Source organism: Oncorhynchus mykiss, chromosome 27 (assembly GCF_013265735.2).
Source record: "Oncorhynchus mykiss isolate Arlee chromosome 27, USDA_OmykA_1.1, whole genome shotgun sequence".
NCBI classification, from domain to species: domain Eukaryota; kingdom Metazoa; phylum Chordata; class Actinopteri; order Salmoniformes; family Salmonidae; genus Oncorhynchus; species Oncorhynchus mykiss.
Genome location: NC_048591.1, coordinates 13,637,657 through 13,709,745, shown reverse-complemented (window position 1 = coordinate 13,709,745; position 72,089 = coordinate 13,637,657). Strand labels below are relative to the sequence as shown.

The window sequence follows — 72,089 nt, the reverse complement described above, 5'->3', positions numbered from 1 at the left end:
TGTTTGAAAAAACTAGCCTATATCTGTTCTTAGTTTAAAAAATAAAAATAATGGGGCATGCTTATTTAAGATGGTGAGGAAAGCACTTTTAAAGAATAACCAGGCATCCTCTACTGGTGGAATGAGGTCAATATCCTTCCAGGATACCCAGGCCAGGTCAATTAGAAAGGCCTGCTTGAAGAAGTGTTTTAGGGAGTGTTTGACAGTGATGAGGGGTGGTTGTTTGACAGCGATGAGGGGTGGTTGTTTGACAGTGGACCCATTACGGATGAAGGAATTGAGGCAGTGATTGCTGAGACCCTGGTTGAAGACAGCAGAGGTGTATTTAGAGGGCAGGTTGGTCAGGATGATATCTATGAGGGTGCCCGTGTTTACGGATTTAGGTTTGTACCTGGTAGGATCCTTGATAATTTGTGTGAGATTGAGGGCATCTAGTTTAGATTGTAGGATGGCCGGGGTGTTAAAACCTCTCTAGGGTACGTGGGACGCTAGCGTCCCATCTGGCCATCAACCAGTGAGATTGCAGAGCGCCAAATTCAATAACAGAAATGCTCATTATTAAAATTCAGAAAACAAAATATATTTTACATAGTTTTAAAGATTAACTTCTTGTTAAACCAACCACAGTGTCATATTTATAAAATGCTTTTCGGCGAAAGCATACCTAGCCCAGAACATAGCCCAGTTGACAAATTATTACAAACAGTAACCAGCCAAGCAGAAGCATTACAAAACTCAGAAATAGAGATAAAATGAATCCCTTACCTTTGATGATCTTCATATGGTGGCAATCAGAAGACATTCATTTACTCAATAAATGTTCCTTTTGTTCGATGAAGTCTCTTTATATCCAAAAACCTTCAGTAATCCACAGGCTCAAACGCAGTCAAAACGATCAGACAAAAAATCCAAATTGTATCCGTAAAGTTCATAGAACCATGTCAATCAATGTTTGTATTCAATCCTCAGGTTGTTTTTTAGCCTAAAGGATCTATAATATTTCAACCTGACAATAACGTCGTCAATATAAAAAGTAAACAAGAAATGCACTTGCGCATGAAAAAGCTCTGCGATATGGTAGGGTCCACTCGTTCAGACTGGTCTTACTCCCTCATTTATAAGAATACAAGCCTGAAACGATTTCTAAAGACTGTTGACATCTAGCGCCGACAGAGATGTCTAGCGCCGACAGAGATGGCCGCCTCGCTTCGCGTTCCTAGGAAACTATGCAGTTTTTTGTTTTTTTACGTGTTATTTCTTACATTGGTACCCCAGGTTATCTTAGGTTTCATTACATACAGTCGAGAAGAACTACTGAATATAAGAGCAGCGTCAACTCACCATCAGTACGACCAAGAATATGACTTTCGCGAAGCAGATCCTGTGTTCTGCCTTTCACCCAGGACAACGGAATGGATCCCAGCCGGCGACCCAAAAAAACGACTTCGTAAAAGGGGGAAACGAAGCGGTCTTCTGGTCAGACTCCGGAGACGGGCACATCGTGCACCACTCCCTAGCATACTTCTCGCCAATGTCCAGTCTCTTGACAACAAGGTTGATGAAATCCGAGCAAGGGTAGCATTCCAGAGGGACATTAGAGACTGTAACGTTCTTTGCTTCACGGAAACATGGCTCACTGGAGAGACGCTATCGGAGTCGGTGCAGCCAGCTGGTTTCTCCACGCATCGCGCCGACAGAAGCAAACATCTTTCTGGTAAGAAGAGGGGCGGGGGCGTATGCTTCATGGTTAACGAGACGTGGTGTGGTCACAACAACATACAGGAACTCAAGTCCTTCTGTTCACCTGATTTAGAATTCCTCACAATCAAATGTCGACCGCATTATCTACCAAGGGAATTCTCTTCGATTATAATCACAGCCGTATATATTCCCCCCAAGTAGACACATCGATGGCTTTGAACAAACTTTATTTGACTCTTTGCAAATTGGAATCCATATATCCTGAGGCTGCATTCATTGAAGCTGGGGATTTTAACAAGGCTAATCTGAAAACAAGACTCCCTAAATTGTATCAGCATATCGATTGCGCATCCAGGGCACATATAAGGCCCTGCCCCGCTCTCCTTTCGGAAAAGCTGACCACGACTCCATTTTGTTGATCCCTGCCTACAGACAGAAACTAAAACAAGAAGCTCCCGCGCTGAGGTCTGTTCAACGCTGGTCCGACCAATCTGATTCCACACTCCAAGACTGCTTCCATCATGTGGACTGGGATATGTTTCGTATTGCATCAAACAACAACATTGACGAATACGCTGATTCGGTTCGAGTTCATTAGAACATGCGTTGAAGATGTCATTCCCATAGCAACGATTAAAACATTCCCAAACCAGAAACCGTGGATTGATGGCAGCATTCGCGTGAAACTGAAAGCGCGAACCACTGCTTTTAATCAGGGCAAGGTGACCGGAAACATGACCGAATACAAACAGTGTAGCTATTCCCTCCGCAAGGCAATCAAACAAGCTAAGCGTCAGTATAGAGACAAAGTAGAATCTCAATTCAAAGGCTCAGACACAAGAGGTATGTGGCAGGGTCTACAGTCAATCACGGATTACAAAAAGAAAACCAGCCCCGTCAAGGACCAGGATGTCTTGCTCCCAGGCAGACTAAATAACTTTTTTGCCCGCTTTGAGGACAATACAGTGCCACTGACACAGCCAGCAACCAAAACATGCGGACTCTCTTTCACTGCAGCCGATGTGAGGAAAACATTTAAACGTGTTAACCCTCGCAAGTCTGCAGGCCCAGACGGAATCCCCAGCCGCGCCCTCAGAGCATGCGCAGACCAGCTGGCTGGTGTGTTTACGGACATATTCAATCAATCTCTATCCCAGTCTGTTGTTCCCACATGCTTCAAGAAGGCCACCATTGTTCCTGTTCCCAAGAAAGCTAAGGTAACTGAGCTAAACGACTACCGCCCCGTAGCACTCACTTCCGTCATCATGAAGTGCTTTGAGAGACTAGTCAAGGACCATATCACCTCCACCCTACCTGACACCCTAGACCCACTCTAATTTGCTTACCGCCCAAATAGGTCCACAGACGATGCAATCTCAACCACACTGCACACTGCCCTAACCCATCTGGACAAGAGGAATACCTATGTGAGAATGCTGTTCATCGACTACAGCTCATTTAACACCATAGTGCCCTCCAAGCTCGTCATCAAGCTCGAGACCCTGGGTCTCGACCCCGCCCTGTGCAACTGGGTACTGGACTTCCTGATGGGCCGCCCCCAGGTGGTGAGGGTAGGCAACAACATCTCCACCCCGCTGATCCTCAACACTGGGGCCCCACAAGGGTGCGTTCTGAGCCCTCTCCTGTACTCCCTGTTCACCCACGACTGCGTGGCCACGCACGCCTCCAACTCAATCATCAAGTTTGCGGACGACACAACAGTGGTAGGCTTGATTACCAACAACGACGAGACGGCCTACAGGGAGGAGGTGAGGGCCCTCGGAGTGTGGTGTCAGGAAAATAACCTCACACTCAACGTCAACAAAACTAAGGAGATGATTGTGGACTTCAGGAAACAGCAGAGGGAACACCCCCCTATCCACATCGATGGAACAGTAGTGGAGAGGGTAGTAAGTTTTAAGTTCCTCGGCGTACACATCACAGACAAACTGAATTGGTCCACCCACACAGACAGCATCTTGAAGAAGGTGCAGCAGCGCCTCTTCAACCTCAGGAGGCTGAAGAAATTCGGCTTGTCACCAAAAGCACTCACAAAATTCTACAGATGCACAATCGAGAGCATCCTGTCGGGCTGTATCACCGCCTGGTACGGCAACTGCTCCGCCCACAACCGTAAGGCTCTCCAGAGGGTAGTGAGGTCTGCACAACGCATCACCGGGGGCAAACTACCTGACCTCCAGGACACCTACACCACCCGATGTCACAGGAAGGCCATAAAGATCATCAAGGACAACAACCACCCGAGCCACTGCCTGTTCACCCTGCTATCATCCAGAAGGCGAGGTCAGTACAGGTGCATCAAAGCTGGGACCGAGAGACTGAAAAACAGCTTCTTCCTCAAGGCCATCAGATTGTTAAACAGCCACCACTAACATTGAGTGGCTGCTGCCAACACACTGACTCAACTCCAGCCACTTTAATAATGGGAATTGATGGAAAATTATGTAAAATACATCACTAGCCACTTTAAACAATGCTACCTAATATAATGTTTACATACCCTACATTATTCATCTCATATGTATACGTATATAATGTACTCTATATCATCTACTGCATCTTTATGTAATACATGTATCACTAGCCACTTTAACTATGCCACTTTGTTTACATACTCATCTCATATGTATATACTGTACTTAATACCATCTACTGTATCTTGCCTATGCCGCTCTGTACCATCACTCATTCATATATCTGTATGTACATATTCTTTATCCCCTTACACTTGTGTCTATAAGGTAGTCGTTTTGGAATTGTTAGCTAGATTACTTGTTGGTTATTACTGCATTGTCGGAACTAGAAGCACAAGCATTTTGCTACACTCGCATTAACATCTGCTAACCATGTGTATGTGACAAATAAAATTTGATTTGATTTGATAGTGGAAGGCATAGGAACTGCAAATGGAGTCCTAAGTCAATGGATACTGTAATGGCATTGAATAGAAAACTACAAAACCAACAAAAAAAACTACTTCCGGAATGGATTTTTCTCAGGTTTTCGCCTGCTAAATCAGTTCTGTTATACTCACAGACACTATGTTAACAGTTTTGGAAACTTTAGAGTGTTTTCTATCCAGATCTACCAGTTATATGCATATCATATCTTCTGGGCCCGAGTAGCAGGCCGTTTAATTTGGGCATGCTTTTCATCCAAAATTCCAAATGCTGCCCCCCACCCTAGAGACGTTTTTAAGCATATCCCACTTTAGGTCACATAACAGTACAAACTCTGAAGGTAAGTGCAGGGCAATTAATTCACATATGGTGTCCAGGGCACAGCACGGGGCTGAGGGGGGTCTATAACAAGCGGCAACAGTGAGAGACTTATTTCTGGAAAGATGCATTTTTAAAAGTAGAAGCTCGAACTGTTTGGGCACAGACCTGGATAGCATAACAGAACTCTGCAGACTATCTCTGCAGTAGATTGCAACTCCACCTTATTTGGCAGTTCTGTCTTGGCGGAAAATGTTGTAGTTGGGGATGGACATTTCAGAATTGTTGGTGGCCTTCCTAAGCCAGGATTCAGATTTGGCTAGGATCAGGTTTGGTGGAGTGTGCTAAAGCAGTGAATAAAACAAACTCAGGGAGGAGGCTTCTGATGTTAACATGCATGAAACCAAGGCTTTCATGGTTACAGAAGTCAACAAATGATAGAGCCTGGGGAATAGGAGTGGAACTGGGGGCTACAGGGCCTGGGTTAACCTCTACATCACCAGAGGAACAGAGGAGGAGTAGGATAAGGGTACGGCTAAAGGCTATAAGAACTGGTCGTCTAGTGTGTTGGGGACAGAGAATAAAGGAGCAGATTTCTGGGCATGGTGGAACAGATTCAGGGCATAATGTAAAGACAATGGTATGGTAGGATATGAGTACAGTGAAGATAAACCTAGGCGTTGAGTGATGATGAGAGAGGTTTAGTCTCTGGAGGCATGTGTGTGGGGTGGAACAAAAGAGCTATCTAAGGCATGTTGAGCAGGAATGAGGGCTCTACAGTGAAATAAAACAATAAGAACTAGCTAAGACAGCAGTAGACAAGGCATACTGACATTAGAAAGAGGCATAAAGCAATCACAGGTGTTGATTAGGAGAGCTAAGACAACAACGGGTAAATGGCGATGAATGGGCAAAGCGGGTCTGTTAGGTTCATACAGGACCTGAGTTTGAGGCTGGGGCGGACAGGTAAACAAATCAAATCAAATTTTATTTGTCACATACACATGGTTAGCAGATGTTAATGTGAGTGTAGCGAAATGCTTGTGCTTCTAGTTCCGACAATGCAGTAATAACAAGTAATCTAACTAACAATTCCAAAACTACTGTTTTGTACACAGTGTAAGGGGATAAAGAATGTGTACATAAGGATATATGAATGAGTGATGGTACAGAGCAGCATAGGCAAGATACAGTAGATGGTATCGAGTACAGTATATACATATGAGATGAGTATGTAAACAAAGTGGCATAGTTAAAGTGGCTAGTGATACATGTATTACATAAGGATACAGTCGATGATATAGAGTACAGTATATACGTATGCATATGAGATGAATAATGTAGGGTAAGTAACATTATATAAGGTAGCATTGTTTAAAGTGGCTAGTGATATATTTACATCATTTCCCATCAATTCCCATTATTAAAGTGGCTGGAGTTGAGTCAGTGTCAGTGTGTTGGCAGCAGCCACTCAATGTTAGTGGTGGCTGTTTAACAGTCTGATGGCCTTGAGATAGAAGCTGTTTTTCAGTCTCTCGGTCCCTGCTTTGATGCACCTGTACTGACCTCGCCTTCTGAATGATAGCGGGGTGAACAGGCAGTGGCTCGGGTGGTTGATGTCCTTGATGATCTTTATGGCCTTCCTGTGACATCGGGTGGTGTAGGTGTCCTGGAGGGCAGGTAGTTTGCCCCCGGTGATGCGTTGTGCAGACCTCACTACCCTCTGGAGAGCCTTATGGTTGAGGGCGGAGCAGTTGCCGTACAGCCCGCCAGGATGCTCTCGATTGTGCATCTGTAGAAGTTTGTGAGTGCTTTTGGTGACAAGCCGAATTTCTTCAGCCTCCTGAGGTTGAAGAGGCGCTGCTGCGCCTTCTTCACAATGCTGTCTGTGTGAGTGGACCAATTCAGTTTGTCTGTGATGTGTATGCCGAGGAACTTAAAACTTGCTACCCTCTCCACTACTGTTCCATCGATGTGGATAGGGGGGTGTTCCCTCTGCTGTTTCCTGAAGTCCACAATCATCTCCTTAGTTTTGTTGACGTTGAGTGTGAGGTTATTTTCCTGACACCACACTCCGAGGGCCCTCACCTCCTCCCTGTAGGCCGTCTCGTCGTTGTTGGTAATCAAGCCTACCACTGTTGTGTCGTCCGCAAACTTGATGATTGAGTTGGAGGCGTGCGTGGCCACGCAGTCGTGGGTGAACAGGGAGTACAGGAGAGGGCTCAGAACGCACCCTTGTGGGGCCCCAGTGTTGAGGATCAGCGGGGAGGAGATGTTGTTGCCTACCCTCACCACCTGGGGGCGGCCCGTCAGGAAGTCCAGTACCCAGTTGCACAGGGCGGGGTCGAGACCCAGGGTCTCGAGCTTGATGACGAGCTTGGAGGGTACTATGGTGTTAAATGAGCTGTAGTCAATGAACAGCATTCTCACATAGGTATTCCTCTTGTCCAGATGGGTTAGGGCAGTGTGCAGTGTGGTTGAGATTGCATCGTCTGTGGACCTATTTGGGCGGTAAGCAAATTGGAGTGGGTCTAGGGTGTCAGGTAGGGTGGAGGTGATATGGTCCTTGACTAGTCTCTCAAAGCACTTCATGATGACGGAAGTGAGTGCTACGGGGCGGTAGTCGTTTAGCTCAGTTACCTTAGCTTTCTTGAAAATGAGATACCATGTTATTGAAACAGTCCAGTGGGGAATCAGCTGTGTCGCCGAGTGATTATAGGGTCAAAAGAGCAGCAATAGGTGAGTCAGGGTGCCGTTCGGTAGTCACTACTACGCTAGGCGAGCAGGGGACACAGCGTTCAGAAAAGCTAGCGGGCCGGGGCTAGTAGATGGTTCTTCTGCGACATTGTAACAGAATAGCCTGTTGAGACCACATCGGGCGACCACGTCGGCAGTGCAGTCGTGATGGATCGGTGGGGCTCCGTGTCGACAATAAAGGGTCCAGGCCAATTGGCAAAGGAGGTATTGTAGCCCTAGATTTAGCTGGTATATGGGCCTAGCTCGAGGCTATCTCAAGGCTAACTGGTGCTTGCTTCGGGACAGAGGTGTTAGCTAACAGTAGCCACTCGTTTGCAGCTAACTAGCTGCGATGATCCGGCCTAATGATCCAGAGTGGCAGGAATCCGGTATGTGGTAGAGAGAAGCAGTCCGATATGCTCTGGGTTGATATTGCGCTGTGCAGACTGGCAGGTATTGTCCGAGCTAAGGCTGGCTGATGACCAAGAAAAAGGTGAAGATCGCTAGCCGTGGCTAACAAAGACTAGACCAATTAAACCAACCAGTGGAGTATGGCTGTTCCACTAGACATGCTCTGCGTTATGTTCTCTGTTCTATACCACTACCAGTAAACATCCTACATCCTACATCGTTTAGCCCAAAAGCTCTCCTTAAATAGCCCCAGCCATTTCACCTATTTGGTCTATTTCAGTACCAGCACACCTGACTCAAGGGCTGGATGATTAGTTGAACAGTAGAATCAGATGTGACGGTGCTGACGGTGCTGAAGTAGATCAAAGTGGAACGGCTTGAGGAGGTTGGGAAACATTGCTTTAGACCAACACAATGCCTCTTCCCCCTGCCAATTTCCCCCTGTCTGTGTTTACTGGGCAAAGACAACCTGAAAATTCAATAGCCCCGTTTATACCTGGTGCTTTGTCCTGATCGAGTCTACATTCTAATTATGCTCACATTTCCAGAAATGTGTCTACACTTGGTATTTCAATGTTTCTGTTATCCGTCCACTGTGTCTACAATGTGACCCGATTTCCTGGTCCCTTCCTTCATGGAAATTATTTCACAGCTATTCTTTCAGAATAATATTTATTGTAAGACACTTATTGATGTAATTAGTCAATGGTGCCACCTGTCAATGATTTTAGAGGGCAGAATAATTATGATTGACTGGTTTTCTCTGTCCAGATCTGTCTACACTTGTAAGACATCCAGACACAATGCATGTCTGACTATCTCCGGAGGTGGGCAGGATGATCTGATCACAATCAGATCACAATGTGTCTTTTGATTGTCTACACATGTCTAAAATTGTAGGCACAATCAGAATATGGACAAGATCAAGACAAAGGATGCAAGTTAGAACTAAGGCTGTGGCGGATCCTGAACTTTTGTCACCCAGTGATTGTCAAGCAAATAACTGTCAGTCACACAGTAATTGACCTTTAATTAAACATAAACACATTTAGCACCGGCTTCCGGACATAGCTTACAAGCCACTGAGACAGACTTTAGGAACATCTACATTTTAATAAGTAGAATAAATCCATATATATGTTTGATTTTTAAAACATTCTGAAAGGTATGAGCTCTGCTTAGTTTTTTTTGTGCAGGCTGTACACACTTCATCAGTTTCTCATTCACAATTTGACAAGCACTTGAAAATGCTTTGAATGTGCTGCGGGCTCCAAAGCACCTCTCACTCACATTGCTCTGAAGCACCTCTAACGCACATAGCTCTCCAACAAGTGATCGGATCTTTCTCACAGGCTACAAGTGAAGACAGACACATCTGGGACGCAACTGCGCGTGTCCTTATCCAATTCCGAGGCGCATATTGAAGATATTGGAAGAACTGTCCACATTTTCTTTTCATCAGCCAACAAGATGAGTAGGCCTAACGGACAGCAAAAGCACTAACCTATGTCAATCTACTATCCTCATAGTACAAAAGTTGTCCTATTATATTCTGTGTGAGAAATAAATATTCCAAACAGTCTGGGACAGCTGTGGGATGCGATTAGATCCCAAATTAATACAACCACTAGCATCAAAACAACTTTTTTTAGGCAATGAGGCTGACGCAACAGATCAGAACGTTTAGCTTGAAATGTTGATAAACTATTAGGCTATTTCTTCACATTATAAGAACAGCAATGCGCACATGGCAGTAGGCTATAAGTGCAACTGTGCCATTAGCAGGAAAGCAATTATCAGAAGTGACCGCAAATGTGATTATGCATGTAATGCTTTTATTATAAAGGTGCATTTTTATGGTGAAAGTTATCTTCCCCAAACTTGAAACTCACACACTGACTATGTATGCCAGTTAGGCTCTACACCTGTTGTAAACCAGTTTAATGTGCTTAATGTTAAGACATTATTTGGCCACTTTAGCTGCGATACAAACTTTATCAAAACATATGGGCTAGGCTACATGAGGTGTGATACTAAACTTATTAAAACATATAGGACTATGGGCTAGGCTACATGAGGTGTGATACTAACCTTATTAAAACATATAGGACTATGGGCTAGGCTGCATGAGGTGTGATACTAACCTTATTAAAACATATAGGACTATGGGCTAGGCTACATGAGGTGTGATACTAAACTTATTAAAATATATAGGACTATGGGCTAGGCTACATGAGGTGTGATACTAACCTTATTAAAACATATAGGACTATGGGCTAGGCTGCATGAGGTGTGATACTAACCTTATTAAAACATATAGGACTATGGGCTAGGCTACATGAGGTGTGATACTAACCTTATTAAAACATATGGGACTATGGGCTAGGCTACATGAGGTGTGATACTAAACTTATTAAAATATATAGGACTATGGGCTAGGCTACATGAGGTGTGATACTAACCTTATTAAAACATATAGGACTATGGGCTAGGCTGCATGAGGTGTGATACTAACCTTATTAAAACATATAGGACTATGGGCTAGGCTACATGAGGTGTGATACTAACCTTATTAAAACATATAAGACTATGGGCTAGGCTACATGAGGTGTGCGATCATGATTTGAAAAAGTCCCCCAAAAAAGGTATGCATTGTCTCTTGCCTTACGCTGGGCATTATTCAAAAGTGATTATATATAATTCACAAGTGATAGGCTAATATTGTCAACTTTGCCTTAATGACAGCTTTGCACACTCTTGGCATTCTCTCAACCAGCTTCATGAGCCTGGAATGCATTTAAATTAAAAGCACTCACAAACTTTAACAGATGCACAATCGAGAGCATCCTGCCGCCTGGTACAGCAACTGCTCCACCCACAACCACAAGGCTCTCCAGAGGGTAGTGAGGTCTGCACAACGCATCACCGGGGGCAAACTACCTGCCCTCCAGGACACCTACACCACACGATGTCACAGGAAGGCCATAAAGATCATCAAGGACAACAACCACCCGAGCCACTGCCTGTTCACCCCGCTATCATCCAGAAGGCGAGGTCAGTACAGGTGCATCAAAGCAGAGACTGAAAAACAGCTTCTATCTGAAAGGCCATCAGACTGTTAAACAGCCACCACTAACATTGAGTGGCTGCTGCCATACATGTAAAACATGTATCACTAGCCACTTTAAACAATGCCACTTAATATAATGTTTACATACCCTAATTTACTCATCTCATATGTATATACTGTACTCGATACCATCTACTGCATCTTGCCTATGCCGTTCTGTACCATCACTCATTCATATATCTTTATGTACATATTCTTCACCCCTTTACACTTGTGTGTATAAGGTAGCTGTTGTGAAATTGTTAGGTTAGATTACTCGTTGGTTATTACTGCATTGTCAGAACTAGAAGCACAAGCATTTCGCTACACTCACATTAACATCTGCTAACCATGTGTATGTGACAAATACAATTTGATTTGATTTGTTAAAGGTTAATTTGTGGAATTTCTTTCCTTCTTAATGCGTTTGAGCCAATCAGTTGTGTTGTGAAAAGGTATGGGTGGTATACAGAAGATAGCCCTATTTGGTAAAAGACCAAGTCCATATTATGGCAAGAACAGCTCAAATAACCAAAGAGAAATGACAGTCCATCATTACTTTAAGACATGAAGGACATGAACTTTGAACGTTTCTTCCTGTGCAGTCGCAAAAACCATCAAGCGCTATGATGAAACTGGCTCTCATAAGGACTGCCACAGGAAAGGAAGACCCAGAGTTACCTCTGCTGCATAGGATAAGTTATTTAGAGTAAACTGCACCTCAGACTGCAGCCCAAATAAATGTTTCACAGAGTTCAACAGACACCTCTCAACATCAACTGTTCAGAGGAGACTGCGTGAATCAGGCCTTCATGGTCGAATTGCTTCAAAGAAACCACTACTAAAGGACACCAATAAGAATAATAAGAGACTTGCTTGGGCCAAGAAACATGAGTAATGGACATTAGACCGGTGGAAATCAGTCCTTTGGTCTGATGAGTCCAAATTTGAGATTTTTGGTTCCAACCACCATGTTTTTGTGAGACGTAGAGTAGGTGAATGGAGGATCTCCGCATGTGTTATTCCCACTGTGAAGCATGGAGGAGGAGGTGTGATGGTGTGGGGGTGCTTTGCTGGTGACACCGTCGTGATTTATTTAGAATTCAAGGCACACTTAACCAGCATGGCTACCACAGCATTCTGCAGCGATACGCCATCCCATCTGGTTTGCGCTTTGTGGGGCTATCATTTGTTTTTCAACAGGACAATGACCCAACACACCTACAGGCTGTGTAAGGGCTATTTGACAAATAAGGAGAGTGATGGAGTGCTGCATCAGATGACCTGGCCTCCACAATCACATGACCTCAATGCAATTGGGATGGTTTGGGATGAGTTTGACCACAGAGTGGAGGAAAAGCAGCCAACAAGTGCTCAGCATATGTGGGAACTTGTTCAAGACTGTTGGAAAATTATTCCAGGTGAAACTGGTTGAGAGAATGCCAAGAGAGTGCAACACAACACTTTTTTGATTACTACATGTGTTATTTCATAGTTTTATTATTCTATTATTCTACAATAGTAAAAAATAAAGAAAATAGTAAAAGATAAAGAAAAACCCTTGAATGAGTAGGTGTGTCCAAAAATTGACTGGTACTGTATATTAAATATTATATGTGTGAAATTCCTGTTGATTTAGAATGGACCATTATCATGCATTACTATGCACCTGTCTCAAAACAGGGGCAGTGGAAAAATACATGTCATCTATCCACTTAAATAGTGAATGGAGGATGCTTTTCCTATGGTTCATTTTCATTCCAGCCAGGTAGGCTATACTCCTGTTGTAAAGAGAAGCAATGTGCTTAATATTAGGAAAGTTGAGAAATAAATATAGTAGGCCTAGCCTGGAGCATGCTGATGGGATCCTCTTAATTTTAGTAGAGGCCATCACTCTGTTTTCTCATGAAATTGCATAGCCTATATAAATGCTGCTCAACATGAGCTCATGTGCTCTCATGAAGTTTTTTATTTTATTTTTTATTTCACCTTTATTTAAAACCAGGTAAGCTAGTTGAGAACAAGTTCTCATTTACAACTGCGAGTCTTTGATTAGATTTTTGATTACATTTGTATTGATGTCAGAGTGATTAGAGGGACAATAGAGTGCTGAGTACCAGGCAGTTAGCAAGTTAGGTAGGCTCCTAATGACCATCAGCAGCATCAGAGTTTGGAGATGCCTAATTATCGTGACTAAACAGTCACATGGAATTTGACTGCCTTCATGACTCGTGACCGCCGATGTGGCGGTCAGGGTTGGGTAGGTTACCTTCTAAATATAATCTGTTACAGTTACTACTTCTCTGTCCAAAATTGTAATCAGTAACGTAACTTTTGGATTACCCAAACTCAGTAACGTAATCTGATTACATTCCGTTACTTTTAGATTACTTTCCCCTTAAGAGGCATTACAAGAAGACAAAAATGTATGTTTCCAATTTAACGACATCTATTGCAGGATAAATCAATGTTAAAGTTTACATAGCTGGCCATATATGGATGTTACATTTTATTTTATGGGTTGGTTATGTAGGCTTCTTCTACCCCATCAATTTCTACTACATATAATACGACTAAAATATACATTTTTATCAACTAAAATGGCGCCAGAAGAAATGGCAGCGGTTTTACGGGCACCCAACTAATTGCGCTATTATGTGGGTTTTTTGTAACTTATTTTGTACATAATGTTTCTGCAACCGTATCTTACGGCAAAAAAATAGCTTCTGGATATCATGACAGCAATCACACACCTCGGATTAGACAAAGATGTTTTCTTCAACAAACAAGACAGCACAAGACATTCCCAAACACCCGGCAGGGCCAACATCCCCGTTATTTGCAAGAGGAAGCAACGCAGGTACAGAGGACAAAGAGCCGAATGCCTGGTCAGGACCCGGAAAAGGCGAGTGGGAAAGCTGCCATTACCATCAATACTACTCACCAACGTGCAATCATTGGACAATAAACTAGACAAGGTACGATCACGAATATCCTACCAACGGGACATCAAAAACTGTAATATCCTGTTTCACGGAATCGTGGCTGAATGATGACATGGATATTCAGCTCGCGGTATACACGCTGCACCGGCAAGATAGAACAGCACACTCCAGTAAGACGAGGGGCGGCAGTCTGTGCATATTTGTAAGCAACAGCTGGTGCACGAAATCTAAGGAAGTCTCTAGATTGTGCTCGCCTAAAGTATATTGTGATAAATTGCAGACCACACTACTTGCCAAGAGAGTTTTCAGCTATACTTTTCGTGGCTGTTTATTTACCACCACAGACATATGCTGGCACTAAGACCGCACTCAGTCAGCTGTATAAGGAAATAAGTAAACAGGAAACCACTCACCCAGAGGTGGCGCCGGAGACTTTAATGCAGGGAAACTTAAATCAGTTCTACCAATTTCCATCAACATGTTAAATGTGCAACCAGAAGGAAAAAAATTCTAGATCACCTGTACTCCACACACAGAGTCGAGTACAAAGCTCTCCCTCGCCCTCCATTTGGTAAATCCGACCACAACTCTATCCTCCTGATTCCGGCTTACAAGCAAACATTAAAGCAGGAAGCACCAGTGACTCGGTCTATAAAAAAGTGGTCAAATGAAGCAGATGCTAAACTACAGGACTGTTTTCCTATCACAGACTGGAACAATCCGGCGTTCCGGCATTCTTCTGATGGCATTGAGGAGTACACCACATCAGTCACTGGCTTTATCAATAAGTGCATCGAGGACGTTGTCCCCACAGTGACTGTACGTACATACCCCAAACAGAAGCCATGGATTACTGGAAACATTCACACTGAGCTAAAGGGTAGAGCTGCCGCTTTCAAGGTGCGGAACTCTAACCCGGAAGCTTACAAGACTTCCTGCTATGCTCTGTGACGAACCATCAAACAGGCAAAGCATCAATACAGGACTAAGATCGAATCATACTACACCGGCTCCGACACTCGTCTTATGTGGCAGGGCTTGCAAACTATTACAGACTACAAAGGGAAGCACAGCCTCGAGCTGCCCAGTGACACAAGCCTACCAGACGAGCTAAATCACTTCTATGCTCGCTTCGAGGCAAGCAACACTGAGGCATGCATGAGAGCATCAGTTGTTCCGGATGACTGTGTGATCACGCTCTCCATAACCGACGTAAGACCTTTAAACAGGTCAACATACACAAACCTGCGGGGCCAGATGGATTACCAGGACGTGTGCTCTGGGCATGTGCTGACCAACTGGCAGGTGACTTCACTGACATTTTCAACATGTCCCTGATTGAGTCTGTAATACCAACATGTTTCAAGCAGACCACCATAGTCCCTGTGCCCAAGAACACAAAGACAACCTGCCTAAATTACTACAGACCCGTAGCACTCACGTCCGTATCCATGAAGTGCTTTGAAAGGTTGGTAATGGCTCACATCAACACCATTATCCCCGAAACCCTAGACCCACTCCAATTTGCATACCGCCCTAACAGATCCACAGATGATGCAATCTCTATTACACTCCACACTGCCCTTTCCCACCTGGACAAAAGGAACACTTATGTGAGAATGCTATTCATTGACTACAGCTCAGCGTTCAACACCATAGTACCCTCAAAGCTCATCACTAAGCTAAGGATCCTGGGACTAAACAACTCCCTCTGCAACTGGATCCTGGAATTCCTGACGGGCCGCCCCAAGGTGGTGAGGTAGGTAGCAACACATCTTCCACGCTGATCCTCAACACTGGAGCTCCCCAGGGGTGTGTGCTCAGTCCCCTCCTGTACTCCCTGTTCACCCACAAATTCATGGCCAGGCACGACTCCAACACCATCATTAAGTTTGCAGACGACACAACAGTGGTAGTAGGCCTGATCACCGACAACGACGAGACTATAGGGAGGAAGTCAGAGACCTGGCCGGGTGGTGCCAGAATAACAACCTATCCCTCAACGTAACCAAGACTAAGGAGATTATTGTGGACAACAGGAAAAGGAGGACCGAGCACTCCCCCATTCTCATCGATGGGGCTGTAGTGGAGCAGGTTGAGAGCTTCAAGTTCCTTGGTGTCCACATCAACAACAAACTAGAATGGTCCAAACACACCAAGACAGTCGTGAAGAGGGCAAGACAAAGCCTATTCCCCCTCAGGAAACTAAAAAGATTTGGCATGGGTCCTGAGGTCCTCAAAAGGTTCTACAGCTGCAACATCGAGAGCATCCTGACGGGTTGCATCACTGCCTGGTACGGCAATTGCTCGGCCTCCAACTGCAAGGCACTTCAGAGGGTAGTGCATACAGCCCAGTACATCACTGGGGCTAAGCAGAGGAAGGCCCTAAAAATTGTCAAAGACCCCAGCCACCGCAGTCATAGACTGTTCTCTCTACTACCGCATGGCAAGTGGTACCGAATTGCCAAGTCTAGGACAAAAAGTCTTCTCAACAGTTTTCACCCCCAAGCCAGACTCCTGAACAGGTAATCAAATGGCTACCCAGACTATTTGCATTGTGTGCCCCCCCCAACCCATCTTTTTACACTGTTGCTACTCTCTGTTTATCATATATGCATAGTCACTTTCACTATACATTCATGTACATACTACCTCAATTGGGCCGACCAACCAGTGTTCCCGCACATTGGCTAACCGGGCTATCTGCATTGTGTCCCACCCACCACCCCCTCTTTTACGCTACTGCTACTCTCTGTTCATCATATATGCATAGTCACTTTAACCATATCTACATGTACATACTACCTCAATCAGCCTGACTAACCGGTGTCTGTATGTAGCCTCGCTACTGTATATAGCCTGTCTTTTTACTGTTGTTTTATTTCTTTACCTACCTATTGTTCAGCTAATACCATTTTGCACTATTGGTTAGAGCCCGTAAGTAAGCATTTCACTGTAAGGTCTACACCTGTTGTATTCAGCACACGTGACAAATAAACTTTGATTTGATATGATTGAGCAATAAAAGCCCCACTTTTATTCCATAAACTGGGATCTGCACTGTGCAGCTTCTACAAGAGCGCATTTTTCACTGACTGTCCACTGGTTTCAAAAACAATGATTGATAGGCAGCTTAAACTTCTTGAATTCAACCATTATTGGGTTCAAATGCACATTTAGATTTGTGAACAGCCATCCACAACAAACAGTTAAATGAGAGAGCAGCAGCGTGATTCACATCAATACGCTGTGTAGATATCAATAATAAGTGATATCCGTATCGCCGTTGACTACACCACTGCTGTCATCCTTACCTTCAAGCGTTTATTCAAATTGGATAATCTTTGAATGTCGACAGAAATCTCACAATTGGAAGACATAGCTTGGACTGTAGCATAAAAGAGCCTATTTCTGCTCTTTTCCCGCGATAAATCAAACACATTTGGTGTCTCATCATAGTGATCTCTGACTTGTGGTCAGACTCGCTCACGTGGAACAAACTTAAACTTGCGCTTTTTTCCAATGGTGATTTGAATGCCATTGAGAAAACAGAGAAGTGTCAAATACTTTCCTTCACAAACATCCTTTCTGAATTTAAAAGTAATTATCGAAGTAATGATCTAGTTTTTCAAAAGTATCTGTAATCTGATTACAATATTTTTGCTGGTAACCTAATGGATTACAGTTACTGTTTTTGTAATCCCTTAAATGGAACGGATTACATGTAATTCATTACTCCCCAACCCTGGTGGTGGTAATATGGTCACTGTAATAGCCCTAGTTACAACCAGGTATAGATGGGGCTATTGAGACAGTTCTTTAGGCGGTTCAGACATACTGGCTCCAATTTTTCCTATCATCAATTAAGCCCGTTCTCCAGCCAGGTGTGTTGATTTAGGCTGATCACTGTACATTAGACTGCTCAGCACTAAGAGGAACCAGCTGGCGGCCAATAGGCCAAAGTCAGTCATACACACTAGACCTTTTTTGTACCGCAAATGAAGGAACGCTCAACCACCCCAAACCTAAAGAAAAAAACAGTTATTGCATGAGAGGTGTTCTTTATGTTAAGATGAACATGGTTCTCCATTGTGGCATGTTGAACATTACATGCCAGCTCGATGTAGAACTGGAATCAACTGCCAACCAGTATAGGCTTTGGAAACATTGAGGTGGCTGGTCGGTGATGATTTTGGCAGCAAGTGATGGTTGAATGAATTTCCAGGTCTAGCTGCAGCACTTGCGATCACTTAGTTCAATACCTCAGTCTTCATTTTTTCTGTCGTCACAATTCATCCTGCGTTGGCATGAAGCATGATTTGCCTTGTTCTGGTAATAATACATTTCCTGTGTAGTTGGTCTGCTCTGCATCTGGCCTTGTTTACAGGCCAGAGAAGAGCCTCATTAAGGCTGACACACCGCTGGGCGGATATGTCCATAAAGTACCTATTAGTTGCTCCAGACTGCAGGCCAGAGCCACAGTCACACTGGGCCAGGTGCTCATCAACACTGGTTGGCCTCTAGCTCTATTACACCATGCCAGGCCCTTCAGCACCAACAGGGAACATGGGTAATATTGTTGTCCAGCTGCAGGGTGTCAGGGATAGGGCTGCATTTCTCTTGTTAGGTCAAGCATGTGTGTGTGTGTGTGTGTGTGTGTGTGTGTGTGTGTGTGTGTGTGTGTGTGTGTGTGTGTGTGTGTGTGTGTGTGTGTGTGTGTGTGTGTGTGTGTGTGTGTGAGAGAGAGAGAGAGAGAGATATTTCTGAGTGATACCCAGAGAAAGAGAGACAGAGAGGGCACTCTGAGACAAAGCCCTCAGTGAAGCCTATGAGATGAATTCCACAAGTGTTTTCAGTTTGAAGTGTCACAAAATAGTTCCTTGGACGGGAGACCGAGGGCGGAGACAGAAGGGAAGGAGGGATTAGCAGTATCCCCTGCGCTCTCACGAGCTGCGGTCCTGCTCTCTCTCACACACACACACACACACACACACACACACACACACACACACACACACACACACACAGTGTATTCGACTGCACTATCTAACACACACAGAGTGTGTGACACGCAACACAACCAAACACTACTCCAGGGGCTCTGCTACTAAAACAAACGGCCATGGGGGAGCCGGGAACTCTGCAGCCACAGAATGCTGCAGCAGAGGTGGAAATGATCCCCACGTTTGACTCTTAACACAGGGGCCTCCCAGGGGTGTGTCCTCAGCCCTCTGTTGTTCACCCACGACTGCGTGGCTTTGCAAAACACCAACTCCATAATCAAATTTGTTGATGACACCACGGTTGTAGACCTGATAACCAACAATGACGAGTCAGTCGATAGGAAGGAGGTAATTGAACTGGCATTGTGGTGCCAGGACAACAACCTCTCCATCAACTTCAGCAAAACAATGTAGTTGACTTCAGGAAGCTGAGTAGGGAACATGCCCAGAACCACATCAATGGGACTGCAATAGAGAGAGTCAGCAGTTTTAAGTTCCTCTGCGTCCACACCGAGGACTTGACATGGACCAAAAACTCCACCACTCTGTTAATTGGACACAACATCGTCTCTACTTTTTAAGGCAGCTGATGAAATTCGGCATGCCACCCCGGGTCCTCTCTAAATACTACTGTTGCACCATCGAGGGCGTCCTGACCGGATGCATCTCGGCCTGGTACAGGAAATGCTCCGTCCACTGCCGCAAGGCCCTCCAACATGTGGTGAAGACAGCCCAGTACATCACTGGGACCGTGCTCCCACCCATCCAGGACATCTACTCGAAACACTGCCTGAGGGAGGCCCGCAGCATCATCAAGGACTTCTCACACCCCAGCCACGAGCTCTCCACTCCCTTCCTGTTGGGCAGACGGTATCGGAGCATGAGGTCTGATAACAGGTTTAAGGTCTAAGAGACAGTTTCTATCTACAGGCCGTTAGACTGCTGAACACTTGAACTGGACTGACCACCTGCTCTGATCCTCCACACCTTAGCACATATACTATGCACTCACTCATGTACACACCCACACAGACATATACTTTCATGCTACACACACATCACAACTGCTGCTACCAGACTCTTATTACAATGGCTAAATACTGCACAATTTAAACACTTGCTCCCCAATCGCTCCTTCCCCGAAAACACGTGTTATAATATTGAACATTAAATTGGGCCTTCTGTATTATACTTACGTAAAAATGTTTATTCTATTCTACTGAGCCATTTACTTTAAGTTCATATTCTTATCTTTTATTATTTCTTATGGTTTTTGCATTGTCGAGAAGGAACCTGCACGTAAGCATTTCATTGGACGCTGTGTACCATGTATATCCCGTAAATACAACTAATAAAACTTGAAACTTGAAGTGAGGGGAGGCTGAGGCCCGGGGTGTTTACACAGAGCGGTTAGAGAGAGCGGGAAATGCCACGGGAACACAATCCCCATGTTTGCCTTACCCTCGTTAATCCGACAAACGACACAGCGAGCAGATTGCCTTACAGAGAAAGCTGGCACTTGGATATTTATTCGAACTAAGGCGAACATCTGGCCTACCGGCTCCACTTTCTCCATGAGGCAGGAATGAGGGGGCAGTGGGGTGGCGATCCACTCGGCCAAATTTATTTGGGGTGTTAAGTTTTAATTCAAAGTGAAAGTGATGCCCACTGAGTCCCATCTGTGTGGAGGGACAGGGGGGCATGAGGAGAAGTTTGTGTGTGTGCGTGCGTGTGTGGTAAGGGACGGGGTTGCGGTTATTACACGGAAGGTGCTGATGGTGTGAAACTTCTCTCCTGGTTGTTTGTTTTCATTATCAGCCAGGCGAGGCGGGACATCTTGGGTCACAGACCAGGCACAATAACGTCTCCCTCTCCTCCCCCCTCACTGGGAGTAGGATATCTTTCTATTGTGTTAAATAGGAATTATAGCCCTCCCATTCTAACCTCATCCTTCATAGGTTTGATCTGTAACTGAACATTTTACTAGATATCTTCACAAGAGTGATTCTTGTAATATTGCTACTGATGTATCGTACTTCACTGCTTTTCCAGATCAAAGGAATCACAGGATTAAAATAACTTCAGTTGGTTTGTACTTCGTAAGCGAAGGTAGTTGTACGGTACATTGTACTCTAGTCAGAGGTGTTTGAATCATCTGTCTCCCTTGTGATCACCTGGCCAGAGGCCCTGTTGACAGCTGAAAGTGTGTGGAGACGGAACAGTGTTCAGGTTATGGTCTTCTCAGATGATCTCACGTAAGCGGCTCAGGTCAGACGGCGAACGTATTGTGTGTAAACTGGCCATGCCAATGACACGAGAGGATGTTAATTGGCCAAAAGGCGTCCTCCATGCCCCCGCTGGCATCAGAGCCAGGAGATGTGGCATAAAGCTTGGATAAAGCCTGGACCTCCAGACTCGGTGGGTCCAGAGAACCAGAGTGTTGGCCCGCCATCTGGCTGCCTCCTCGAGACAGGGCTCCTGTCGCCTGGCGATGGAAGGCCACTCAACCTGGGCAGATATTCTTTCCTCCACATCTGCTGTGCATTAGTCAGTGCCTCGCCACTCAAAGGGTCCTTTATGGAACCCTCAGCAGCCCCTCTGACCGCTTCCTATTAAAACACACACACAAGCACACACACACCAGAAGGGCTCTGTTGCACATGCTCACACCTCTGTAAAAGCCCTCCCTTTTCTTTTACAGGAATCTGACCTCCTGCAGGACCCAACAGCTGCAGCCTGTTTTTTTAATGAATCACCAGTGTTTAGTTCAGCTGTGTAGGAGGTGAGAGTCCTGGGGTGGTTATTACGCTGTTGCACGTTTTAATGGTTTTCTTTCTGATTGAAGTCTTCTATCTGCCGAGAGCACACTCAGGATTAGTTTAACTCAGGATTTAGCGGAACTAAATCCGCAGACAAATAAGATGAAGACTACATTGAAGACTAGATGCGTTTCTCATGACACGTGTACTGTTATATGAGTGAAACACAAGGAAAATGTTGAAGAACAGAAACCATTTGACAAGTGAAGAGACTGATCTAAATACTGTATTGAAACTTTTGTCATTTGTTTTCACACCTTAGACAGACTTTCAATAGCAACCTGAACTGCTATTCTAATCCGGTCAATACAACAGCTGCAACATGTGACATGTCTAAAAAGCCCCGCCAAATGATCAAAGTGCCAGGATGTGACATGCAAAACCAGTAAACACCACAGCACTTCCAGGCCAGGAGTGTACCACTCCTCCGTTCAACTTTTCAAATGGAATGCGAAGTGGATTCAGCCAGTAAGCAGGCCAAGACTGTTTGAGCTGATGAGGGCTGTTTGTCTGTCACTTTCTTCTTAGTTCTGTGTACATATCTACCTCAGCTACGTCGCGCCCCATGTATATAGCCACGTTTTCATTACTCATTGTGTATTTATTCCTCGTGTTATTTTTCTATTCTTTCTCTCTGCATTGTGGGAAAGGGCCCATAAGTAAGCATTTCACTGTTACTCTGTTGTTAACGAAGCATGTGACAAATACAATTAGATTTTATATGAGTGTCTATTTCCAGATCCAGCCGCAGCAGTGCATATATCAGTGATGTAAATTCTGGGTGAGTTTGAACTAGTCTGGGATGAGGAAGATTTCAGAGGAGAGCAGAGACTCCCATCGGGATGATTTCCCTGTCTTTCCCCAGGAGGAAGCTCAGCCTCAGAAGTTCTCTATTTCTGCATTCTGCTGTTTAGTTTTTTTTACTTCGTTTTTTTATCATCAAAGGGAGAGGAGGACGTACTTTTGTCGAGAAATTTGGGGTAAAGGAGTATGTTTTGTGAATAATGCATTAGTACTCCTCTGGAGCTCGCATTGAAAGGGAGAAGAGGATTCAATTGGGTGCATTGATGTTGCTGATACAGAGGTCAGGGGAGTTGGTTCTGTCTCTTGTTTTCAGGTCCTTTTTGTCCCTCTGTGTGGTTCTGTGGTTCTGTGGCTCAGTCTGGCTTCAGTCTGCATAGTCAGGCTGTCAAGATTGGCTTTGGAACAAAATAAACAGACAAGAACAATGTTTCATCACCAGACCTCGCATGAAGATTCATACCCACCAAACCACAGCCACATGACGCACAGACAAACATACACACACAATCCCCTGTCACCTATGAACTATTTTTGGTTTGCTGCTGCCTAATGCCCTCTGCACTGAGCAGGACCTTGGACAGAAGATGTGGGTCAATATTTGCTGGGCGCAACACTGCCCCCCACACGCTGTGGCTCGCTAGCTCCAATTGGCAGGTTGCACAAGGCATGGTTGGTCAAAGGTGGCTCTGCGCGTGGCGAGTGTTTGCTTGTCGATAGTGATATCAAATCAAACTTTATTTGTCACATGCACCAAATACAACGAGTGTAGACTTTACTGTGAAATGCTTACTTACAAGCCCTTAACCAGCAGTGTAGACCTTACCGTGAAATGCTTACTTATAAGCCCTTAACCAGCAGTGTAGACTTTACCATGAAATGCTTACTTACAATCCCTTAACCAACAGTGTAGACTTTACCGTGAAATGCTTACTTACAAGCCCTTAACCAACAGTGTAGACTTTACCGTGAAATGCTTACTTACAAGCCCTTAACCAGCAGTGTAGACTTTACCATGAAATGCTTACTTACAAGCCCTTAACCAACAGTGTAGACTTTACCGTGAAATGCTTACTTACAAGCCCTTAACCAACAGTGTAGACTTTACCATGAAATGCTTACTTACAAGCCCTTAACCAACAGTGTAGACTTTACCGTGAAATGCTTACTTACGAGCCCTTAACCAACAGTGTAGACTTTACCGTGAAATGCTTACTTACAAGCCCTTAACCAACAGTGTAGACTTTACCGTGAAATGCTTACTTACAAGCCCTTAACCAACAGTGTAGACTTTACCGTGAAATGCTTACTGACAAGCCCTTAACCAACAGTGTAGACTTTACCGTGAAATGCTTACTGACAAGCCCTTAACCAACAGTGTAGACTTTACCGTGAAATGCTTACTGACAAGCCCTTAACCAGCAGTGTAGACTTTACCGTGAAATGCTTACTTACAAGCCCTTAACCAGCAGTGTAGACTTTACCGTGAAATGCTTACTTACAAGCCCTTAACCAGCAGTGTAGACTTTACCGTGAAATGCTTACTTACAAGCCCTTAACCAACAGTGTAGACTTTACCGTGAAATGCTTACTGACAAGCCCTTAACCAACAGTGTAGACTTTACCGTGAAATGCTTACTGACAAGCCCTTAACCAGCAGTGTAGACTTTACCGTGAAATGCTTACTTACAAGCCCTTAACCAGCAGTGTAGACTTTACCGTGAAATGCTTACTTACAAGCCCTTAACCAACAGTGTAGACTTTACCGTGAAATGCTTACTTACAAGCCCTTAACCAACAGTGTAGACTTTACCGTGAAATGCTTACTGACAAGCCCTTAACCAACAGTGTAGACTTTACTGTGAAATGCTTACTTACAAGCCCTTAACCAACAGTGTAGACTTTACCGTGAAATGCTTACTTACAAGCCCTTAACCAACAGTGCAGTTCAAGAAGAGTTAAGAAAATATTTACCAGATAAACTAAAGTAAAAAAAAAAATAATAATAATAATGAAAAGTAACTGCCTCAAATTAAACCTGGGTATTTTTCATTAACTATTAAGAAACACACATCTTCGCTTTCCGCTGCAAAAGGTTTTAAAACATTTTTCAACTTGCTGAGTAAAACTTTAGATTTCATGTCTGCAGCTTGAAGCCCTGCTAGTGTGTTTCCATACTTTACGTTTGCTTTAGCCCCAGGGACCTAATGGTGTAGTCACACTTTCAGATGGAGAATGTTGTTCGGACTGTACTTTATAAGCGGGTCATGTTGATGTAATGAAGATAACATTGACATCAACTATCAGTTTAATAACACCATGTGGAGAGTGAAACCTCAACCGACAATATCCCTACAGGGCAAACACCTGGTCATTAGAATGTTATGCTGAGTCTGGCCACAGCAAAACATAGGTCAGTCCAGGCCCTAACACAGAAAACCATAGGGCCTGGACTGACCTAACACAGAAAACCATAGGGCCTGGACTGACCTAACACAGAAAACCATAGAGCCTGGACTGACCTTAAACAGAAAACCATAGGGCCTGGACTGACCTAACACAGAAAACCATAGGGCCTGGAGTGACCTAACACAGAAAACCATAGGGCCTGGACTGACCTAACACAGAAAACCATAGGGCCTGGAGTGACCTAACACAGAAAACCATAGGGCCTGGACTGACCTAACACAGAAAACCATAGGGCCTGGAGTGACCTAACACAGAAAAACTCTGGGCTCTATTCTAGTTATATAGCCTGTAACATTAGAGCCTAAAAGTTTTCCTGGTCAGGTCACATCAAGGTTAACCTACCTAAAGGCCTATAACCAGAGAGCTGTAAGCTACAGGTTTGTTTGCTCCGTCCTCTCATTACTGGAAGATGTCTGTAGACACTGGGTTTAGAAATGAGCATGCTGTCTGAGGATACACTTTTCCAAATTTCATCAAAGCTAATTTACAAAAAAAACTAGAGTGTATTCAGGTACAGTACATTCCATCTGAGTTTGGTCAGTTTGGCTGTTCGGGCTTGTCGTCATACCAAGATGCTCAAAAGATGTGTAGAGCAGGTCCACGTCCACGCAAGTGAGCAGACTCAAGTGTACACCGATTGGTCTGGCCTGACCAGGTAGAGTATAGTCGCTCTAGACAGACAGCATGTCTTCTACTATATGCTGTTTTCCTTATGTCAGGGGTTTCCGAGACTAGAGTGAATATGGCTGAAGATATTCTGAACCACAATACTGGATGAGGACAGAGGAATGCTCTTACCTTTGTAAGGGAGTCTTTCAGATCAACTGACACATCCCAAAGGTTTTGGGGAGGTTGGACAACCCATCTTGAATATAAACAGAAGCCATGATGAGCCGAACCAGAGACAGAACACTTGGAAGTACTGTATATCAACAGTGGTTTTCATAAGCCCTCGGACAGTCAGGTCAAATAATGTGTACTGGCAATACACTCAAACAATCTGGATTTAGTATCAATGAGTACAAAATGACCTTATGTCTGGATATTTCCCTGTATGGTTAAATATTATTGAGTCTCCAACTAGAAACTTGGGAGCTATCACTTCCCTAACCACATTATCCATTATCCACTCTCCCCACCACCCCCCCTCTCTGCCACAGGCCCTCTCCCCACCATCCCCCCTCTCTGCCACAGGCCCTCTCCCCACCACCCCCCCTCTCTGCCACAGGCCCTCTCCCCACCATCCCCCCTCTCTGCCACAGGCCCTCTCCCTTTCATCCCCCCCCTCTGCCCACCATCCCCCTCTTCCACAGGCCCTGCCCCCCTCTCCCCACCATCCCCACTCTCTGCCACAGGAACTCTGCCCACCATCCCCACTCTCTGCCACAGGAACTCTGCCCACCATCCCCACTCTCCGCCACAGGCTCTCTTCCCACCACCCCACTCTCCGCCACAGGCCCTCTCCCCACCATCCCCCTCTCTGCCACAGGCCCTCTCCCCACCATCCCCCTCTCTGCCACAGGCCCTCTCCCTCCATGCAACAGTGGAAAGTCTGGAGCCTGTGTGCCTCACGAGAGACTAGGGATAATTACCTGGTGCCTCCGGAGAGGTCCAAGAACAACACAAGTGTCTGTAATTAAAAGAATGGCATGCTTCTCTGGGTGAGAGTGCAAGCCTAGTGAGACCGAACCAGAGAGCCCGACCGCAGACAGACTGATGAAGCCCCACGTCAGTGTTCCAGCCGTCCCGACGAGGCAACGAAACCCTTCAAACCTGACACACAAGAGTTTCACTTGACTCCACAAAAGCTGCCTTAATAGGACAGTCTTTTAAGGAAAGTCTTGTCCCCCCTCAGATAACTTGCAGAATTAAAACGGCTTCTAGTCATCTTCAAACTAAGCATACATGTACTGGGTTGTAACCATCTTTCACAATGCATAGGACCTTTATCAACATTTACATTTCAGTCATGAAGCAGACAACTTAGAATCAGTGCATTCAACCAACCAAAGTATAAAGACAGAAATAAGCAAGACACTAGAAAAGCAATACCATTGTATGATGTTTTATTAAAAAGTAAAGAAAACATACGTCAGCCTGGCTAACTCCTCCCCACAGGCAATGATGGATCAGAAGGTGTACCATTGGCAGTGATGGCTGGGGGAATAATATTTACCTCAAAACAAAGAAGACAAAAAGGGGGAGATCTAAACTCCCATATCCTTTACATGTGAGCCCCACACCTGTCCAACCAATCCCGACCCCAGTTGAGACTTAATACAAAAAAAAAAGTATAAAATACTCTTAGTTCTTCCAGAAATAAAGCATTTACAACAGACAGGTATTCTGAGAGCAGTCACTTTCGCAGTCATCTAGATTTGCACTTCCATCTATACATTCAATGTAATTGAACAGCCAACAATGAAATCCCAATCATCTCAGATACAGGAGTTGAGTAGTACAAACAAAAACCTCAAAACGCTTTTTAAAAAAAACGGCCCAAATTATAAGAACCAAAATTAAATCAGATCGGTCATTGAATCCTCAATCCTACGTGTCGGAAAACCTAACGTACTGCATAGAACAGCACATAGCTGCATACACAGAACAGGGCATAGTCAAGACCTCTGCATTGTAGATCACTACCTAGCCTGCGACCTGTACATAGATACCCCAACACCCCATCTGAGAATTACTATAAGGATCTTAGCCACTTTCCAAGGTGTCAGTATGGTACACACTCTAGTGATAGTAGAACGTGCATGAGGTTGTTAAGGAAAGGGACACGAACAAAACAAGAGGTTCTCATGAGACCATGGCTTGCACTATGCTGGTTAAGCGTGCAGTAGTATAGCGCCACCTGGTGCTAATGAATGGAAACGGAAAGGAATTTGAAGCAGCGGCAATAACCTGCTGCTGAAGAATGTGAACCTAACACGTCCCATGGTCCACGAACCCTCCTCCCCACACAGACCGCCTACCTCGGATTAGACCCTAACCAGACTTTGTATGGATGGCATAAAGATGACCGCTGACAAATCTTTGTGAACGAGGAAGTGGTTACAGCTCACAAGTATTTCTCATACACTGCCTTTGAATCAAATTCAGACAGATGTGCAACAAAAACACTGAACACGAAAATCACATTTAAAATCAACAAGCACGTTTCCATGCATTTAGACCATGGTTATCCTTGAATGTGGTTTCAACACTGGTTTCAAATAATAAAAGCCTATAAATGCTAATGAGACAGTGGACATGTGAAAATAAAGGCGGCAGGCATAGTTTTACAGGGAGAGAACTACAGGGCTGAGTTGAAGGAGAATCAACTACTCAACCTGAGGACATTATGGAGGTGAAAGGTCGGGTACCGCGGCGGACCAGGAATGAGACACTGCAGATAAACATGTATTTCTGCATCCAGAACAGAGCCATCTGGAGAAAGAGGGGACTAAAAAGTACTGCTGTTTGTACAATAGGTCTTTTCATTGTCAATAACACTGGAAACTGAATTGCATATGTAAAAACCTGGATAATCTGTTTCAATGCTTAGGCAGAGTGATGGCTAGGCAGTGTGTGTGTGTGTGTGTGGCCTGAAGAAAGAATTCAGACGTAGACGCCAAGGACTTTGGTGGCCTCACACGGCCGGGTTGCCCAAAGGCCAGTGTTAAGTCACGTCAAAAAAAGCAAAACCAGAGAATGATGACTGTACATCGACATAGACCTAATTTATCCTGGACAACGGTTACCAGCCCATCTCTCTCAGCCCAAGACGCAACTTTAAACCTGGGAGGATGACCAGAATGTAAGGTGTGGGGGATGGTCTCTAAGAGCTCTGACAAATCCTCTCGTCTTAAATGTAAATTTCTTGGTTTGAAAAATGTCAAAATATTAAATCGCATTACAAATATAAATCAGTTTCTTATTTTTTTACTAAAAAATATTAACAAAACCAAAATCACAAAAAAACTCCATCTGAGAAGTTGAGCCCCATTTCCTCGGAATTGGGAGGTGGGTTCTGCTTCATTTAGGGGCAGAAATTTGAAAAGACAGAACAGAAAAAGCACCCTGGACTTCATTAGGAGCGTTTTTGCCGCTTGGAATGTCGGTGGCCGGCCCTGTTCTCCTCGTCACTATCCCCGCCATCAGCCCCACGCTGCAGAGTTCTCCGCTTGTCGCACTCCTCGCCATCGCTCTCCTGCTCCCGGTAGTCTCTCCGGCAGGAAGAGGCCACCGCCCGCTTGCTCTTCCTCTTCGCGCTTCCCTCTTCCTCGCTCCCCTCCTCTCTCCTCCTTTGCTCCACCACTGCTTTCCTGGGCCGACCCACCTTGCCTTTCCCATTCTGCATCTTCCGAACCTTCGGCGTCTCCTCTTCCTCCTCATCCTCTGAGACCTGGGGGGTCCGACTGACTCTCTTCCGCTGGCGGCGGCGCAGGTAGCTGAGGCCGGGCAGCAGCTTGTGGAGCAGCTCGGTGAAGCTCTGCTCCGTCTTGGCCATGCAGGAGAGCACCGAGCTGCCCGTCTGGTTGTACTCCTCAGCGTTGGAGAACACCAGCTTGACGTCCTCCAGGAAGTCCTGGGCGTGGCGGTACTGGCCCTCGCTGAACTTGGCCTGCATGGTCTGGAAGTCCATGGGGCTGGAGATGATGTCAAAGTAGTCCTCCGCCTCCTCTACTGACACCGGCTCTCTGGAGAGAAGATGGGGAGGTTAGGGGTCAGGTCTACTGTCTCAGATCTAGTTAGCTTGTTACCATTGCTATGGAATTCACATGGACACCTACATTGAAAATTTAAAAAATCAACTGTCTGATATTTATATAGTTAATGTATGTTGTTACATTGAGATAGGAGTATAAGTCCAAAGTTAGTTGTACCAGTCAAGCCATAGTTTAAACACTTTCAGAAGGCATTTCCCAGCATGCCAGTCTAACAGACTAGTAGTGCATCAGTCTCACCTAAACGGCCAGCTGTAGCGGAATTTGACCAGTTTCTGCAGGATCTCCTCGCTCCTCTCCAGCTCCAGGGCCTGCCGACGCACACCTGTCTTTGAGCTCTGATGCACCTGCAGCAAACCAAACACACACCATAGTGTTGGGAAGGGGTCAAATGATCTGCATAGAAGCTGGCTTGCACCAGTGCGTTGGAGTCACCAGACCAAAGTCTTTATAACCATGAGCCATAGGGTGTGTTCTCACCAGCTCGTCGAGGTCTGCAGGGCTGCTATGGGCAGCCTTCTGTTTCCTGGGTTTACTGGGGGGAGTATGCTTCTTAGATCCACCCTTACTGGACGCCTTCGATGCTTTAGAGTGCTTGGTCTTCTTCCTTGATCTCACTGGGAAGAAGAGTCTAGTTAAATACACACCATCAGGAAAATATTTCAGTCAGCCCCATTTGTTGTACCTGTTTGAACTGTAAGAACAGGGATGAAGATATAAAATCACAAGTTAAATGGTCAAATATAATTCAGATTTGTAAATAAAAAAATAAAATAAAAAATCTTTCAACAGATCTCCTCTGGTCTAATAGGCTCATCAATGAGCCCAAATGATCCGAGGGAGGGAGCTGTGCCTAGTCAAGAGACCTCAAAATGCACGAGGCCGTATCCTCTCCCAGTTTGGTTTGCAATGTTATTGCAGCACTATAACCATCAACCACCCGTCTTCCAAACCCAGTTGTGTGTGGTTACCTTTCGTGCATGCCTAAACTCAGAGGATCACTCTGCCACATACTGTCAAGCCAAGCTGGGGGTGAAAAGCCCACCAGATCAAAAGGGGGTGGGGGACAATGACAACACTTAGACAATGAAGAGGGGAGAGAATGGGCTCAGAATACTGCACCACATTCCTGTCATTCCAAATCTCTCTGCACTCGTGAAATGGAAATGTGTCCATTGTTCGTGCTGTTCAGAGTTTTCCCTGGTCTGCTGGTCAGGATAGGAGACAATCTGGGTCCTAGTATTTATGTAAAACCACTGCTACACAACAGGCCCTTCCCACACAGTCTTAGAGCCCTAGTCCACAGTTGTTAGCTTCAGAGTGTATGGGCTTCTGTGTCAACTCTGCACTTACACCGATTCAATAAATATACAGTGGGTGTCATATTGAAGTATTCACCCTGCCTTGGGATTTTTTTTCCACATTCTGTTGAGTTACAAGGAGGGATTGAAATAGATTTAATTGTGAATTTGTCATTGATCTACATAAAATACTCTGTAAATGTCAAAGTGGAAATAATTCCACAAACGAATACAAATTAAATGAAAAAAATAAACCCCTTTGTTTAGGCAAGCCCAAAATAGTTCAGGAGTAAAATGTGGCTTAACAAATCAAAGGTTTATGGGCTCACTTTGTCAAAATACAGGTTGACAAGATTACTGAATGACCACCCCTTCCTCTACCCCATACAAACAGTGCCATAAGAAGGTATTCATACCACTTGACTTATTCCACATTGTGCTACAGCTTTAACTGAAAATGTACCAAGAAAACAGAATGTTCTTTAGCAAGACTCCCACTAAAAAGTAATACAAATAAATAAATAAATAAATAAATAAATAAATAAATAAATAAATAAATAATTTTTTTTTTTTAAATCAGCAAGGGGGTCAATAATACTCACAGCTGTGGCCCACGGCCTTGTAATCAGCATCCTCCTCGTCATCTTCATCAGAGTCCTCCGATTCAGACTCCTCTTCTTCCTCTTCATCCTCCTCTTCCTCAGTGTCCTCGTTGTAGTTTCTGGAACAACAAGTAGCCACCAGCATTCTATGTTAAAGAGCATTCATCCAATTGGTACCCAACAACCACCCAACCAGCAAAACAGACTTCTTTCTTCACACGCTGTAGGTTTGGAAGAACATCAAACTAGAAACAGAATTGTATGATTTTGGGGGGCACATCAGTGGAGTCAAAATAATAAAACAAGTATTTTCCAAGTGGACTATACAGTACCATCTTCAGATTGAAACGGCTTGCTTGTGTTTGACGAGGAACAAGAAAGTTTAGACACAGCTAAGTCTTTAAACCTCCAGTGAAGTGATGCGTTTTATTGTGTGACCCCCTACCTTCCGCGGGAGCAGCGTCTTTGCACGGCAGGCTGGCAGGCGGGGCACAGCCACTCCCCCTGGGGAATGCGGTAGAGGGCGGGGCGCAGACAGAACAGGTGGAAGGCCTTGTTGCACTCGTCACACAGGATGAGCTTGTCATCCTCACCTGAAGACACGATGGAGATTATCATCACAAACAGACTCAGTAAAGAGTCATTAACTCAAGACAATGAAATGTGTATACATAAAGTCACTAAGACCAGCTAAAGTTATTCATATGAAATAAGGAGAAGCCTTTGTACAGAGTTCGTGTGCAAAAGCTCCAACTGAACAAACAAAAAATACCAGCGCTGCATCCCTCATAGCCCAGGACTCAGATCTACAAGTTAGGACCAGAGGTGGTTACTGATTAGAGGTGGAGGAACTATTTTGACAGGGACAGATGTGACAAAAAAATCTGAGTGGTTCACAAAAAGGGCTAGGGAGTAGGGGATGATATGGCATTGGACCAAGATGCCCCGAAACATCCAGGGTCATTTGGCTAGGGCTCAGTTTGCAATGAGACAGGTGGTCAAACCCTCAGGGAGAAGGGGCCCAGAGTGACTTTTGTTTCACTTATTAGCTCACCCATTAGCTCTACCAAAACAAGCATTCATCATAATAATTTATTACCTATATGAAATCAGTCTCATTTCCAAATATTTGCAGTTCAAGATAAGGCTAAGGATAAGTCATGGCTAACCTGAAATCACTGGGTAGGTTTCCACTACACCAACTCTGCTAATGTCAAATCAGCAACATGGATAGGAGGGAGTAGTGTATTTTCATACAGGGCCTTGAGTATTGTACTTCTACTTACAGTAATTGGTACTTATATTACATCAACACTTACAGGGCCTTATACTGTATGTATGTATGTATATATATTAGTTAATAATTTGTTTCTGCCTGTTCGAGGTCTGACTCAAAGGCCAAAATGTGAAAAATATTGTCCTCTATCCATCACTTTTGGATTTTTCTATGCTACCCCTAAATTACATTTCAATGACTGTATCAAGCTTCAGAGTAAAACACATTTCACTGTAGCTATTGGGGGTATGTGACAAAAAAAATATATATATATTTTTTTAAAAAGAGACTAAATCTAGGTCATTATTTTATTTATTTATTTATTTTAACCCCTTTTTCGTTGTATGCAATTGTTTTATGTAGTTAGTCTCTTCTCATCACTGCAACTCCCGTACGGACTCGGAGAGCCGAAGGCCGAGAGCCGTGCGTCTTCCGAAACACAAACCAGCCAAGCCGCACTGCTTGTTGACACAATGCCCACTTAACCCGGAACCCAGCCACACCAATGTGTCGGGGGAAACACCGTACACCTGGCGACTGTGTCGGCGTGCACTGCGCCTGGCCCGCCACATGAGTCGCTAGTGTGCTATGGGACATGGACATCCCTGCCTGCCAAACCCTCACCTAACCCAGACGACGGTGGGCTAATTGTGCGCCGCCCCATGGGTCTCCCGTTTGCGGACCCAGAACCTCCAGCGGCACTGCGATGCAGTGTCTTAGATCACTACACGGGAGGCCCAGGTCATTATTTCTACAGTCTCCATTTACTTCTAGTAATTTCAATGTCGATTGAGATTGAATAAACATTCCAGAGGAAATCCATTTTTTACTCAAACCACCTCTCTGGCCGGATTGAAATGGGCTCGTGGGCCTTGTTTGACACCCCTGCTTTAGTGGGTAGTTGTTTGGATGCAAGGTGATTTGTGAATCGCCAAGTCTTTACAGGACTTTGCTCAGGCAGATAATCTCCAACAGGCAGGAAATGACAGTCAAATGCTGTAGTGTAGACCAGGGTTTCCCAAACTCTGTTCCCGGGCCCACCCTGCGTGCCCGTTTTGGTTCTTGCCCTAACACTACACAGCTGATTCAAATAACCAACTCCTCATCAAGCTTTAATTATTTGAATCAGCTGTGTAGTGTTAGGACAAAAAACAAAACTTGCATCAAGGGGGGACCCCAGGACCGTGTTTGGGAAACCCTAGGTGTAGATGACTCAATACTGTGAAAAGTGTTCTTAACGAGACGCTGGGGCACGGTGCTCTACCGCCACCTAATGATACATTTCAGTTTTTCTTCATCTGATTGACTTTAGTGTTAAAATTAGATCCACTTTTAGGATACTATCTTCAATTGTTTCTTACTAATTGGAATGCCATTTTTCCATTGACACCATTTAAAATTCCCCCTTCAGTTTTCTGACAGCTCCAGGACATTGAGGATCACCCACCTTTCCTGCGGCACACCTTGCAGCGTGCGTTCTCTGCCGACATGTCCCACTTGATGCAGGCGTCCAGCATGCCCAGCAGCACGTGCATCCGGGAAAAGGTCTGAGCCTCACGGATCGCTGTCTTCCATTTTTCTACTGCCGTCGCCACCTGCACAGCAGACAAATTACTATTATTGACATTGTTTATTTAATCTCTTTTATTGTATCGATTTTCACAGAAAAAAAAAAAGTGTGTTTAAAACACACTTTAAATAAACATTGATTTGAAAAGACAGTCCTCCTTAAGCTCAAATACAGCTTGGGGGTAGAAGCAGCCCTTTAAAACCAGATCATGGGACAGATTACCCTAGCTTCAATCCTATCCTATGAAGAAACATTGGATTCTGGATTAGTCGTTAGGAATACCCCTTTCATATACAGATACAAATCACACTTTACCATAACCTCCTCTTTATACCATATTTTGCTTATACCTGAAAGAGGTAAGGGGTACAAATAAAATAAAATCATACTACATTTACAACCCACCTCGAGACCTAGTCATGAAACCTGTATTTTCAGACCCTGTAACCACATGGGTCTGTTTTACACGGGTAAATTCAATAACAATATGGTTTAATACCTTCCTAATATTAATTGCAAACAGGCCCCATGGTTTAACCCTCCCCCCATACAAATTGCCAGTTACGCACTGATATGTATAAAAGGGGTTATATTTGCAAGAAAATTGTAAATAAGAGACTGTTTGAAAGGGGGTTGCCTTGTTTTTAATTACAGGTAACATACCATGTTCTGATTAAAATATGTATTACTCACCCTGGCCTCCTCTGCCAGCTTCTTCTCCTCATCCACCTCCTCAGTCTTCCTGCTCTCCTCCCCTTCCTGCTTCTTCTTCTTCTTCTGCTTGGGGGCCATGAAGCCCTGCAGGAACTTCTTGATGACACAAGCCTGGAGAGTGATGACACACTCCCCAAAGTCCTTCAGGTTCTCCAGGTCACGCACCTGAACACACACAAAGAGAAAGATGTCAGAGGGGAATGGTAAAGTTCAGAGGTCATATTTTGCCGAATGTGCAAGGCACAAAGTTGAATACAGGTAAATGGGCATTGAGGAAGATCTTGAAAAGTTGGTTGAACAAAATAATGTTTATGGCCATTAGTGCTTCCTGACCATACGACCTGACCAGATAAGTGATCAGGATAAAGTCCTGAGTCCAAACATGTCAATTGATTGTATGAATAAATAGTTACCTTCTTCTCAAACTCATCCATGCTGTCGTCCATGTAGCCCAGGCCGCCCTTCTGGAGGCGCGAGGCCACCTCGATGACGTCGCTGCGCATGTACTTGAGCAGCTCCTGGTGGCCGTCGCAGCTCCTCAGCCCTGGGTTCCCCTTGCGGGCCAGGTTGATAGAGTGGAGGATGTCCTGGTACCTGTCAGCGTACAACATCCAGTCAGTCAGTCGCACATATACCTGTACCATGTGACCTAACCAGGAAAAACTCTGGGCTATTTGCATAAATAGAGCAAGACAAAAACATTATTTTTTTTTAATGTAAAGTGTGGAGTCGAGTGAATTGGTGGAGGGAATGTAGAATGTAACACTTGTCTCCTCACCTGACTTGCAGCTTGGTCTTCAGCTCGCTTTCTCTCACACCCTGTGCATGGAGGCTCTCCACCAGGTCATCGAGGTCCCGTGGAGCATCACACACAAACCTTCAACACAACACAAGCTAGGTGTAATCACATAGTATGCCCTAGAACAAATATAATCATCTACTCTCTGGTGTAAGTATCGTTTTAACACTGCTATTGAAAGACACACAAATCTTTTTAGTTAACAAGTCAACCAATGACCATCTCTGCAAGTGAGTTTCATACCAGAGGTTCTGTCCCTGGTTGGGAGTGGTGGTCTCGATGCAGACTGCAGCTGGCGCCCCCTGGTGGGCTCCCTCGCTCAGAGCACCATCTAGACTGCCACCGTCCTCAACATCTGCAGGACCAGCAACAGAATAGGGTCGTGTTCAGTAGGCACAAAACCAAACTTGACCAATAGGAATGGCTTATTTTTCTACAGTCTGCCCTAAGGTATATGACCCAGGTTTAAACGCTGCAACTACTACAAGACCATCTACTACAACTAATAATATCACTCAATTATATTTAGGGGTTCACAGCAAAGCTGTGAAACATTGTTATTCTCTGAATTAAAATAATTTTCTGGGACATGGTCAAATAACTCACAGCTAGATTGGTAACGTTTCTAAGCACACAAACTACAGGACCATGAGTCATTTAGTCTAAAAGAATGCCACTGATTGGCCTATAGGTGGCCCTATTATAAGTAGAGACTAAATGTTGTATGTAGGAGTCTTTTACATGCTGAACAAATTTGCCTCAAGGGCCCATAAAGTCCATCAGGTTTGATTTTCCTCCATTTTGGAAATTTGGAGAAAGAAAATCAAATTCGGTACATAGGCCTCTTAACTTCAGGGTTCATACACATTGACAGATGGAATTTCATGAATTTTAACCAAATATCCATGACCAACTGTTAGTGGCGTCTCTATATGTGCATGTAACAAAAGTATGCTTAATGTGGTATTGACACAGAGGCTACTCTCTGATCCCAAGTACCATCTCCTGTCGTTGTGGAAGGCACTTAACCCCCAACAAAAGTAGAATACCAGTTAGGCAGCTGTATAAAACACGTGGTCAACACTCAGCATGGAAAGCTACTGGATGTGCAGGCTTTTGATCAAGCCCTGCTCAAACAGAGGGGGGCTGGAATAACAGCCTACACCCACTAGCTGTCCTGTATAACATTGCGACATTACAACCAAATAAGTTACGCCTTTTGAAATAATCCACTCATTTAATACAGCAGATCAAAATGGCCATGGTAGGCTACAAATCTTTTTATTAAGCTGAAGCAAGCACACAAATTTTCATCAGTAAAATGTACCTTTTTAGTTGAGTCATATTTATCTTATCTTAGTGTTTACTTTGCATCTCAATAGATTCTAGTCAGCCTGCAATGTCCCATACATTGGATGCCTAAATCAACTGGAAATATCTACAAAGGTTTTGAATCCTAAAGAAAGGCTACATCTAATATTACTGTTTCCAATTCACATAACTATTTTGATTCACATTCGACTCATCCCGATTGAACCAAATCCAAATTAATACAATGGTGAAGTGAAACTCTTGTTGTAAAAAATGAATCAACTTTGCATGGCCTTATTCACAAGTGTTGATGGAACGTTTTTTGGGACATGCCGACAACATATGATAATAATAGCTAAAAAGTTCAAAAGACATGGTTTGAATTGGCTACCTAGCTATTTGATTGTTCTTTATCATATATAGGCCTAGTGCCTTTGGAAAGTATTCAGACCCCTTGACTCAGCAGTCTACACACAATACCCCATTATGACAAAGTGAAAACAGGTTTAGACATTTTTGCTACTTTATTAAAAATAAAACTGAAAGGCACAGGTCTGGGGAAGGTTACCAAAACAATTCTGCAGCATTGAAGGTCCCCAAGAACACAGTGGCCTTCATTATTCTTAAATGGAAGAAATTTGGAACCACCAAGACTCTTCCTAGATTTGGCTGCCCAGCCAAACTGAACAATCAGGAGAGAAGGGCCTTGTTCAGGGAGGTGACCAAGAACCCAATGGTCACAGACAGAGAGCTAGAGTTCCTCTGTGGAGAAGGGAGAACCTTCCAGAAGGACAACCATCTGTGCAGCACTCCACCAAATCAGGACTTTATAGTAGAGTGGCCAGACAGAAGCCACACCTCAATAAAAAGCTTATGACAGCCTGCTTGGAGTTTGCCAAAAGGCACCTAAAAACTATGACCATGAGAAACAAGATTCTATGGTCTGATGATACCAAGATTGAACTCTTTGTCCTGAATGCAAAGTGTCACTTCTGGAGGAAACCTGGCACTATCCCTACGGTGAAGCATAGTGGCGGCAGCATCATGCTGTGGAGATGTTTTTTAGTGGCAGGGACTGAGAGACTAGTCAGGATCGAGGCAAAGATGAACGGAGCAAAAATGTATGAAAAGGATAAATTCTGCTCTAGAGCGCTCAGGACCTCAAACTGGGGCGAAGGTTCACCTTCCAAGAGGACAACGACCGTAAGCACACAGCCAAGACAACACAGGAGTCTCTGAATGTTCTTGAGTGGCCCAGCCAGAACCTGGACTTGAACCTAATCGAACATCTCTGGAGACGTGAAAAGAGCTCCCCAATCCAACCTGACAGAGCTTGAGAGGATCTGTAAACAAGAATGGGAGAAATACAGGTGTGCCAAGCTTGTAGTGGCATACACAAGAAAACTTGAGGCTGTAATCACTACGAAAGGTGCTTCAACAAAGTACTGAGTAAAGGGTCTGAATACTTAAGTGTGATATTTCTGCTTTGTCATTATGGGGTATTGTGTGCAGATTGATGAGGAAAAATAACAATTTGATCAATTTTAGATTAAGGCTGTAACCTAAGAAGATGCGAAAAAGGTTAAGGGGTCTGAATACTTTCCGAAGGCACTGTATATAGGCCTACCTGCTACTGTAATGTCTGACCGTCTCTCGCTCCTTGAGCAACGGACCACTCGTCTCGCACGCGATGCAAACAGACACTCTAAAGTGTTATTCTGATCCTTGTTTACATGTTGATTTATATTTGATAAAATATGTAACCGTGCCTAAATAAATGATCTTAAGAGATGGCGGGCAGGCCTCTGCACTCTAGTTATGAGTCCTTCTGCACTGTATGATATTTGCAACTGGCAGCACAAAACTCAGATTTACTGCGGAAGGTAACTTCGATTCTAAACTACATCAAACCACAACCACTGCGCGCACGCCTGTTTGCAAACTATGTGGAGGTATGGGATCAGAGCATGACAATGTTCTATTTCATACCAAGGCTTGGTGGTTACCAAGATGGAGTGTTTTAAAATGTTTCATATTGAGAGAGGAACTGTTGTCTTTCACAATGGATATATAAAAACAAAAAGACTAATGAAAAGAAAAATGGCTCCTTGCTTATGTAACAGACATACGGGAAACTGAACAAACTGAACACAAGCCTGCAAGTGTTTTGGTTCGTCACAAAGGGAATACCCTGCAGTCTCCCTCCGAGCATTAATGCAATGTTGAAAACAACTGGGAACTCAGAAATCTCCAACTTTAGAGTGTTCCAAGACAACTGGAAACATTAAATATAAAAAATAAGAGCTTGAACAGTCATACAACTCGGGAAGTCGGGCCTCTTTCTAGAACTCAGACTTGCTGACGTAACGATCACCGACGTCATGATTTGACCTCGTGTTTTTCCTGAGTTCCCAGTTGTCTTGAAGCACCATCAAACTCATGTGAAGCTGGGTTAAGTGCTCTCGTCTGCATTAAAACCAAAAATGTATCCAGGTTGGATTTGAGAGCAGAGATGCACACTGTCGACTACACCGCATGGTTTTCAGACGCTCCGATGCGACATGCATCAAGCACATCATTAGTGGTGGTGAGATAACGTGTCTTATGTCAGACTCATTTGCAATTGACCGTCATAGCCGCACGTTAAAAGTATGTGACGGTGAGTTGACTGCCATAAACATTGGCTGTTAATAATTACATACATTTCCCCCCCACGTGGTTGGAGTCGCAAACATTTTCAGATATCAAAATGGGGTAGTTGGCCAAAAAAGTTTAGGAACCACTAGGTTAAGAGATAAATAAGGAAAGAAGATTTTACATGTCCATTAAAATCCTTTGTAAATCCACTCCACAATGGCTTATCAATGCCAAAGTTTCAAGTTAATACGCAAAAAAAGAAATAAGGAAACTATTAACAATTCACTTTGACTGTTTTTTTTAACCTTTATTTAACTAGGCAAGTCGGTTAAGAACACATTCATATTTTCAATGACTGCCTAGGAGCAGTAGGAGCAGTGGGTCGTTCAGGGGCAGAACGACAGATTTGTACCTTGTCAGCTCGGGGATTATGAGGCCTTTCGGTTACTAGTCCAACGCTCCTGCCACAAGGCTACCCTGCCGCCCTGTAACGCTAATGCTCAGAATAATCATGGACTAAAAGTCAGATTTACTCTAAATGTCTTTTGACTCATCACAATAGCCCCTAAAGAGTTTAAGAAAATAACACTGACGTATTCAAAGATTGTCACACTACAAGATGCATATTAGCCCATACACAAATATGCTAAAAATACTTTTAAAATCTTCTCATGAACCATAGCCCATGGTTCAAGTCTTACCTATGTTTTAAAAAAGCAAAGGGATTGATCAAAAGATGAGTTATTGCCAAATTAGATGTGTCCATTTAAACCACTGTAAATCCACCCCACAGTGGACTATTAACTTGAAACTTGTCGTTGCTATTTTAAATTAGGCACATACCCGAGCATTCCCATTGCATAAATCACCTATGGAACCACAGAGTCAACATTGTTTCTAATTGACATCCCAAAGAAAAACCACACTGAATTTGGTATTGATATCTAAAACAAGGAAACTATAAGAAACTTCTTTGCATATGTAACGCTAATGTTCAAAATCATCTGTAATACGTCGTTGCTGCTCACAGCTATATTTATTAATTATATTCCTTTACGCTTCTGGGACATGAGGCACTAAACATAGTACAGCCTCTCAGATGTGATGACAGTGTAATAACTCACCGTTAGTCTCCTCCTCGTCTTCAGGCTCGGCTGAAGCCTCTTCCAGGGTGAGGGTGTAGCTATAGTCAATGCTCTCGTGCACCCAGCCCTTCTCTATGTACAGGCCAGGCACCACATCAGAGAACAGCCAGTACCTAACACAGACACAAAGAGCTGGAAGGTCAATACCGACGGTAATATAAACCAACCGTGACATTAATTTAGTTTACATTTGACATAGTTGTTGATTCCTAATATATCCAAAGTCTTGGGACCATTGAGGATGCGTGCACTAAACCATATAAGTGATGTGCATGTATCAAGAGTAAACTGTAAATGAAACACCTGAACCGGTTGTGCATCATTGAAGTGTGCGTGCTGACCTGTTATGGTTTCGATCAGTTCCCAGTGGGATTCTTCTCAGCACCAGTTTGGCTTTGGCGATGCCGTCCTGGAAGGCCCTCTCTGCTGCAGCCTTCTGCTTGCGGACACGTTCCTCCTCCGCCTCCTTCTCCATGCGCTCTGAGGGGAGAGAAACTGAATTATTGGAGCCGGTAACAAAAAAAAAAAAAATACGCTTTGTTTTAAATAGGCACTTAACAGAGCATTCCCATTGCATAAATCACCTATGCAACCATGGACAAACCATTGTTTGGCTCAAATTCAACCATAGTCATCTCATCTAATTGTCCTCCACAACAAAAATTGGGGAGAGGACTTTGGATCGGTCTCCGTCTGTTAGTACGTTAGTCACACGCGACCTCAGACCATATTGGCCCCATTTTGATGAAACTTGTGTGAATGATTTGTCTTACCATAGAGATCTGGCATTTACAAAATTACACTGATTGGTCAGATGTTGGCGCTGTAACAAGAGATTGAAAATGATAACTTTGAAAGGTCAAGCCCCTCACCCTGTTTGACTTAGGGGCCTCAGGGACTCCGCCATTTTGAATTTGCGAAAAACACTTCAACGCTATTCTTCTGGCACCAACTGACCGATCTACACAAAACTTGATGTGGCATCTATGGACAAAGGTCTCAACGCAGTATTTTCAAGACTAATGACCAATAAACTTTCACGTTGTCTGATACAAATGCATATAAATCAGTCAAAAGACATTCATATTATAACAATATTTGGTACACATGTTGCAAACACTCAAGACATAACATATGCAAGAACATTCATATCGACAACATGGTGGCGATATAACAGACACTTTTAGCTCTCTTAAACTGTTTGACTCAGTGATGATATTTGGCACACACGCTTAGGGATGAGTCTAGCTAACCCACGAGATCTTAAACACCAACGGCCCGATTTTGACTAAAAGTGAGCGAATGATGCGTCTTGCCATGGAGATCTGGCATTTACAAAATTACACTGATTGGCTCATGGGAAGCGCTGCATAATTCATGGGGGACGACATGTTTGCTGTTTACATGTTTAATATTTTTTCTATGACTAGTGATGAGTATTTCCTTACCATGTGACCTGAACAGGAAAAATGGCCCAGTCTAATGACCTACAATACTCTCAGCTGTCCTTACCCTTGTTCTGTTTGTCCTGCTCCTCCTTTTCCTTCTTGGCTTGGATGGACATCAGCCTCCTACTCTTCACCGTACTGATCATGTCTTCCGACTCGGTGGCTACCGGCTCCGCGGCCACTGGCTCTGCTTTCACCTTCTTCACCTCTTTCTTAGCGCTACCCTCTTTCTTTTTCTCCACCTTGGTGGTGGCTGGTGGCGTGTCGCCGGCGGTGGCTGATGGCGTGTCGCCACTGGCAGCCTCCTCGCCTTTGACCTCGGCTTGTTCCTTACGCCGCTGCTTCTCAGCCCGCTTGCGGTCGTTGACCTCCTTGAGTGAGGCCAACCTCTCCTTCCACAGCTCGGCCGAGCGCTGCTGCATGGAGTCCACGTGGTCCTCCACCGAGTAGGTCATGAGGATGCGGTGACACAGTGCTACCAGCAGGCTGGCCTTCTCTGTCGACGTCAGCTCAAACACCTCCACCGCCTCCAGCTGCTCGAGGAACTCACCGCTTACCACCTGGTCGAATCCCCCTAGGGGGCCCCAGTCATCCCCCCCAGAGCCCTGGCCAGAGTCATCGCCGTGGGCGTCACACGGCCGCAGGCACAGGCGCACCAGCTCCGAGACAGAGTGGAGGGTGAGGGGGATCTCCGACAGGGGCATGTCCAGCTCGCTGTAGCCCTCAGCCAGCTCATCTTGCAGCAGGGTCTGCAGCAGCACCACCAGTACACGGTTCAGGTAAAGGAAACCTGCCTTCTCCCCGGCCAGAGCCTCCATCAGGGCCACTGCCGTCACCGGGTACTGGTCATCGGGCATCAGCAGGCCCGCGTAGCAGTTGAGGAAGTCTGCTACCATGGCCACATCTCCGAACAGGGAGTTGGGCAGGCCCTCTGGCATGTCAACCAGCTTGAAGACAGGAAGTGCCTTGCCGCCCTCAATCTCCAGGTCCTCATAGCGGCGCTGCTGCTCACGGCGCACCTGCAGCTCCTTCTCCCGCCGCTCCTTAGTCTTCTCCCGGAGTTTCTCCCTGATCTCCTCACGCCTCTTCCTCATCACATCCTGCTTCTCCTCCTCGCTCATGGCCGCCCATTTCTTCTTCTGCTCCAGCAGCTCCCAGCGCTTCAGGACCAGGTCTCTGAGCTCCTCTGGCAGCCGGCCCCGGTCCTCTGGCGAGAGGGCCTTGGCTGCCTTGGATATGAGACAGGACATGGCGTTCCTCTTGTCCTCCTTGCCCTTGTGCTCCTTGTAGTAGCGCAGCAGATGCAGGGCCATGGGGTGGAGGGGCTTGCCCAGTTTGGGGGTCCCTGGGCCAGTGCTCCGGGCTCTCTTCTTGGGGCTTCCAGCAGAGAGAGGGTTCTTGGCCAAGTCCAACAGGGTCATCTGCTTCATCTTGGGCTTCTTGGCACCTCCACCCTTATCCTTTTTGGAGGATATCTTCTGACCACTCTTGCCGGGGGTCTTTTTGCCAGCAGCAGATTTCTTATCCCTGGGTTTTTTGCTGGATTTTGGAGAGGAGAGGACAGAGGCCCCACCATCTCTTTTCTTGGGGGTTCCAGAATTTTTTACCTTCAGAGGCGAGCCATTCATTTTCATCTACAATATAAATGGATGCATTATTGATTCAATCCAAAGCAACAGACTAAATCTGCAAATTCTACAGAACATTTAAATTCTCAAATGGTCAAATAAGGAAAACAAACCCTGTGTTTATCTACCAACAGTCATATTCCAGGTGAACTAAGATTCTTTATAAAACCACAAATCCAGTAAAAATATCTGCAAATCAGATTACATCAGCATGTATCAAATTTGACAAACCTGCATGTGGCCCCAGATCGTGGGGCTCAGGGGCATGCCAAGAGAATCCTTTTTCTTCTCGTTCCCTGAATTCACTCCTCCCGGGGTGTTCGAGGTCTTCAGCTTCTTACTGGGTTTGCCCTCCGTTGAGCTCAGGCTCCTGCGCTTGGTTGAGACTGGATTCTCTGCGAAAAACTAGAAGGCAAAAAAACTATTAGTCACATAATTAAAAACAAAATGTTTCATAAAAACATGCATACAATGCCTTCAGAAAGTATTCACACTGCTTGACTTAAGTTGCATGGACTCACTGTGTGCAATAATGGTGTTGATTATTTATTTTAATGACCGCCTCATCCCTGTACCCAACACATTCAGATAATTATAAGGTCCCTCAGTCGAGCAGTGAATTTCAAACAGATTAAACCACAAAGAACAGGGAGTTTTTCAAAATCCTCACAAAGAAGGGCACCTATTGGTAGATGGGTAAAAGAAAAAGCAGACAATGAATACCCCTTTGAGCATGGTGAAGTTATTCAATTTACACTTTGGATGGTGTATCAATACGTCCAATCACTACAAAGATAGAGGCATCTTTCCAAACTCAGTTGCCGAAGAGGAAGGAAACCCGTTAGGGATGTCACCATAAGGCCAAACAATGGGGACTTTAAAACAGTTACAGAGTTGAATGGCTGTGATAGGAGAAAACTGAGGATGGATCAAGAACATTGTAGTTACTCCACAATACTAACCTAATTGACAAGAGTGAAAAGGAAGCCTTTGAAAAATACAAATATTCCAAAACATGCATCCTGTCTGCAACAAGGCACTGAAGTAATATAGCAAAAAATGTGGCAAAGCAATTCACCTTTTCTCCTAAATCCAAAGTGTTCTGTTTAGGGCAAATCCAACACAACACATTACTGAGTACCACTCTCTATATTTTAAAGCATAGTAGAGGCTGCATCATGTGTATGCTTTTTCAGAAAAAATAACATTTAAAAAAAGACAATGGACCTAAGCACAGGCAAAATTCTAGACGAATATCTGGTTCAGTCTGCTTTCCACCAGACACTGGGAGATTAATTCACCTTTCGGGAGGACAATCACCTAAGGCCAAATCTATACTAGAGTTGCATACCACAAAGACAGGGAATGTTCCTGAGCGGCCGAGTTAGATTTTAAGTAGATTAAGTCAAAACTATGGCAAGACCAGGAAATAGTTGAATAGCAATGATCAACAACCAATTTGACAGAGCTTGAAGATATTATATTAGAATGCAAATGTTGGTGGCCTCCCGGGTGGCACAGTGGTTAAGGGCTGTGCCACCAGAGACTCTGGGTTCGAGTCCAGGCTCTGTCGTAACCGGCCGCGACCGGGAGGTCCGTGGAGCGACGCAAAATTGGCCTAGCGTCATCCAGGTTAGGGAGTGTTTGGCCGGTAGGGATATCCTTGTCTCATCGCGCACCAGTGACTCCTGTGGCGGGCCGGGCACAGTGCACGCTAACCAAGGTTGCCAGGTGCACGGTGTTTCCTCCAACACATTGGTGCGGCTGGCTTCCGGGTTGGATGCGCGCTTTAAAAAGCAAGGTGCGGCTTGGTTGGGTGTGAATAGTAATTTAAATGAGATATATTTCTGTATTTCATTTTCAATAAATTAGCAACATTTTGTAAAAACATGTTTTCACTGTCATTATGGGGTATTGTGTGTAGACAGATTATATTTGTATTATTATTTTGAATTCAGGCTGTAAGAACAAAAAGTGGAATAATTCAGGGGGTATGAATACTTTCTGAAAGGCTATATTTTTTTCCATTTTGTCTTACTGTTGTATTCTATCACACAATCCAGAGCTCCGACACCAACAGGAGTATATGTGGAGGTTTTTGGACCTACAAACAAAAGTACAAAACACCATATAAATTCAGGTTTACCTTGTGTGGATCCAGGAGGAAGTCGCTGAATTTGCTGGGCAGGTTGAACTTCTTCACCAGTTCATCCTCCACCACCCAGGGGGCCGTCTCTCCCGTCCCAAGCCGGAGTGCATAGTGGCGGATGAAGTAGCGCATGATCTCCTTGGTCGGAGGGCGCTCAGTCCGGAAGAGGCTGTCCACTGGGACATCACTGATGACCTGTTGGTGTAGGGTTTAAACATTTATATAAATTACATAACAGACGCCAGTGTTGTGTTCATTAGAGTATGCAATGGAAAATGTTTTAAATCAATTTGGTAACGAAAAACAAAAGTGTGTGTCTCTTATTCAACAAGTTCAGGCAGCCTCTTTCTGTTTAAATCCATTTTGTAACCAATGAACACGACCCAGTAACAGAAAACGTGCACTTGATGGTCGGAGGTGAACAATAGACATTTTAAAGCAGTGGAGAGGACACCAACCTTGTCCTCGCTGATCAGTTTCACATCATACTTGTGTGGCAGGAACTTTGGCATCACCCATCTCTTCTTCTCCTCCTTCATAGCGGTGGGAGTTTTCCTGGGGGAGCGCCGTGCTCGATCACCTAATGGCAAACAAGCACACAGTATACTTTAACACATGTCAACAGATCAGGCCTGTGTGGATCCTATACTATTTTTACATGTACATTTCAATAAAATAAAAAAAGAATCATCCAGGTTTGTCCAATAGACATCAAATCTCTGTAATATGTAAAAACAGCTGTCTCTGAACTAGCCCACATGTCTTAAAGCTCCATGTGCTGTGTTATAGGGATGTGACATAAAAAATAAATAATGGGTGTCAAACTCATTCCATGGAGGGCCTAAAGCAGGGGTGGGCAAACTTTTTGGCTCGAGGGCCACGTCAGGATTTTGAAATTCAACAGAGGGCCGTATTTTTTAGAGGACCAATATTTTGTTAAAATCAATTTGAGGGCGCCTCCCGAGTGGCGCAGTGGTCTAAGGCACTGCATCACAGTGCTTGAGGCGTCACTACAGACCCGGGTTTGATTCCAGACTGTGTCACAGCTGGCTGGGAGACCCATGAGGCAGCTCAAATGCCCAGCGTTGTCTGGGTTAGGAGAGTGTTTGGCAGGACGAGATTTCCTTGTCCCATCACGCTCTATCAACTCCTGTGGCTGGCTCAGCACCTGTAAGCTGAAGCGGTCTCCAGGTGAACGATGTTTCCTCCGACACGTTGGTGCAGCTGGCTTCCGGGTTAAGAGGGCATTGTGTCAAGAAGCAGTGCGGCTTGGCTGGGTCGTGTTTCGGAGGACGCACAGCTCTTGACCTTCACCTCTCCCGAGTCCGAAAGGGAGTTGCAGCAATGGGACACGACTAACTACCAATTGGATACCACGAAATTGGGGAGAAGAAAAAGGGGGGCGTACTTTCCCCCCCCCGGCCTAATGTCTGCTGGTTTTTGGTTTCAATTAAGACCTAGACAACCAGGTGAGGGGAGTTCCTTACTAATTAGTGATCTTAATTCATCAATCAAGTACAAGGGAGGAGCGAAATCCCCCAGACACGGCCCTCCACAGAACGAGTTTGACACATTGTTTAAACTGACATTTACATTTTTTTCTGCGGTTTTCCGTTTACAACTACGAAAAAAATCATACATTTCACAATGAAGCTGTGCTGCTGCCAGCAACGGTTTGGGTCTCACTGTGCATCCCTTTCAGATGGTTAAACATTGCACCTGTACTACCATTACTGTACCTCAATTCTACCTCGCAAAGTTAACATTTCCTTCTCATTTAACTTCTCAAAGTATTGCCATAGAGGACTTCACTGCCGTCGCTTGCCTCTCTCTGCCATTTTTTCCAACTTAACGACAATTCCTTGCACACTCACTTGCATTTTGCAGTGTCAAGATTAGATTCCGCTAGGAATTGACTCCTAAGACTCAGTATTTTTGGAACGGAGGAGACTGAGAGGGGAGGGGCACAGTATAGGCATAGGCAGTATAGGCATTTACTATGCCTATCTACCGGCAACCAAAAGCTGTCTCTCGCAAGGGAATGCTGTAGATCACCATTTCTTGGCTTGCAATGCCTTGGAACTTCCCTAATACAGGGCCTATCAATGAATAGGCTAGAATAGAGATGAGCACGATGCAGCATGTTGCCCTGACAGTCACTGCACATGGGCTTGATTCACACGGTTAACAGCATGGTAGCCAGGGCACCAAAACAGCAGAGAAGTAGTCTTGCACTTCAACGCTCTAGGTTGTTGCATAAGTTGACCCACTATGTTGTTTCCTTTCTGCATTCACTTCATATCGCTGAGTCTACCTTTAAAAAATGTTCCCCAAGCCTTTATAGCATATTGTCTGGTTAAGGCTATAACACAGAAAATAATGTGTTTTGTGATAAGTGCACTGTCATAAGAATGTTGTAGGGACATTGTTTTAGCTGTTAGGGATTTTTCTTAACGTTAAGGCTCCCAATTTCATTTAAACATTTACACCCCTACTATGTTGTGGATTTTGGTGCAGGTTACCCAAAATCGAATAATATAATTTGCAGCACAACATGACCCAAACGTGTTGTACTCACTGAGGCTCTCTCTCCTGCTTTCCCTGGTCTCCCTGGGGCTCTCCTCTCTGGTCAGCTGTTGTTCCTTCTTCTGGTTCTCCTGGCTGGCATTCTCCTTGTCGCTGGAAGGAGAGTCGCAGGCTCCCTCTAGCTTCTTCTCCGACGTCTCCCCCTCAGCGTTCCCTTCAAGGGGGTGTATCTTCACGACCTTAACCCGCAAACTCTTTTCCTTCCCCACCTAAAGACCCCAAAAATTATTTTGAATCAACATTTTCCATGAAAAGTATTTCTTCCACCTTCATAGACTACTATCTCACCACATGAAAACAAACATTCACAGCATTCGACCAAAATAAAGATAACCTCACCAGAAAGTCACACTCTTCGTCTACGGCGTACTTGGTGAGGATCTCCACCCAGGCCTGGTCCACCAGCTTGTCCAGGGAGACAGTGTTGTGATGGACCATCTCCAGGACGGGCTTCTCGAACCATAGTGGGTATTCCTCCTGAAGTCTGGACATAAAACACTCATGTCAAACATCTCACTTATCGAACACTCGATTGAAAATGGCAGCAATAAACAGTCTTCTTATGCTAACTGATTTGGGTTTATTGGTGCACATTCACAAAATTCATTTTGACAGATGGTGGCTTTGTATTGCTATTGCTATTTGCACTGTTCGAGTCACCCGCAAATGCTTTCCGTAATTCATAAACATGCACGCAGAAGTCCGAGCCGAGGAATGAATACAAATGGTAACATCTCAATGAAACGGAATGCTGGGACCACCAATGCCCATCCTACCTGTACACAACCACTTCTCCAGCAGGGGAAGCAGATTCAAACCAAGGCTTCCCTGCATAGTATAAATAGACATCTTTAAATACGGTTGCTGATCCTGCATGGCTTGCGCCGAGGGTGCTGGTGGAGCAGAGCCTGGCTGTAGCACTGCGCTGAGGTCATTCGTGAACACACGGAACTCAACTTTCCTTCCCTCCCACAGTGCAGCACTCAATGCCACAGCAGCCAACCTGTACACACTGTCCTGAAACTTATCAAACGAAGAGAACCTAGACCTTGTCTAAAAACATTCCCTAATCCAATCCCTTCAGATGGACACAGGTGCTAGGGGGTGTGAAGTGCTAAGGGTTGTTTCTGGACCATGCCACACACTTATTTTGCACTCTCTTTTCATTAAATAAAATGAAGACATTCACCCCATCATTGGATTCAAGGATGACTCAATCCATACGTCATGCAAATAGAAAGGAAGGAGACGCACGGGGAAAGTCCAATAACACAGCTGTGAATCGTGTGACCTTCAACGGGAGACAGTGAGCAGTGTGTGCTACAGATCTTTTTAGCCTCTGTATAGAATAACAATTTATATTTCTTTTGAAACAGAGCATTTCTGTTGTAATGTCACTCAAGCTAGACTTGCTTGTTACTCACAGTTCAGTGACTTCTTGCTCCTCCTCCCAGGCCTCCTTGTGTGTGAGCTGGTTGCTGCCGGTACTCTTGCATGTCCAGATGCGTTCGGCGTACCTCTGCAAGCGCGCGTCATACTCTCTGTAGCCATTTCATCAGGATAACACATATTCCCTTCAAATGATCATAGTATGAGTACTAGGATACAGGATAGGAATATCCGCTTAGTCACTTGACTCAGTTAGCTCTACGGTAAACCCAGAGACCACTGATTCATAATTAATTAATCATGTTAGCAGCAATTGATCTCAATAATTAAAAGTGAGTGTGAGGGACATCCCACAAAATGCATATATTCGGGATCCTGTAGAGGCTAAGCAATGTGTTAAGTCATGTCCCGATATCATCATGACTTTGGCATCTATAACCCCAATGGCTATAGGCTAGTTAGATGTTAAGCAGTACAAACGTCACCCATTATATTACACTTACTGACAAAATGCAGAGCACAAACATTTTGGGTTGATGATGGTGTACATTGGGATAGTAGTGTTAGGGTTTGCTTACAGGCGGCTCAATTAGCTGCTTATCAAATTAGGTTATTGTACTGTACCTTTAGACTAGAAACACAAAAAGTGGTGATGATGGCCTAGTAAGTTATGCAGCCTCCTGGAGCAATACATGATCTCGAACTCACGTGGGGCACCAAAACACTTCTGTAACTATTGGTAGTAGGGCTAGGGGACTTCAAAACAACGCATTGAACTGCATTGTTACTACACAGTTGAGCAACCTGAACGATAACGTTACATGTTTAATATCAATCGGGCATGCCAGGCAGCCTACACCGGCTACACTTTATTGGAAAGTGGTTCATGGCACAAACACGTTTGCTTTTTCTTACATGTCATAACCGTTGTATTTACAACAAGTCAAACATGCCAATTTTATCTGCATGTCAAATCAGACCGATTTGATTATGAGCTAGTGTCAGAACCGACGTGATGTAATCTGTGACGTTGTCTGTCTGTAGTTAGCTGCTCTTCGATCTACTCTGTAAAGTTAGCTAGCTATGCTAACAAACGCGCCATAACAAACTTAAACAGATCTTGGGAATTACCCAAACCAGTTAGGCATAAATCAGCTCGATAGATTGCTGGATACTACTATTCTCAAATCAATCTAGTAGTAGTTAACTTAGCTACTGTTTGTCTAGTTAGCTAGTTTTAAAAAGAGAGCACAACTTTGGCTACGAAATAACACTGTGTGCTCATATTACGACAAAGACAACATTCTACAGTATTTAGTTATTAAACATCAGAAGGTCAGAAGGTGAATAACATGTTAAAACACTGACAAAACGCGAAGTCACAATTCGTGTACATAATGGTTGTGCTTTGATAGTCAGCTAGCTGGCGAACTGAGTCGGCTTTGCCATAATGTGAAAGGATACTCTTTGTTCCTGAAGGCCTCCTTGGTGTGTTCGATGATGTAGACCTCCTCCTCTGGGCCTGGCGGCTCGGCTAGCGGCTTAACCAGCGGGTAGGGTTTCCGGCCCAGCAGTGGTGCCATCCTGAGTACGAAACGGCAGCGATGACGTCTTTACAAATAAAACTCCTAGTACAAAACTACGCAAAATATCACAATATGGCCTTAGCATGTAGTCAAGTATCCAAAAAATATTCCAGGAGCATTCAGCGTGTAGCAAGCTAGCTAGCCAGTCGACTAAATCCTCGCTGCAAAACAATAACACAGCACTTCTTGCTAGCAGTCAAATCGCATCCTTGTTCTGTTCGCCGGTAGTTGTGTCATTGTTAATCAACACGAACTTGTCAAAAACAGCTGTTTAAAAGTGTGAACTGATAATGGACTCTTCGGGTAGGCTATACGGATAAACGTATGCTAGCTAGTCCCAAAGGAGGATGGAGAGGCGAGCTGACAGGATTCTCAAACTCGCGGCAACAGCGGAGGTTCCCGTCAGGGGATCTGGCGCGCTCTCTCCGTTCTCCAAAGACTAGGCCTCTTCTAATGGAGCGATTTTTTTTGACTCGCAGTTTCCGTCCTTGAAAGTTGAAGTTGTTAAAATAATAGTAAAGGGTTGTAACAACTTAATAGAAATATCCAAGAGGTTATCACCTGGGTTGAAAAAATGGCGGGAGTTCCCGCCCGGCAAAATTCTGCACAACCCCAAAACTCAGTTTCCCCGACAGCAAACAGCGGCGTTAGATTTATCCCGCCCCTCTCGTTTTCGATTGGTCTCACAAAGAGCGACCCTATTGGCGTGTTCTAGCATGCGTTTGCATATTTCCGTAACTCACTTCGCCCTTGCACTCCTTCTAAACAACGGCATTTTTTTAAAATAAACTTTGGCAAATGGTCAAATCTACTAAACCTAGTCCACTCTGTTCGTAAGATATTTTAGTTCTGGGCACATAAAACTGTATTGAGATTAAATGTTTCTTCGGTGAGAAGATTTGCATAATTGTCGGCCAAAATCCATCTTCTCCAACTGCCGGTCACTGGGCTTCCTCTCATCATATTTGGTAGGGAGTGGAAACGCCAACCGGATGCTTCACACTCATACATCTGGTGAAATATCTGTCTCCTTGTTCTATCTGTGACTACAAACTGTCGAATTCTATCACAAATAGAACAAGGAGGAAGATATTTTACCGGATGTATAAATGTGAAGCACCCGACGCGCCAATAGGATATCTAGATCGTCCCCACCTCCTTGCTTGTTCTTCTCACTATGACTAATTTGTTCCCGTTTGAAACGACAGGCTGTGGTCTGTCTTGGTTTATTCATAACAATCTTTGAAATACGGTTGGAAACAATAGAGACAAAATGGTACCCTCCTCCGGAATGAAACGTCATGGAGCCAGTTTCATAACCCCAGTATAATTAGATTTGCCGCTGTTGTGGCAACACATTATTTCAAATGACAAGTAATTTTGGACACGCGATTTATTGATTTTAATTGTTAATTTGTCACTACCTGACCGAGCGCTTATATCCTATTAGGGGCGTGGTTTAGCAACGTGAGCTGTAAGAAAATGAAATGGTCAGGAAGTGAGTAATCTCGCTAGCTCGTGCTTGGCTCTGCACCCCTCTCTGCTTGTTCTGCCCACTATGACTCATTTGTTTCAATTTGAAACGTCAGGCTGTGGTCTATCTTGGGTTAGTTATAAAAAAATCGTTGTTGTAGTCCTAAACCCGGAAATGATTTACCTCTGGTTTGTTCAGCCACATTCGGGAACTCTAGCGAGGAAGACTCGGCAGACCGGGGTTTAGGGAATGAGTGAAGTGGAAAATCCTTCCTTAGTTGTTAATTTTCTTGAAATGTAAAGGCACAACATAGTTTCGAGCTTTTGCCTTAAGTAGCTGAACATGTTATTACTCCCACCTCGTGAATGTGACAAACGAACAAGTTTTAATTTTCGGCAAGAACAACTTCATATAGAAGAGTGCCTTTGAATTGACGGCCTGCACATGCGCAGTTTGGCGCGATACGACCGTTACACCCGATAACATGTTTCTGCGCATGAGTTTAGCAAGCCAACATCGCCATGACATCGCCTACAAGCGTGAATAGGTATTTATATTAGAGAAGCAGTTTCTACATATCTTTATACTAAACCATCTTTGGTTCAGCCATCCCTATGGGGAAAATGAATGGGGAAAAAAAATGGGTTTTGGAATAAACACGAAAATTGTCTGAGGTTAACACAGGTTTCAAATCAAATTGTATTAGTCACATGCGCCGAATACAACAGGTAGACCTTAGAGTGAAATACTTATGAGCCCCTAACCAACAATGCAGTTAAAAAAAATACAAATAACAATAAGAAATAAAAGTAACAAATAAATGGAGAGCAACAATAGCGAGACTATACACAAGGGGGCTACCGGTACAGAGTCAATGTGCAGGGGGCACTGGTTAGTTGTGATAATATGTACATGTAGGTGAATATGCTCAGATGATAGAGAGTAGGGGGGGGGCAATGCAAATAGTCCAGGTAGCCATTTGATTAGGTGTTCAGGAGTCTTATGGCTTGGGGGTAAAAGCAGTTTAGAAGCCTCTTGGACCCAGACTTGGTGCTCCGGTACCGCTTGCCTTGCGGAAGCAGAGAGAACGGTCTATAACTAGGGTGGCTGGAGTCTTTGACAATTTTTAGGGCCTTCCTCTGACACCACCTGGTATAGAGGTCCTGGATGGCAGGAGGCTTGGTCCTAGTGATGTACTGGGCCGTTCGCACTACCCTCTGTAGTGCCTTGCGGTCGGAGGCCAAGCAGTTGCCATACCAGGCAGTGATGCAACCAAATCTTTTCAGTCTCCTGAGGAGAAATACTTTGTTGTTGTTATCAGGGCACAAAGCGAAACGCAGGAGGCAGATGGTTGGAGTCTTAGATGTTTATAGATCCAAAAAGGGGTATTCAAGAGAATGGTCGTGGACTGGAAAAAGGTCAAAACCAGTTCAGAATCCGGGAGGTACAGAGTGGCAGGCAGGCTCGAGGTCAAGGCAGGCAGAATGGTCAGGCAGGCGGATACAGAGTCCAGAAACAGGCACGGGTCAGAACCGGGGGGGCTAGCAAAAAGAGAATACAAAAGGCAGGTGCACGGGAAAACACGCTGGTTGACTTGGAAATACAAGACGAACTGGCACAGAGAGACAGGAAACACTGGGATAAATACACTGGGGAAAACAAGCGACACCTTGGAGACAATCACAAGGACAGGTGAAACAGATCAGGGGGTGACAGTCATGCCCTCTTCATGACTGTCTTGGTGTGCTTGGACCATGTTAGTTTGTTGGTAATGTGGACACCAAAGAACTTAAAGCTCTCAACCTGCTCCACTGCAGCCCTGTCGATGAGAATGGGGGCGTGCTCAATTCTCTTTTTCCTGTAGTCCACAATCATCTCCTTTGTCTTGAGATCTTATACGTTTTGTTCTGTGAGATAATAGCATTCAGTTAACATGAATTGTGAAGCCTTTATGTGGTTTTTATTAATACATAATTTCTTCAAAATTCACAGAAAGTGACATTAACTGATGATTATCTTATAGGACAAAATGTATAAGATCTTCTAAGTCTGCGTTTACCACATACCTTATTTTCAGCGTTTATACAAAAATATACATTTATTCCAAAACCATATTTTCCCATTGATTTTTCCTGTAGGGACTGCTGAATGAACCAGAGTGTAACGGTTTTCTTTCGGTGAAGGAGAGTCGGACCAAAACGCAGCGTGTTATTCTTGATACATGTTTAATAAAGACGACACACAATCAATACAAAACCAAGAAACATATCGCGAAAACCTAACAGCCTATACTGGTGCACAAATAAACACAGAGACAGGAACAATCACCCACAAAACCCAACACCAAACAGGCTACCTAAATATGGTTCCCAATCAGAGACAATGACTAACACCTGCCTCTGATTGAGAACCATATCAGGCCAAACATAGAAATAGACAAACCAGACACACAACATAGAATGCCCACCCAGCTCACGTCCTGACCAACACTAAAACAAGGAAAACACACACGAACGATGGTCAGAACGTGACACAGAGGTAGCTAATTTCCAGGTTTTAGGACTGCAAGCTGGCGAGCTCTATTACAGCCGACTTTAAAGTCAAGTTGAGATTGCCTGATTTACAAATCACCTGGCTTGCATCCTAAATAACTGCCCAATATTATTTGTAGATCAGTCGGTTTGAGTTTGAGTTGATTTTATTTTTAAAGGAACAGTGCACATTAATCAACGTTTCAGTAAAAGTGCCGGTTTTAGCCAGCCGGCTAATTTTCAACCGCAGTCCCTGGGCAGGTTATTTTAAACAATTACAATATAGACAATAGCAACATAGGACAAGCAAGACGTAGCATACAGACATAGCAACATAGGACAAGCAAGACGTAGCATACAGACATAGCAACATAGAACAACAAGCAGCAAGACAAAATTCAGTCACAATTTACCCATGCTACATCATGGTCTTGATGCTCTCGAACACAGCCAATGTCAATGGTGTATGCAGATGGCAATTAAGACCTAGACACTTTGAATATGTCATCAAATAAGAACATATATTGTACTGTAGCAGCTGCTACCATACTGTAAAATTCCATCAACCACTGTAAATAATGTAATAATGTTGTATCTACAGTGTAAGTACCATAATCAGGATTTGAATAGAGAACCACAGTATGTTACAATACTCATAAAACCTAGCGATCAAACACGGAAATGGTTCCAATCGATTTTAGAAACAATTCAAATAAGGTCTGTGTTTCATGACGTGACGTTTTGATAACTGTGTAAATCTCTCTCAGACAAGGTGACTATTATCAGAGAGGAAGAGGAAGAGAAGAGTTGTTTTTTTGTTTTGCCCACCCAGCAAGACGTTTTTGTATGGAGGTCAATGAGTGTCAAATTTGCTCAACAAAAAAATGAATGGCTTATTTGCTATGTGAGGTTTATTTGATCTGATAGAAGTTTTGTAATGCTTTAGATGTTACGAGTCTACGGATAGTGTACTTTGTGAGACAAAATACTTTATATCAGAGTTGTCTCGAGATGACTATGCATTTTCATGTCATGAGGCTAGTAGTATAGCATTTCTCTCCATTGAATACTGGCGGTTGACGTCAAAAACCCTCATCAAAAATGTTAAAAAAACATTACACTAATGAGATGTATCCACCAATCCAAAGAAAGGATAGGCGGGAGCTGAGACAGCCCACTGTGGCGTTTCGTGGACAATGACTCCCATTGTTAGGGTGGAGAGACTTGTATTTTGACAGTAAATCCATATCAATATAACTTAGATGGTGACACTAGGCATCCTTGAGAGTATGTTTTTGTGTCTGTGGGTGAGGGTGAGGCGTGGGTAACCTACTTCATTACTACTTGACTTGTAGCTGCCCTAGCTTGCTGTATTATTTTGCGAATACGGGACAATATTTCTAACGTAGAATGTGGGGAATGGTCAGAGGCAATCTACAGAACACTAATGTCGTTTTGTATGCTATTTTGTGATGTCATTAAAAATGTTATAAAGGAAATACTGTAACTTGGAAAGTATACCCACTACATGGATGAAGTTTCCATACTATGGGTTGTGCATGTAATATGGAAAATTATGAACGTGTTTTTGTTAAGAGAGGGATGTGATTTGAAAAGTTATAATAGAGAATTGTTTCCATAACTTTGCACACCGCCCCGGAGTGACGTCATGGAGCATGCCAGCCTGCCAGAACCGCCAGTTTCGTGCAAAAGTTATAAATGATGGGTTATGAATTAACACATGGGACCAGAAAAGTGTGAAGCTGCAGCTGTGTGTTTAAAATGGTCTGAACTTTGAATCTCAAGTCAAGGTGGAGACGATAAACTCACCTCCCAGAAAATCACTGGTACGGCTGATTGGCTGTCCTAAGTAAAGTATCTTCAAAAGCGAATTTAAGTAGGACCAACCTGTTACTCTGCTCAAACCATCGTATTACGCAACTCTCATCACCTCACTGGGGAACCATAGATACGGCTGGCTAGCCTATCTTCAAAGAAGCTTCTTCACAGACAGTTTTCCCGACTATAAATCCTAACTATCAACACGAGGAGGAAGAGGCGAGAAGCTCACCTCAGACAATCACTGGAACAACTGATTAGCTGTCCTAAGTCAGATATCGAGAAAAGCGAATCTAAGTGAGACTATCCTACTACGCTCTTCACCAATGGGATCTTGCTCATCACCAAAACTATCTTCCAGAGTGAAGAACATTAGAAGAGACGGATCCGGACCATTTCAGACTTGCAAGCGTGCTGCTGAAAGGCCAACCCACATCCTTCCTAAGAAGGCCTGGTTCCGACAGAGATAAATGGCGAACAAAGGCACCCACATGTAAATACATTAATGATTTCATATTCCAAATGGGTGGCGGTTCGTGTGCAAAATATATGATTAATGTGAGAATAGTTCTAAAATGTATCCATGATGAGTGTCCCTTTTTCTCTCTCTCTCTCCTCCCTACCCCACTTTATTCATTGTTTATAAGCCGCTATATTTTGTCAGTCCAGTAGGGACCTTTGTCTCATGTAAAGGGTGTATTTTTAGTCTGTGTTATTATTTAGTTAGCTAGTAAATAAATAATTAAACCAATTTGTGTAGTACTGAATCATGAGTGAGGCTATTTTGTTTTTCAGATGCATGGTTACGACTGTTCAGAATGATGATATGATTATATGATGATATGATAAGAGGTAATGATTAATATGTAGACTGTTTAATGGATGTGATAGGTAAAGACCTTTAGAGTTTAATTCAGGAGATGGTAACTCTTTAAACAAAATCAAATCAAATTTATTTATATAGCCCTTCGTACATCAGCTGATATCTCAAAGTGCTGTACAGAAACCCAGCCTAAAACCCCAAACAGCAAGCAATGCAGGTGTAGAAGCACAGTGGCTAGGAAAAACTCCCTAGAAAGGCCAAAACCTAGGAAGAAACCTAGAGAGGAACCAGGCTATGTGGGGTGGCCAGTCCTCACCGTGGCCCCATCCGATGACACCCCCGGACAGGGCCAAACAGGAGGGATATAACCCCACCCACTTTGCCAAAGCACAGCCCCCACACCACTAGAGGGATATCTTCAACCACCAACTTACCATCCTGAGACAAGGCTGAGTATAGCCCACAAAGATCTCCGCCACGGCACAACCCAAGGGGGGGCGCCAACCCAGACAGGAAGATCACATCAGTGACTCAACCCACTCAAGTGACGCACCCCTCCTAGGGACGGTATTAAAGAGCCCTAGTAAAGCCAGTGACTCAGCCCCTGTAATAGGGTTAGCGGCAGAGAATCCCAGTGGAAAGAGGGGAACCGGCCAGGCAGAGACAGCAAGGGCAGTTCGTTGCTCCAGAGCCTTTTCGTTCACCTTCACACTCATGGGCCAGACTACACTCAATCATATGACCCACTGAAGAGATGAGTCTTCAGTAAAGACTTAAAGGTTGAGACCGAGTTTGCTTCTCTCACATGGGTAGGCAGACCATTCCATAAAAATGGAGCTCTATAGGAGAAAGCCCTGTCTTCAGCTGTTTGCTTAGAAATTTCCAGGGACAATTAGGAGGCCTGCGTCTTGTGACCGTAGCGTAGGTGTAGGTATGTACAGCAGGACCAAATCAGAGAGATAGGTAGGAGCAAGCCCATGTAATGCTTTGTAGGTTAGCAGTAAAACCTTGAAATCAGCCCTTGCCTTGACAGGAAGCCAGTGTAGGGAGGCTGGCACTGGAGTAATATGATCAAATTTTTTGGTTCTAGTCAGGATTCTAGCAGTCGTATTTAGCACTAACTGAAGTTTATTTAACAACCTATTCCATGGTGCCACAAATCCTAATGAGTTAATTGTTGCATGATAAATTTAATTGGGTAACAATTAAAGGTAGTTAGTTGGTTAAATAAATAAGTCATCAGATTAATGAAAGTAAAGTCACGACAATGGTTACTGTAGGTGAGAGAAGCTTCTGAATGTGGCAATGTTAAGTATCTCTGCTCCTCTCTCTCCCTCTCCGTCCCTTCTTTAACAAGCATCCATGTTGTTGTCATTCCGCTAGAGACCTGTTTTCAGAGTAATAAGTCTCCAGTCAATAACCGATGCAGAGTGTGTGTTTATCCTGTGCTCCCGTTTAATTAGCTAGTACATAAATAATTTAACCAATTTGTGTAGTACTGAATCGTAAGATTCTGTTTTTTGCAGATTCAAGGAGGTTACGACTGTTCAGAATGATGATATGACACGAGGTTATGATTAATAAGTTGACTGTTTATAGATGTGATAGGTAAAGACCTTTAAGAGTTTAATTCAGGAGATGGTAACTCTTTAAAGAACCGCTCTCGTGGTGCCCCAGATCCTAATGAGTTATGTTTTACATGATTCATTTAATCGGGTAACAATTAAACATAGTTAGTTAATTAGATAAATTACAGTCTTCAGATTAATGTTAAAGTCCAATCACGATAACTTTAATGTTATGATTCACAGACACTCGATGTTCACAATTTGAATGACGTTGAGGGACACGCTAAGACCCCGAGTATGACTGGACATGGGCCGGTGACATTATTTGTGACAATGACTTAGAAGGGGTGCAGAAACACACCAGTACCATGACAAGCAAGTTAAATGTTTATTCCATAGCTACCCCTTATTAAATGTTTATTCCATAGCTACCCCTTATTCCACACTGCCTTTTATGCCCTGTGGTCCTTCAACTTTGAACATTTTGGAACTCTCCATCTTATCTCTATAAACCCACCCTACCTTCACCCATTTTCCCTATGCTCCTGATTTGATCAATTCTAGACTAATTAACATGTTTAAAAATGGCCAGCAGAGGTAGGTGGGATGGGCTGAGGGTTGGGATGTGGAATTGGAAACAAGTGGGAGTGGAGTTGCTGGGCGTGGGATAGAATGGCGGTCAAAGATAAAAGTATAAAAAGTCCAAATAAAACAACATAAAGTAAGTTTGAATGACACTGAGGGGCAGGGTTTTTACAGCTAATGCCGGGTTGCCTGAAGCTGATGCCGTGCAGGTGTTTGTACACATGCATATACACACTCTCATTCAAATGCACACACGTGCACATACACAGACACACACACATGTAAATAGGGCCATACATGCACTCAAACATATTCAGTTGGCCTTGCTTGTTATGATTTTTTGTTGTCCTTGATGTCTTTTGTTTTCTGCATTGTTGTTTTCTGTTTTTCCCTTTGTCTTTCTCTTATTTCTCTTTTGTTCTTTTTCCTGGTTATTGGGAAGGGGGTGGTGGAATTATTATTATTTTAAAATGATATTTTCTCGGGGGGAGGGGGGGGTGTCTCAGATGGTTGAGGGGCAGCTCTTGGGTAACTGTGGGGAGGGGGATCTTGGACAGCGGTTGGAAACTTGGGTCGGTGGCTGATGGATCCTTGGTTCGGGTCCCCGTTTTTGACTTTGTGGAACGTCTGTCGACGTGCCCTTGAGCTGGCCGTTGACCCTGGTTGCTTCTGTGTGTCGCTCTGGATGGGAGTCTTTTAGATGTGATGTTGTTGAGCAGCTTCCCTGCAAGTATATTATATGTTTTAATTATTCAATAAAAAAGTCATAATTAAAAAAAAAAAAAGGTTTAAAAGTGTTGTGGTGTACTGTTTTTGTTACCTTATTTCACCTGTGTAATTCTGTCCTGCTAATTCTGGGGTTCAGACTGAATGCAGTGGTACATATTCTGCTCACAATTGACAGCAGCAACATTACATTGAGAAGAAGGCTGTTGATATACCTGTGTTTAGGCATGGCTTCCTTGTTTTGTGTCACGATGATCGGAATAATGGTTGAGCCAAGACGCAGCGCGATATGAGTTCCACATAATTTAATAAAGAAGTGAAACTTTAGCAAAGACAAAACAATAAAGAATATACGAACTGTGACGACAATGCAGTGCTAACAGGCAACTAAACATAAACAATATCCCATAACCCACAGGTGGAAAAAATGCTACTTAAGTATGATCCCCAATTAGAGACAACGATAGCCAGCTGCCTCTAATTGGGAATCATACCCAAACCCCAACATAGAAAAAACAACCTAGAACCCCACATAGAAAATATAAACTAGACTTATTCGCCTAGTCACACCCTGACCTACTCTACCATAGAAAATATAGGCTTTCTATGGTCAGGACGTGATATTTTGTTTCTCATTCTGCCGGAGTTGACCTAGTATTTAATATTAAACCTACCTTACGCATCCAGTTGTTTCTCATTCTGCCGGAGTTGACCTAGTATTTTATATTAAACCTACATTACGCATCCAGTTGTTTCTCATTCTGCCGGAGTTGACCTAGTATTATATATTAAACCTACCTTACGCATCCAGTTGTTTCTCATTCTGCCGGAGTTGACCTAGTATTTTATATTAAACCTACCTTACGCATCCAGTTGTTTCTCATTCTGCCGGAGTTGGCTTAGTATTTAATATTAAACCTACCTTACGCATCCAGTTGTTTCTCATTCTGCCGGAGTTGACCTTGTATTTTATATTAAACCTACCTTACGCATCCAGTTGTTTCTCATTCTGCCGGAGTTGACCTAGTATTTTATATTAAACCTACCTTACGCATCCAGTTGTTTCTCATTCTGCCGGAGTTGACCTTGTATTTTATATTAAACCTACCTTACGCATCCAGTTGTTTCTCACCCAACAAAAATCACAATACACAATACGTTTTACATTGTGTTATTTTTGCTGGTCTAATTTCTAAAATGGAAAAGCAGAAGAATCTGTGCGCTCTCTGATAGTAATACTCACTCATATGGTGATCTTCGATGTCCCAGGTTTGTGGCATTGATTAATAAATTGTTTAATGTTTAAGTAAGATATATTTATATGTTATGTATAAAAGGCTTATGCATGCATTGTTCATTTCTTTAAAACAATGTAACTGTTGGAGTTCAGTTGTTTGAAGTGATTGATGGGTGACTAGGTGCATTCTTGTCAAACAAATATGCTTATTCATTCATAATTATGTATACATTCTGCAATTAATTAATCTCGCTTTGAATTGCAAGAATTTTCAGAACATGTCCACAAGTTAGTTCTGAATTGCTTTAATACAGCAGTGCATTCTGACACCATTAATTTAAATAGATTTCTCCTCATTCATATAGTTGTCAGAAATGTTAAGGGATTAAATATAGACCTCCACTGGCTGAAGGAGAAGAGGATCTTGTAAAATAAGGGTATGTTGCTAGTATTCATGTACGTAGCTGGCTAGCTAGCTTCTTTGCAAAAAAATTGCAGAGTATTCATGGCACATTGTAAATATCTGACTGCTACTAGAATAGTATTATGTACATGACACAAGACCAAATATGGAACAGTAAATGAAAATGTTCAATATATATTTTGTTTTGGATCAAGGTTGCTAGTAGCTAGCTAGCTGACAGCAAAGGTGTCTGCAAGAAATTAAGTGCAGGAGCTTGTAGTCTTGCATGTCTACTTTGATGCTAATTAGCATTTTCGAATCAGAGATTAAATAGAGCCAAATATATTGTTAAAAATCACCTTGTCTGACAGAGTTTACATGGTTATCAAAACATCACGCCAGGGAAAGTCTACATGAGACACAGACCTTGTTTGAAGTGGTTCTAAAATGCCCTATGGGAAAAATGAATGGTGAAAAAAAAAGTTTGGGAAATATTTCCCTGTTTGACCACTAGTTTTTAATGACGCATTCGCTGTGGGGCTCTATTTCAGTGGTTCAGTGGTACCCCCAGGAGACTTGGACCCCTGGGGGTACTTGGCCTTTCCACAGGGGGTACTTGAGAAGACTCATGAGACCATAGGCCTACTGGTAAAATGCACATGTGGGGGTACTTCAGGGGTACTCCTGGCAGAGCAAAATTCATTTGGTGGTACAGTAACCGAAAAGGTTGGGAACCACTGCTCTATTGCTTGGGTGGGCTGGGCACCTCCATAACTGTCAAATATATTGACATTGTTGGGCCCCTTCTAGAAAGAGAAAGGGTTGTAAAAAAAAAATGTCCCATTGCATTTAGATTCAGTATCCCTGTCTGAAAACATTGTTTGAACATTTGAAAAGCCACCTTATTCCCCTATAATCCACTTTGTTTTATTTTGAGTGAACTATCCCTTACATTCAATAACAAGCAATGGAGTATTTCTCATGAAAATGTTTAGTATGACAGGAAAATAGTATTCTTTACAAATAATGAAAACACTAAAATCACATTTTCACAAGAATTTATACTGAAATGAAATGTCCTACAGTGGTAGGAGTTACTTACTTCCCATGGATTTTAACATTCAACCAAGAATAATTATATCATCTCTATCAGGTGTCAGGAGTTTATTTCATGGACTTGATAAAAACCCACAGTGCTAAGTCTGGAGATTTATGGTCAGCCACAGCCCAGGCCATGGATTTGCAATCCAATAATTTCCATGAAACAGTGTTGATAAAATGCAACCAGGTCAAGTGGTCATCCTATATGGTGAAAAATATTTTGGCCAATTATTTGAGAGTATGGGAGTCAAAAGATGCAAAACACTGCAAACAGAAAACACAATATCTACAACCATATTTTACTATGGAGCAGTGTATATTCCAGCATGTGCATCACTTTTGCAGCACAAAAATAAGCACTTGAGAGCATGACCCACCTGACCATAAGAAACATTCTCTGAATTGCAATACAAGTGTATTTACACCAAGGTCTTGAACTACCTTTCAACGTCGTTCACCATTCACTTTCAATGCTCTATGAAAATGGAACAAGCAAGATACAGTATATCAAAAAGGATAGACATGACAAACAGTTTTCTAATCTTATTTGCAAAGCAAAGTACAAACGTAAAAAAATGATTTAAAAAATTTCAGCCCATATTCAATCAAATCCAGTGACAGGAATAAGTTTCCCCTCATACTTCCTGTGCTGCTTGGATAAATGTATTTAACAAAACAGCGCTAACAGTGTGAAACAAAAGAAACTCAACCGAACATGAATTAAGATGTGCTCCACTTCATCCCTTAGGATTAACAAACTGATTTGATTGAATAGGGGCCATAATTATTTATATCTGTGCAATTTATACAAATAGCATAATATATGAGTCACTTGCGTGACAGAAAATAAATAGTGTATATTTCAGAGCGATAGGCACTTTCTGTGAGCACGACTTTATGTACAGTGTAACGCATTAAACGGCTTAAGATTCCTTTTCAAAGCTGAGAAAGTAAAATTGTATTTTTAAAAAACAACTTAAAACTGTATTAAAACATTAACTTAACTCAACGTTCTTTTTAAATGTATTCCATTTGTAATAACTTGATTAACAGAAATGCATATTTTATAATAATCTATCTACAAATAACTGCCAAAATGAAGTAAACACCAACATAAAGTGTCTTAATAGGGCGTTGTGCCACCACGAGCCAGAACTGCTTCAATGCACCTTGGCATAGATTCTACAAGTGTCTGGAACTCTATCGGAGGGCGGCGACTCCATTCTGCCACAAGAAATTGCATCATTTGGTGTTGTCATACAGTACTATGGTAGCCAAAGTAATGGCCTGCCCCAGCATTTTTATACATGACCCTAAGCATGATGGGATGTTAATTGCTTAATTAACTCAGGAACCACACCTGTATGGAAGCACCTGCTTTCAATATACTTTGTATCCCTCATTTACTCAAGTGATTCTATTATTTTGTCAGTTATTCGTATGTCCAATTTGAAGCCTTCAATAAAGCTAGTGCATGGGTTACATGCATGTCCATCCAATCAACTAGTTATCTCAGTACAGCCTTTTTTTCAGTGCAAACTTTCTTCAGTGGAGGGGCTCCTGATCCCTCTTCTTCCTGTTAGAAATATTGGTATTTAAATAAATTGACAATGGTGATTTCTTTCATGTTATTATTAAGAGCTGAAGCAATTATCAATAACATTTTTTTGCAGGAAAAAAAAGAAGGTAATATCCTTTATTAATATAGAAAACCACTTACCTCTGTGCATGGAGTTTTTACTCGGACACCAAGGGGCAAAACCAGGTCCTCTTTGATCAATGTTGGAGGCTCATCAGCAACTTCATGTGCTGGCTGGGATGGTTCTGCATATAGAGTGAGACTGAGTGAAACACTTAAAAGGCATTGAGATATTAACCGTAATATAGCCAATAGAGTATACCTCATGTTACATGAGTGACATAATAGCTAGGGCCCAGAGTTTTTCCTAGTCAGGTTACAGGGTCTGGAAAAGCTCCTTGTCCTACATGGGTGCAGTGTGATGGTGTAGTATGCTAGGCCAACTGTACCGTCCACACTCTCCTGGCCCAGCATGGGTGGTTGAGCGTCTTCGGTCGTGCGGAGGGTTGTGGTGTGGGGAAGAGGACTGACTGCCTCACTGGCATGCTGGGAGCTGGAGCTGCTGCTGTCCATTTTGGGCTGGTAGATATCAGACAGGAAACTCTGGTTGCTGCATTCATCTATGTTGAAGAGAACAGGAGCAGTCTTGAACGGTTTCAGATCAATATCATTTTCAATTCAGAAGGTAAATTGAATTTCCATTTAAAAAGTATGTCAAATTGTTTTAATCTGCATTGAGTGAATTTCCACGAAATCGCCCCAAACACTGTTATACAGAGTATTGCAGTGCTCTAAAACCTGCTCCAAATACAGTGCTGCTTGTGCTGCTCATAGTCAGTCAGTGCCTCACCTTGGAAATCCAAGGTAGAGCTGGAGTTTTCCAACACCACATCTTTTAGACCTCGAACCTCTCCAGTTATGGATTTGCTCCGGTATATCTGAAAGAGAGGAGAGAGAGTAAAATAGAGCCAGCGTAGTTTCATACACAAACTCATTAAATTCAGAACCATATAATGGCCAGACGCAGCATTATAAAATAACATACCTGTTTAGTGTCTGTCACAGGCACCCACTTGAATATTCGTAGGGATGTGTCTCCCACTGTTACCCACTTCTTCTCCCTGAAAATGAAATGTAACAGAACAGAGAATAGATTAACTACATTCAGTAATAAAAAGCATGAACCAAAGACTCTGCTGGCGTTGGCTCATTTACTGGTGGGTATGTAAATAGCCTGTGTGTGATATTATTTTATTTACATGCGCAAGTGCATTTTCTGCCAAATATTCCTGAAAGTCGCCGAGCGAAACTGCTCAGATGGACGACGGATATGTTCAATGTGGGTCACAGTTATATCAGAATGCGTAATATTGTAACAACATATGGGCAAGTGTAGCCATTTTGACAGATTGGGAAAAATTCCGTTAGTCCCGCCTATAGCATTACCGGGCTTCGGCAGCCCAGTCTCTCTATTGGCTGCTGTTTCAATCACTCACCAACCCTTCTAACATTTTACGAGTGAAGTTTGATGTGTGGCGTTGCAGATGTTTACATTTCATTTACATAATCCCCGCGGTTTTACTTACCATTTACGCACTTTTTCAATTGCTGCCAGCACCTTTTTAATATCATCTTTAGCACGACTCCGTGTCTCCGCGCGACCTGACCGTCCGGACATCTTTAGTTGTTGTTACTTTTTGGAGATGTATTTTCTTGCAACTCCAAACTTGCAGTGTGCCTACTCTTCCAATATACTAATATTCTCGCGAGGTTTTAACACCCATTCTCTTTTCCTAGTGGTTGGTCTGTCTGTTTTCTCCATCCTCCCCATCATCTTTGAACCGACGTCATCACATTACCATTGACAGTAAAATAATAGGTTGTTATGATGGGAATGATGAATATCTGGATAATTTAACCGCATAAATGACATAAACAACGATTTACATGGTTCATTATATCAAATTGGATATGAGATGATAATCCTTGGGTATGAGAGGAAGTGAGGGGGATGAAGAAACTACAATAGAGAGGGAGTGATACAATTATATACAGTATGTGTTATTTTGGGCCTATCTTTTTAGTCTTGCAGAGGGTTGCACTGACCAATAAACACTGATATGGCATGCATTTGTAAGCTTGGTTCTATTGAGCAAACCAGTGCTTGACGTGGACTGAAATTGGTGCCGGTACTCATTTTGTGTGTCAGTACTGTTTATTTTTAGGTGCAGGAACTCTGCAATAGTTTTAAACCAATATTTTATCGGAGGTGCAGGAACTGAAGCAGTAAAACATTTTAGGTACTGGTACTCAGTTCCGGTGAGCTCCTGCCCAAGTCAAGCACTGGAGCAAACAAATATTGGTTGGCAGGCTCAATCAACAGGGTGAGATATTTTGTGTAACCTTTATGTATTCTGATCTTATGGCTGTGGCTAACTACCTTAATAAGTGGTGCAGCGGTCCAAGGCACTGCATCTCAGTGCTAGAGGCGTCACTAAAGACACCCTGGTCCAGGCTGTATCACAACCGGCCGTGATTGGGAGTCCCATAGGGTGGCGCACAATTGGCCTAGCATCGTCCGGGTTTGGCCGGTGTAGGCCATCATTGTAAATAAGAAAAAGTATTTAGTCAGCCACCAATTGTGCAAGTTCTCCCACTTAAAAAGATGAGAGAGGCCTGTAATTTTCATCATAGGTACACTTCAACTATGACAGACAAAATGAAGTTTTCACACACTGTTGCTGGTATTTTGGCCCATTCCTCCATGCAGATCTCCTCTAGAGCAGTGATGTTTTGGGGCTGTTGCTGGGCAACACAGACTTTCAACTCCCTCCAAAGATTTCCTATGGGGTTGAGATCTGGAGACTGGCTAGGCCACTCCAGGACCTTGAAATGCTTCTCACGAAGCCACTCCTTCGTGGCCCGGGCGGGGTGTTTGGGATCATTGTCATGCTGAAAGACCCAGCCACGTTTCATCTTCAATGCCCTTGCTGATGGAAGGAGGTTTTCACTCAAAATCTCACGATACATGGCCCTATTCATTCTTTCCTTTACACGGATCAGTCGTCCTGGTCCCTTTGCAGAAAAACAGCCCCAAAGCATGATGTTTCCACCCCCATGCTTCACAGTAGGTATGGTGTTCTTTGGATGCAACTCAGCATTCTTTGTCTTCCAAACACGACGAGTTGAGTTTTTACCAAAAAGTTATATTTTGGTTTCATCTGACCATATGACATTCTCCCAATCTTCTTCTGGATCATCCAAATGCTCTCTAGCAAACTTCAGACGGGCCTGGACATGTACTGGCTTAAGCAGGGGGACACGTCTGGCACTGCAGGATTTGAGTCCCTGGCGGCGTAGTGTGTTACTGATGGTACGCTTTGTTATTTTGGTCCCAGCTCTCTGCAGGTCATTCACTAAGTCCCCCCGTGTGGTTCTGGGATTTTTGCTCACCGTTCTTGTGATCATTTTGACCCCACGGGGTGAGACCTTGCGTGGAGCCCCAGATCGAGGGAGATTATCAGTGGTCTTGTATGTCTTCCATTTCCTAATAATTGCTCCCACAATTGATTTCTTCAAACCAAGCTGCTTACCTATTGTAGATTCAGTGTTCCCAGCCTGGTGCAGGTCTACAATTTTGTTTCTGGTGTCCTTTGACAGCTCTTTGGTCTTGGCCATAGTGGAGTTTGGAGTGTGACTGTTTGAGGTTGTAGACAGGTTTCTTTTATTCTGATAACAAGTTCAAACAGGTGCCATTAATACAGGTAACGAGTGGAGGACAGAGGAGCCTCTTAAAGAAGAAGTTACAGGTCTGTGAGAGCCAGAAATCTTGCTTGTTTGTAGGTGACCAAATACTTATTTTCCACCATAATTTGGAAATAAATAAATTAAAAATCCTACAATGTGATTTTCTGAATTTCTTTATCTAATTTTGTCTGTCATAGTTGAAGTGTACCTATGATGAAAATTACAGGCCTCTCTCATCTTTTTAAGTGGGAGAACTTGCACAATTGGTGGCTGACTAAATACTTTTTTGCCCCACTGTATAACTAGGAATGAAAGACAGATAGTAAACAGTAGCAGCAGTGTATGTGATGAGTCAAACAAAAATTGTGCAAACGGGTCAATGCTGATAGTCCGGGTAGCTATTTGGTTAACTATTTATCAAACAATTTAGAAGTCTTATGGCTTGGGGATAGAAGCTGTTTAGGGTCCTGTTGGTTCCAGACTTGGTGCATCGGTACCGCTTGCCATGTGGTAGCAGAGAGAACACTATGACTTGGGTGGCTGGAGTCTTTGGCCATTTTTAGGGCCTTCCTCTGACACTGCATGGTATAGAGGTCCTGAATGGCAGGGAGCTTGCCCCCAGTGATGTATTGGGCCTTATGCAGAACTCACTGTAGCACCTTGCAGTCGGATGTCAAACAGTTGCCATACCAAGCAGTGATGCAGCCTGTCAAGATGCTCTCAGTGGTGCAGCTGTAGAACTTTTTGAAGATCTGAGGGTCCATGCCAAATCTTTTCAGCCTCCTGAGGGGGAGGAGGCATTGTCATGTGTTGGTGTGTTAGGACCATGATAGATCCTTAGTGATGTGGACACCGGCGAACTTGAAGCTCTCAACCCGCTCCACTACAGCCCTGTCGATGTGAATGGGGGTGTGCTCAGCCCTCCGTTTCCTGTAGTCAACGATCAGCACCTTTGTCCTGCTGATGTTGAGGGAGAGGTTGTTGTCCTGGCACCACACTGACTTCATCCCTATACACTTTCTCATCATTGTCAATGATCAGGCCTACCACCATCATGTTTTCTGCAAACTTAATGATGGTGTTGGAGTTGTGCAGAAGGGCACTAGCGTGGCAGATGTGTTGTTGCCTACCCTCACCACCTGTGGGCGGCCCATCAGGAAGTCCAGGATCCAGTTGCAGAGGGAGGTGTTCAGTTTCAGGGTCCTAAGCTTAGAGATGAGCTTTGAGGGTACTATGGTGTTGAACGCTAAGCTGTAGTCAATGAACACCATACTCACATAAGTGTTCCTTTTGTCCAGGTGGGAAAGGGCAGTGTGGAGTGCAATAGAGATTGCATCATCTGTGGATCTGTTAGGGCGGTATGCAAATTGGAGTGGGTCTAGGGTTTCTGGGATAATGGTGTTGATGTGAGCCATGACCAGCCTTTCAAAGCACTTCATGGCTACGGACGTGAGTGCTACGGGTCTGTAGTCATTTAGGCAGGTTGCCTTTGTGTTCTTGGGCACAGGGACTATGGTGGTCTGCATGAAGCATGTTGGTATTACAGACTCAATCAGGGACATATTGAAAATGAAAGTGAAGACACCTGCCAGCTGGTCAGCACATGCCCGGAGCACAAATCCTGGTAATCCGTCTGACCCCGCAGCCTTGTGTATGTTGACCTGTTTAAAGGTCTTACTCACGTCGGCTACAGAGAGCATGATCACGCAGTCGTCCGGAACAGCTGATGCTCTCATGCATGCCTCAGTGTTGCTTGCCTCAAGCGAGCATAGAAGTGATTTAGCTCGTCTGGTAGGCTCGTCTCACTGGGCAGCTCGCGGCTGTGCTTCCCTTTGTAGTCTGTAATAGTTTGCAAGCCCTGCCACATACGACGAGCGTCGGAGCCGGTGTAGTATGATTTAATCTTAGCCCTGTATTGACGCTTTGCCTGTTTGATGGTTCGTTGCAGGGCATAGCGGGATTTCTTATAAGCTTCCGGGTTAGAGTCCCGCACCTTGAAAGCTTCAGCTCTACCCTTTAGCTCAGTGCGAATGTTGCCTGTAATCCATGGCTTCTGGTTGGGGTATGTACGTACAGTCACTGTGGGGACGACGTCCTCAATGCACTTATTGATAAAGCCAGTGACTGATGTGGTGTATTCCTCAATGTCATCGGAAGAATCCCGGAACATGTTCCAGTCTGTGATAGCAAAGCTGGGGCTTCACCATGTTTCATCAAAATGTACAGCTGTGTGTCATCCGCATAGCAGTGAAAGTTAACATTATGTTTCCAAATGACATCACCAAGAGGTCAAATGCATAGTGAAAACAATAGTGGTCCTAAAACAGACCCTTGAGGAACACCAAAATGCACAGTTCATTTGTCAGAGGACAAACTGATATCTTTCC

General features: G+C 43.8%; 2 protein-coding genes and 1 long non-coding RNA gene across 5 annotated transcripts; all 3 read right to left on the bottom strand.

Annotated features, from left to right (window-relative positions):
• Window positions 1–27,282: 27,282 nt before the first annotated feature.
• LOC110507609 (tyrosine-protein kinase BAZ1B) lies at window positions 27,283–53,026 on the bottom strand. 2 transcript variants are annotated; one of them, XM_021587708.2, is made up of 21 exons: window positions 52,651–53,026; window positions 51,968–52,087; window positions 50,539–50,655; window positions 49,454–49,598; window positions 49,107–49,323; window positions 46,987–47,108; window positions 46,526–46,723; window positions 44,611–44,784; window positions 42,816–44,385; window positions 41,645–41,783; window positions 41,283–41,416; window positions 36,454–36,565; window positions 36,190–36,288; window positions 35,825–36,005; window positions 35,391–35,576; window positions 34,575–34,722; window positions 32,297–32,444; window positions 31,852–31,970; window positions 30,429–30,565; window positions 30,189–30,295; window positions 27,283–29,921 (listed from the first exon to the last, which is right to left on the bottom strand). In XM_021587708.2, exons 2-21 carry the CDS (start codon window positions 52,084–52,086, stop codon window positions 29,312–29,314), a joined length of 4,782 nt encoding a protein of 1,593 aa, XP_021443383.2. In that variant the 5' UTR covers window position 52,087; window positions 52,651–53,026; the 3' UTR covers window positions 27,283–29,311. The 2 variants fall into 2 exon arrangements, with proteins under 2 accessions (XP_021443383.2, XP_021443382.2); XM_021587707.2 differs by having other exon boundaries at window positions 51,968–53,026.
• Window positions 53,027–61,372: 8,346 nt separating this feature from the next.
• LOC118944673 lies at window positions 61,373–62,028 on the bottom strand. The gene is made up of 2 exons (XR_005039976.1): window positions 61,730–62,028; window positions 61,373–61,633 (listed from the first exon to the last, which is right to left on the bottom strand). It is a non-coding gene; the product is annotated as an uncharacterized LOC118944673 (long non-coding RNA).
• A 2,160-nt stretch (window positions 62,029–64,188) lies between these two features.
• Window positions 64,189–67,727, bottom strand: LOC110507617 (B-cell CLL/lymphoma 7 protein family member B-B). 2 transcript variants are annotated; one of them, XM_021587717.2, is made up of 6 exons: window positions 67,542–67,727; window positions 67,001–67,076; window positions 66,806–66,893; window positions 66,405–66,575; window positions 66,097–66,200; window positions 64,189–65,952 (listed from the first exon to the last, which is right to left on the bottom strand). In XM_021587717.2, exons 1-6 carry the CDS (start codon window positions 67,631–67,633, stop codon window positions 65,884–65,886), a joined length of 600 nt encoding a protein of 199 aa, XP_021443392.1. In that variant the 5' UTR covers window positions 67,634–67,727; the 3' UTR covers window positions 64,189–65,883. The 2 variants fall into 2 exon arrangements, with proteins under 2 accessions (XP_021443392.1, XP_021443393.1); XM_021587718.2 differs by lacking the exon at window positions 67,542–67,727 and adding an exon at window positions 67,215–67,454.
• Window positions 67,728–72,089: the final 4,362 nt, after the last annotated feature.

Excerpts from the sequence above, each read along its gene's own strand:
- LOC110507609 (XM_021587707.2), bottom strand. The coding sequence starts at position 52,086 with ATGGCACCACTGCTGGGCCGGAAACCCTACCCGCTGGTTAAGCCGCTA. Across the intron at positions 47,109-49,106 it reads AAGCAGGAGAGAGAGCCTCA|GTGATCGAGCACGGCGCTCC; the intron begins GTGAGTACAACA and ends GTTTGCCATTAG. Across the intron at positions 29,922-30,188 it reads CGCTACAGCTGGCCGTTTAG|AGAGCCGGTGTCAGTAGAGG; the intron begins GTGAGACTGATG and ends TCTTCTCTCCAG.
- LOC110507617 (XM_021587717.2), bottom strand. The coding sequence starts at position 67,633 with ATGTCCGGACGGTCAGGTCGCGCGGAGACACGGAGTCGTGCTAAAGAT. Across the intron at positions 66,576-66,805 it reads CTCTACCTTGGATTTCCAAG|ATGAATGCAGCAACCAGAGT; the intron begins GTGAGGCACTGA and ends TCTTCAACATAG. Across the intron at positions 66,201-66,404 it reads GGGCCAGGAGAGTGTGGACG|AACCATCCCAGCCAGCACAT; the intron begins GTACAGTTGGCC and ends CTCTATATGCAG.